At 36.1% G+C, this 60,948-nt stretch overlaps 3 protein-coding genes across 4 annotated transcripts; 1 reads left to right on the top strand and 2 right to left on the bottom strand.

Moving 5' to 3' along the window:
- Positions 1 to 4,774: 4,774 nt before the first annotated feature.
- Positions 4,775 to 8,460, bottom strand: dusp2 (dual specificity phosphatase 2). The gene is made up of 4 exons (XM_051903964.1): positions 7,282 to 8,460; positions 6,431 to 6,561; positions 6,104 to 6,323; positions 4,775 to 6,013 (listed from the first exon to the last, which is right to left on the bottom strand). The coding sequence occupies exons 1-4, from the start codon at positions 7,673 to 7,675 to the stop codon at positions 5,760 to 5,762; spliced, it is 999 nt and encodes a 332-aa protein (XP_051759924.1). The 5' UTR covers positions 7,676 to 8,460; the 3' UTR covers positions 4,775 to 5,759.
- A 12,330-nt stretch (positions 8,461 to 20,790) lies between these two features.
- On the bottom strand, positions 20,791 to 30,399 carry LOC127518148 (izumo sperm-egg fusion protein 1). Its single transcript, XM_051904509.1, has 9 exons — positions 27,592 to 30,399; positions 26,925 to 26,999; positions 26,657 to 26,740; positions 26,529 to 26,549; positions 24,840 to 24,929; positions 24,627 to 24,745; positions 23,757 to 23,910; positions 23,506 to 23,671; positions 20,791 to 22,158 (listed from the first exon to the last, which is right to left on the bottom strand). The coding sequence occupies exons 1-9, from the start codon at positions 27,809 to 27,811 to the stop codon at positions 22,062 to 22,064; spliced, it is 1,026 nt and encodes a 341-aa protein (XP_051760469.1). The 5' UTR covers positions 27,812 to 30,399; the 3' UTR covers positions 20,791 to 22,061.
- Positions 30,400 to 41,391: 10,992 nt separating this feature from the next.
- On the top strand, positions 41,392 to 60,714 carry npc1l1 (NPC1-like 1). 2 transcript variants are annotated; one of them, XM_051903269.1, is made up of 19 exons: positions 41,392 to 41,624; positions 43,180 to 44,497; positions 46,836 to 47,100; positions 49,438 to 49,538; positions 49,624 to 49,796; positions 49,898 to 50,026; positions 50,702 to 50,884; positions 52,180 to 52,294; positions 52,621 to 52,886; positions 53,806 to 53,895; positions 54,039 to 54,229; positions 54,695 to 54,822; positions 54,940 to 55,072; positions 55,203 to 55,261; positions 56,540 to 56,690; positions 57,667 to 57,898; positions 58,002 to 58,115; positions 58,220 to 58,382; positions 59,521 to 60,714. In XM_051903269.1, the coding sequence occupies exons 1-19, from the start codon at positions 41,562 to 41,564 to the stop codon at positions 59,778 to 59,780; spliced, it is 4,134 nt and encodes a 1,377-aa protein (XP_051759229.1). In that variant the 5' UTR covers positions 41,392 to 41,561; the 3' UTR covers positions 59,781 to 60,714. The 2 variants fall into 2 exon arrangements, with proteins under 2 accessions (XP_051759229.1, XP_051759230.1); XM_051903270.1 differs by lacking the exons at positions 41,392 to 41,624; positions 43,180 to 44,497; positions 46,836 to 47,100 and adding an exon at positions 45,410 to 45,506.
- Positions 60,715 to 60,948: the final 234 nt, after the last annotated feature.

Here is a 60,948-nt window from a genome sequence, read left to right on the forward strand (position 1 = left end):
GGGTCACAGACATCAGACTACTCTTTAAAACAAAGACATCTTCAGCTAAATTGTTGCATGTAATAGTATTCTCAACAACTATTTATCATACCTAGCATGATCACCCGTGGTGTGATAGGCAACGTCACCTCCTGCTCATCTGACATCTTGGTCAAGGTTGGCTGAAAAAATAAATAAATAAATAAATAAATAAATAAAAGTCTCTCAGATATTGCAAATAATTAAATACTTGCATCTGTACATATTTGCATGTGCCTAGTTTTTAGTTCAGGTTTTGCGTGGTGACTTTGCGATGAAAGATGTCTGTTTCTCTGTCTGTTCCTCAGTCTCTCTGTTTTCTGGTCACTGGCTGATCTGCATATAAAATAATGTATACATATATTTAAATGCATGCAATAAATCGTTTTTAATTACTTTGTCATGTTATGCAGAGGCATATCCCACATGACTATAAAACAATCACAAGATAAAAATGGATGCCAAATAGGCAGAAATGTAGGCGGTTGTTTTATTGTTGAAATAAGAAAATGTTATGCATTACAAGATGTGATGATAAGATCACTTAATGCATCTGATAGTTAGTCAAACATACTTACAAAGCCAAAGCACAGTGTCTTTTAAAAGAGCCTTTGGGGTGTAGTTAGCTCCTGTTGACACAGGCAAAAGAGAGAAAAAGGAGAAACATTATTATTTTTCATCAATGATTATTCACTAATGACTATATTATGTCATGATGAACATAATAAGTCACAGATATAGGATTACTGCTAGATTGATCACTTACACAATCAGATGAAAACAACACTGAATATATATAAAAATTAAATTCAAATTCAATCCAAAAAATATATAGGCCTATATATATTAGGTTAGGAGGGGTAATGAGAGAGACGCGCGCGCGAGCAAGAGCCTTTGAGAAAACGTGCTACTACTTCAAATGACGTCACACACATTTAACGGTATTCATTTAACAGACGATTAAAATATACCATAACTGGCCGTAAAAAAGACGTAAAACCATTGTTCGTGTAAATACTAGACTGGGTACATATACTGAAAAAGGAATGCAGTCAATTGTATGACCATTTGGGTTTCATATGAAAGCAGCAGTTTTTGAGGGAAACGAAGAGTTAGACTGTCCTCTTAGTTATAGCCTATAATTACATCTTATGTACTTTCTTCATATATTTAGCTGTATTTAGTTGATATTGGTAATGGTTTACGTTGTAAAAGTAACCTATAAAAGACATTTGTTCAAAATGTGTTAAGTAAAAAGTACTTACCTCAAGAAAACTCGCAGCTGGCGATCCACTCAGCAGGGACGTCCGTCCGTTATGCGCGCACTCGACACAAACCTGCGTAGGCTTTGCACGCGAGAAATAATTTAAATGTAAAGTTTATATATTTTATTTTTTTTCTCATTTAAAAATTATATTATATCACACCATACTTGTGCTGTTATTACCATGACATTAAAAAAATAATATTATTGCACTTCAAGAAATCTGTCTTCTTCATTTACACTAGCACTACTGTTTTTGCAATTCCCATATACAGTAAGTCACTGTAAACTTCATTAAAATACCCACAATGCAGTGCATATTACAGTAGTTAACCGTAAGTAATAAATATGGGCTTTTTTGCGGTAAGTAACTGTAAAATTACAGCAAAGTCTAAATTATTTATGTAATAAGTAGGCTACTCTTTTAATACTTTTTGGCCATTTTGAGATTATCGGCATTATAGCTGATCCGCTTGTATCAGTTCAAAATCTACAGACGGCCTTGTAATGGACATTTTAATTTGAGTAGCTAAACAATGTATAAAAAAGTTTAATTAGATCCTTTTTATCTATGAGCGTATGACTTTCGATGTATATCACAGTCTATTTTATGTCAGAAAGGTTTTGTAAGTTTGTTTACAAGAGAGAAGAAGGGAGATTATGAATGTGTCATGCTTCTATTGATAATTCTGCAGTTTCTGATGGCAATGAAAGCAGTAGCATGCAGAGCAGCATTAAGGAGAGTTATTTGACGCAACCTCGATTCCCAACAACAAAAGCAAACCCACTGTGACTTTATATCATGTTCCTGCTGTTATGAGCAAGATGATGGCGTGAAAGTTCACAAACAGAATTAACCCCGAACAACATGGAGATTTTCCAATTCACTTAGCTGACAAAGCACACTGGAGCTGACAAGACTGCCAATATTCCCATAGCCTGTTGTAAGCATTATTTAAATTATTTATTTAGGTGCTGCTGTCAGAATAATGGCGTCAAATGAAAAGAGAGGATCTGATTTCTATAGCTGTGTAATAGCTCTAACAGCCTAAATATTTGCTGGGTAATATTTAATTCAGAACTATAGTGAGCCCCTCAATGGCACTGAAACTAAACCAAACTATTAAGGCTGGATCCAATTAAAATTTCGATTTAAAACTGCCACAGTAGGCAAATAAGTTAAAATGTTTGGCAGATAGCATCACACCAGAGCTGTTAGTCTCAGAAGATGTTCTGAGTTTTAAGGGAGATGTGTGAGAGTTAATGCATGACCCTACCAGTGTTTTCATCACAGGATCTGTCTCACATGGGCAACCACAATCTGTTTTTAATTTTTCACCTTAAAGGGATAGTTCACCCAAAAAATGAACATTTTGTCATCACTTACTAACCCTTAAGCTGTTCCAAACCTGTATGAGTTTCTTTCTTCTGCTGAACACAAAAGAAGATATTTTAAAGAGTGTTGGTAATCATTCAACACATTTATCACAACACATTATTTGGACATAAGGAGGGTGACCTCAAAAGACGTTGGTAATCTGTCAGTGAGTAAGAATGATTAATTTGATTAAAACGATAAAAAGAAAACTACATTCAGTGCTGCATTAAACAAATTAATCCATCATTTTATTTACATATTAAAATGAGTGGAATGTTGGTAATCAGACAGTTGGCAGTAGCCATTGACTTCCATTGTAGGAAAAAATTCAATGGTCTCAACTGTCTGATTACCAACATTCTTTAAAACATCTTCTTTTGTGTTCAGCAGAAGAAAGAAACTCATACAGGTTTGGAACAACATGAGGGTGAGTAAATAATGACAAAATGTTCATTTTGGGTGAACGATCCCATTTAGAACCATCAATGTCTGCTGGAAATCTAAACAAATCAGTGTTTTCCATGCCCAGTGCTCACAATGAAAGAGCTGTAGATGCTGATGGCTGTAGGCAGCGATGACCTTCTGTAGCACAATCACCCCACAAGCTCTTTGATTTTTTTTTTTTTTATCTCTATCTCTGATTTGCTGATGAATCTCACACAACTCTCCAAAGTCCCCTGCATTTCTTGCTGTACTTCTTCCTTGGTATTTGCCCACCTTCAACACATTGAACAATCACAGAGCCAACTGGAAATTATATGATAATAATAATAATCCATCCATTTTCCAAACTGCTTTATCTTTATTAGGCTCATGGGGGAGCTGGTGCCTATCCAGTGTCACGGGTCACAGGCGATGAAACACCCTGAATTGTTGACCATCGCAGGTTAGTGACTCCAACTGATATGCCGCATGTCTTTGGATTGTGGGAAAACCAAACCACCCATAGGAAACCCACACAGACACGGGGAGAACATGCAAACTCCACACAGAAAGCCCTCCTGGCTCAGCCGGTACTCAAACCGGGGACCAATAATAATAATAATTGCCATTTTCCTCAGTAGCCCCTCACTGCAGAACACACAAGATCCAGTGGGCGGAGACGGGTAGGTTAAAGGATATGTAAAGTGGGAGGAGTTGGATCCAGATCCCGGGGGTGGAGATGGGTAGGTTTAGATCCAGGGGGCAGAGATGGGTAGGTTTAGGGTTATGTGAAGTGGGAGGAGTTGGATCTAGATCCCCCCGCCCCCTGGATCTCGTGTTCTGCAGTGAGGACCATCTCAGTTTCATGTATTAATTCTTGACAGTCAACGCCTTTTACTTTGAACAATCAGCAGATGGCGCTGTGGTAAAAGATTTCCACTGCTTGTATCATGTAGCATAACCAACAATCCAAAAAGTGGTAATTTCCCATATTAATACTTTTGTGAGATTAGCACAGCAGTGAATGTACAGTATGTCAATAAATATTGTGCGACAATGTGAAATAAACTAAGAAATCTGCAATGTTATCAAACATTTGGGGCCGGTAAAATTTGCTTTTAAGAAACGGAAACTTATTTTAGCAAGTACACCTTAAATTGATAAAGATGGAAGATTTCTATTTCAAATAATTGCTGTTCTTTTGAACTTTCTATTAGTATCCAAAATAAAAATGTGTTACGGTTTCCACAAAAATATTAAGCAACTGGTTTCAAAATTGATAATATTAAGAAATGTTTCTTGAGCAGCAAATCAGCATATTAGAATGATTTCTGAAGAATCGTGTGACACTGAAGACTGGAGTAATGATGGTGAAAACTCAGCTTTGCCAGCAGAAGAATAAATTACATTAAAATATATATATATATATTCAAATTGAATTTAAAAAAAAAAAAATCATATTTCACAGTATTGCTCTTTTTATTGTTCTTTTGATCAAATCAGTGCTGCCATGGTAAGCATAAGTCTTCAAAAGCATAAAAAATATGTTGTGCAATTCTTGTAATATTTCTCATATTTAGTCATTTCTGATTATTTGGAAATAAGGGGGGTGGCTCTTGAGGCCAGAATCTGTCAGTGAGTAAGAATGATTGATTTGATTAAAAAGAAAAAAAAGAAAACCACATTCAGTGTTGCATTCAACAAATGAATCCATCATTTTATTTACATATTAAAATGAGTGAACCACATAGCTTACAAAAGATCTTATCAAAACAAATCTAATTTAAAGTGCATCGCTTGAATGAAAATAGATAAATAAATATTCAAAAAACAGGAAATAAAATAACACTTCATAAAAAAATAAAATACATTAGCAAGTGGCTTTAGTGCCTTTATCTATCGCAACACAATTTAACTTAATTTTAAAATGACCTAAGATCACAGTTTGTCAGGTCTTTGCCCTTTAAAACTTGTCTGAGACTGACAATTAGACTAACTTCATGGAAAAACTTGACATTTACCACACAGAAGACTAACCACACGTCACAGCCATATATGGTCACAGCATCAGTCACTGCAGTCAAATGGAACATTGACATTTCAGATGATCTGCAGACATACATCCTAAACATATACTATTGTTGAAGGTGAAATGAAAATGCTGTAGTAGACTATATTACTCTTAGAAGATTGGCAGGACAGAAGTTCTTCGTCTGTTTCATCAATATCTCAGATACAAGTTATCTTGGGTTGATGTAATAAGATCACACTAGTAGTCAAGTACACAATGTCACAATGTCACAATGACATGTGACTATTATATTTTCCATGAGGGCTATTGGGTGTAGCGGTGTGTCAGTGACGCCACTATCGTTCGGAAACGACAACTATTTATAGTTTGTATTGCCATAAACAATCAAGAACAGGTAGTCAGTTGATGCCATCTACAGCTTTATCCAAACAAGTTGAGTTATTGCCATGGTGTTAGTTAAAAGGGTGGTTGATCTCCTTATTTAGAGTCTGTCAGTTTGTACACACATAGCATCAAACAAAAACTTCCTTTAAGCACCTTTGTAGATTTGTCACAGTCTTTGAGGTCAAAGCTGCAACCAGTATATCTGAAAGTTAGTGAGGCCAGTTCAAGATTTCTTGACTGATACTGTCCGTACGCTGATACTAAAATGCAGTGCCACTGTTTTCTCTGTCTAGCACAGAATAAGGGCACAAAACGTCTGTCTCGAACTGCAGAAGTTGGCCCATGAAAGCTAGATTGGGTGAGATGACTTGTCGGCGGCGTTTTACAAAGTCAAAGGCCTCGTCCAGACGGACACGTCGAGCGTGTATGAGGTACGCTAGGCAGATGGTGGCTGACCGGGAGATTCCTGCTTGACAGTGGACCAGCACTCGCCCGCCACTCTCTTTTATCGAATCTGCAGATGCAATGAAGGTGAGAGTTAGTTTTTAGCTCGTCATTATTTTTCTGAATGATTCAGAAATCTCTTTTAACCATTAGGACTTACCAATAAAGTGGATGGCCTCTGGAAAAAGCACGCGTATGTCTGCGGCTAGACTGTCCTCCACCTTCAGAGTTTTGTACTGAAGTTCCTCCTCAAACAGGTTTGGACAGGAAGAGGATACGTTGAGCACAGCCGTGATCCCACATCGCTCCAGAGTCTCCCGTCTGGACGAGTGATGTGCACTGCCCAGGAAGAGGAAGGGGAGGATTTCAACTGGACCACCCTGGTAATGAAAAAAGATACAAATCAATGAGTATATTTCAAAGATATTGTGTTATATTAAAAGTCATTGGATAATTCATTATGATTTTGAGATTTCTAATAACCAACCTGATCATAGAGAGGAGTCTTTCTTCCGGACACAACGGGCTCTGGTTCACTGAGAGCAGGATAATTTGAGCACATGACAGGAGTGCTAAAGCAGAGCTCTGGATAAAGTGCAAGGAACCCATCAAATCCACCTAGAAATGGTCAAAGAAAACATTTTTTGTTAATTTTGCACATTTCATTTTATAGAGCAAGCAAACATCTCCACAATTTTAATAGGCTTCCAAGTGCAGCAAAAGTTAAATCACCAAATTCCTTTTTTTTTTATTAGAAATAACCTTTGATTAACATGTAAAACACTAAAATAATGTCAACCTTTTAATATTATATTTATTTATTTATTCATTCATTTTCAGTTTACTTGAATAAAACAGTTCATTCAGATTATTTTTATGCAAGCCTACCTGACAAAACAGTTTTACAGTGCAACATTTTGCCATTTGCAAATATATATGAGCTATTTATGTTTATTAAATATAATTACTTTCGTTGATATAAGATAATATAGTCAGGTTGAGTCTTATTAAATCATGTTATTCCAGTTAATTCAAATGTTACCACATTTTAACTTTTTAGGTTTCCTTCCAAACAATGTAAATGTATTTAATAATATAAATAAATATATAGAAATATAAAATATAGAAATTTAGAACTAAATTAAGGTATTCCAAAAAAGAATGACAACATGTAGTCAGGGTGAGTCATATTAAATCATTGTTCCAGTTAATTTAGATGTTACCACATGAAACCATTTTTTAGAGTATAAAATACTTTTTTTTTTTTTCTCAGCAATTGAACTGAATTTAAGTATTCACCAAAAACAATGACAACATTTCTAGTTTTGTGAACTTTACCTTGTAAGAAGCAGATGTGCGTCGAAGCAGACTGGACCTCTAACTGAAGGGCACTGACGAGGAGACTGGCCAGACTTTCGCTCTTCAAATCCCTGACCGACCGACTGTTTTCATCCAGGACCACCACCGGAGAAAAGTCCCCGTTCCGCAGCTGGGCCAGAAGCGCCTTGTCGGCCACCAACCATTCCAGAGACACCACGGAGCTCTTGGATCTCCGTCTCAGCATGGAATTCCAGTTGACGTTGCGGGACTCGAGGATGTGCGTTCGGGAGAAGGCAAGGAAAGGCCGACAGTCCAACACGATGCATCCCCCAGACGCGAAGAGCTCAGAGGGAGTCCGCAAAATATGAACTAACTCACTACCTGAGATCTCGAGAGGGTCGCCAATACCCATGACCTCTCCAGACAAACAACAGTCGTGAGTAGAAACGGATATTCTTCACAGCATCAACAACAGCGCGTTCAATATGGGAACGTATTTTTTTGCCCACTGGAAATTAAGTACTATGAACAATAACAAAAAAAGATAGATGACACAAAACAATATTATTGTGTCCGTAGAGGCCTGGTGTGTTTTCACAGTATTATTACTTTAAAATGAACATAGAATAATTTACTCTTTAACTGTAAATATATAATCTTCGTCTGTATTTCGTCAAAGCTTAGTTTTAAAGTCCTTTATTTGTCAGCAGATGTGATTCTACAGTACAGGCGGGGTTGGAAACAGTATTTGTATCAAGTCTCCTCCGCCACAGCCACGCCTTCGTTTTCCACATAAGGAACAACGTCACGCGCGGAAGCACCATATATGGCCCGTTGTCGTAGACCGACATTCCAAATATGGGTCTTGACGCGCTCTACACTCTTTTCCCACCGGCACGTGGTCGTTGGGGTTACCCGTGTTTTTTATGTTGTGACGTGCAGTACCATAGATCCGTACAACCGCAACACATAGGCACACGGTCTATTATGAGTCGACACCTGTGTGGTTGGCTTGAGGGCTTTGGGCAAGGTCACAAGAGTTAGATCGTTAAATCAGGAACATCAAACCACGCTCTGAGGGCGATGATGTTATTTTTCATGGTTGACCGTGCCATGTAATTTTGTGTGGGTAAAATACACTGTGCTACAACTTTCCACACCAGGTGTACAGTTTCAGTGGGTGATGCAAGCTGTCAGGAGAGAATAATAGACATAGAAGATGCCAAGAATAGCAAAAACACACACACATAACATAATTTATAAAAAATATGTGCCTTACATAGGCAGAATAAAGAAACATTGAAATAAAAAAATCTAAATGTCAAGTTTAAAATCATTTAAGAATATAATAAATATGGAATGGAAATGTTTATTTATCTCAATAAATAAAAGGACATATTAAAATAATATATTATTATTTTATTGTTTTATTCGAAATAATGCATTTCATTATATGAATGTGAATCTGACATCTGCAGATGGCATACTGTTTGGAATGAACCTTACACATTTCTATAGCTGACATAAATATATTAGAGGTTTACTAAGATTGTATGCAACAAGCATATTTGCAATGTAACATAATAGTAGTAATTTCTAAATGTAGCTACTGTGAAACGTATCACAACATATCAACCTGATACATTAATGTCAAGTATAATTTTTTTAAGCTATTAAAATGGCTCTGGGCTCAAACATGAGGGTTATATGGATACAAAATATTTTGATGTTTCAATAAAAAGTGTCATTGCATTGATTAAAATTTTTTTGAATGTTTTGAAATTGATTGAATGTTTTGCCTCACAGAATATACAGTATTTCACAACATGGTAATAATTTTCTTTGTATTCAACTCGGCCTGAAATCACAAAGCAAAACTAAAACCAGATGTTTTTTTAAACATGGGATTGGATGCAGTATTTGGGTCCATGGTAATCAATGTTTTTTTTTTTTTTTTTAAATAGACGCTTTAAAATCAATTCTATATGTGACTGGAAAGACACAAAGATAAACAGATCAATCCCAAAAGTACGCCTATTTTTACAACTAAGAACAAACAACACAGTGGCAGACATCAAGGAGCAGGTTGTTCTCTGGATGCTTGAATGACTCTAATAGCACGGCCTCCCACACATCCACCTTAATGTGGTTGTCCAGGACTCAGTGTCTAGCCAGCATGTTCTTAATGCACATCCACACAGAAGCAGCTTGTAATTGTGAATGAAATGATGTGCGGTGGAGAAATAGGCCATGGGGTATAAAGTGGAAAAACAACATCAACTCTGAATGCAGGATTATGTTTGGAATTAAACAGCCCAAGGGTCTGGATAATCTTTAACAGCAATCTGTAATCTGAGGTCACATTCACAAACCCTGCATTCAGACTTTTTTTTGTTTTTCCATTACACTGCAGAGTATTTAAAGCAGTGGTTCTAAACCTCTCCATACTCTCTTTGTATACTCATACCTGCAAACTCAAAAGAGGTGAAAAAGGTGGCATGTTTCCGATAGAAATTACTGTAGGGGGGTCTGGGGGCATCGTCCCCCAGGAGAAAATGTTTGTGATTTTAACATGTAATCAAAGCATTCTGGTGCACTCTGACAAGAAAATAAATGGAAAAAAACAACAACATTTGATTCAAGTAAAAAATAACAATACTAATAATAATAAAAAAAAAAACATTTATTGACACTATAGGGCTAGGCATTGACCCAAATTTCACAATTGGATTCGATTTCAATTCAGAAGCTTGCGAATTGATTTAGATTTGATTACCTTTGATTCAATATTGATTAATTTGGGGCCTATCAGGTGCAGTATGGCAAATTTCCTCAAAGAAAAAAATATCTCTCATCTAATGTAAACTATATACAGGGAACCACAGTTGGTAGATCATTATAATATTAAAGGTTAAAATTATTTATATGATTTGTAAGCTACTTACATATAAATTACACAAGTACGTTTTTATAATAAAATTATAATAAATTTTAAATGACAATTATGTTTCTACTCGCTTTTTATATAGGCTTGAACATTTAAATGGTGGCTGTCATAAAACGGATTTATGTGTGAAGCACATGTTATACGAATACAATGAATATGCAATAGCCTATAGTGCATATATTAAGCAAAATGCTCCTCTCTAAGTTCATTTTAGTAGTTGACTAATGAGTTTTTGGACATTGAACGGCTATTCTGAGGTAAATGTGACGGTAAATGTGACATTTTTACAAGATGTTTTATTGACGCCACGGTTGAAACGCAGATTAATCGATTACATGTGACATGATATGGATTTCATTAAGCTGTATTATATATTTCAACATACCTGAGGATGTTCATTCATATTTATTTCGTGTCGTAACTAGTAAAGCGGAAGAGATGGTCGGTTCACGTGCGCTCTGCTTGAACTGAAGCGCTACAGCGATCTGTCACGCCACAGAGCGCCAAGAAAGATCGCAACACTTTGAGGGGCTGTTTACACGACACAGTTTTCAACTAAAAACAGAAAACTTTTTTATGCGTTTTGGCCGTTCATTTACACGACAATAGCGTTTTGGTGGCCTGAAAACGCAAACTTTTGAAAATGGGTTTCAACGTGCAAGTTTTTGAAAACGGATTCCTTGCAAACAACAAAAACGCAAATCTGTGAAAACGATGACGTCATCCACATGCGCATTACATGTTCAGTCTATAGTGTTTCATCGGCATCTAATAGCCTGTCAGCAGAATACAGCGTTTTTAGTCATTTTTACGGATTCGTATGAATGGGGATTGTTTTGACAATGGTGTCGTCTGTACGTGGAAAACTCAAAGGAAAAACTTCTCCATTTTAACCATATCGATGTCGTGTAAACGTACCCTGAGAGACATCTGGTCTCACTCCAGTGGGAAAGTAGCTCATTTTTGATTCTTGTGAGGTTTATTGCGCTTGCAATTTGCAATTCCCCATATTTTGATTCAAAATGGTGAATTTCGCTGAAAAGCGACTAGCTTGCAGGTATTATACTTCTCTTGCAACGTTAAAGATATTATGGAATCGATTAGGAAGCATCATTTCTATTCTCAGATACAGTATGTGATTCACAGACACACACACCCTCCCTCAGTAGTGTTTGTCGTTGTCATTTAAAATAAATAAATTGTGAGCTCAGACTTGTGGGAGATGTTCCACGCCATAAAGAGAAAAAAATGAGGGTGAATTTACACTTTAATTCTAATTACTGACAACATTTTATAGGATTTAACAGGGATTTCACATACTGTAAAATGCTTTATTTGGAATTTTACAGTGATAGATAGTAATTCATACTAGGCAATTTTCTGCCATTACACAAGAAACTGCTGTCGATAAAACAAATTATAGTCATACTGTGCCGCATTGTGGGATAATTGTTAAGTCAAGGTGATTAGCGTTCACTTTGGCTGGGAACTTTTTTATTATTTCATTGATTTTCTCCTAGCCAGCGTAATAGTGTTACAGAACACAGTTGGTTAGTATGTAGAGAAAATAACACAAGCTTATTAATTTACGTATTAATTTGTTTGTAATTTGTGCTTTATGATCTCACACATTCTTCCTGGTTAAGCAAGGACAACTTCATCACAAAGGTGTACAAATAATTGCTTGTTTAATATGTATAATGTAGTGTCTCATGTTTGTTTTACAAAATCTGTTTATGATTAGCATGATAAATGTTTTTTTTTTATTATGAGAAAACAGGTGCATAAGAGATTGACTATTAAGTCTGATCATAACTTGTATTCTACACTACATGTGGCAATGTTAACGTTATACAATACAGATATTGTTTAAAAACCGTTAAGGGTGGTTGGGGATTCTTAGTGCTGTTTTGATGAGCTGAGTCTGGTGAACTATTAGTATGACTCAACCAGGAGTGAAACTTAGATTAGGGTTAGTAGAATAAATAGACTTATAGTTAGTAGAATGTCTAATGAGGACTATCAAAATAAAGTGTTATCAAAAAATTCATGCTTGGAATATAAGTGCAACATCACACCATTACAGTTAATGTGTGTAAATATATACATGGCAGTACTGTAAGACAGATGCAGAGAATCATTCTACATCACAGTCATTTCCTGCTCCTGTTCGTACTGCAGTCATAGAATACAGTCGCCATTTCCTGTAATCAGTTGTAGAACCACTACTGTAAAAAATACCATGAAAGTACGGCAACAAGTAGCCAGGAATAAAATGTAAATTCAAATGAAAGTACAGAAACTAGTAGCAAGGAATAAAGTGTTCACCCTTATTTTTTTTCTTTATGGCGTGTAACATCTCCCACAAATATGAGCTCACATTTTATTTTAAATGACAACAACAAACATATGGCACTACTGAGGGAGGGTGTGAGTATCTGTGAGTCACATATTGCATCTGAGAATGGAAATAATGCTTCTTAATCGATACGTCCTATCAAATGTGATGCATCACAAGAATACAGTCTTATGCTATTACTAAAAAAAAAACCCATATGATAACTAAAAACACCTGCGGTCAACCAAACCAACATGACTTAAAATTACATCATTATGCCTCATGCTGACAAGAAGAATTATTCTTAACTCTCATGTTCTGTTTTTATATCTGGTGTCCCAGAAATCACATTGATGTATGTGTGTATCTTAATAGTTATATTCATTTTGAAGCTCAATTCTTATTTTTATTTCTTTCTTTATTATTTATTTTATTATTGAAGTTCCTCAGACCTCATTATTGAAGCTTGAACTGCCTGGTTTATCATGTGACTCTTGATTTTAGTAATTCTGTTTTGGGTCAATTTAAAAACTACAATAACACTTTGTAATAAGGCCCCATTAGTTAACATTAGCTAATGCATTAAAGGCACAATATGTAATATTTTCAGATTAAAATATCTAAAAACCACTAGAACAGTGTTATATATTTTGTTGACTTGTGTACTTACATTACCCCAAATCTTTCCAAGAATGTTTAAATCCAGAGAAATAAGCTATTTTAACCAGGACACGGACCGTGTCTGTACGTCGCCTATCGATGACATTATTTAAAACAATGGTTTTATTTTGTAGAAACCACGGAAACATCAAAGACGTTTTAATATATTATGTGTTTTATTAGACAGGTGAGCGACTGTTTGGATACATTCATCGACAGAAAACTAATCATGTTATATAGCTCAACACAGTAAGTCTTATTGTTTAAATCTCATTTTCTTGATTTACAGTGAGTACCATGTTTAACCATGACTTATCGATCAAATGTCATATCAATCTAGCTTACTGCAGTGTGCAACAAGTGTCTCGTAGCAGTCACCGAGTGAACGCACAGAGTAGCATTATAACAACTTTCGACACACAAATGTATCTAATACGATAAAACAGAGCTGCGTTACCCCACATACTCATGACCGGAAGAAGTGGAAGCGCTCGTCTGCGGCATAATAAAAGCTCCACTGCTCTCGTGGCAAGTGTCGCACTTGTCTCCCATTAGCAATCGCTCCAGCGGCCTCATTCCGCTCCAACGGCTTTTAGCCACACCCTGCTTCTTACTACAGTAATGTTAATAAATCTTTAATACATTAGCTCATCCATGAATATGATTTCTGCCCTAGTCTCGACAGATTCTTTTCCACCAGCTGTAGATGTGAAGACAACACCTCCCATGATTCCACGGAATCAAGGCATGATCAAACTACGCCTTTGTTTTGAATAAGTGACCTCTAGAGGTGAAAACTACATAATGTGCCTTTAACTACCATTAACTAACAATGAGAAATACATTTGTTATAATAAAAATACAACTGTTCATTGTTAGTTCATGTTAATACATTAAATAATATTAACAGATACAATTTTTGATTTTAATAATGTATTGGTAAATGTTGATATTAACATAAACTAAGACTAATAAATAAGTCTAAAACTACAAATGATAAACCAATGGCAGAAGTGTATCTCAGTGTGTACATTAGTTAGAGAATTTTATCATAATTTTGCAATTTTATTACCTGTATTATTTATTGTTTTATCTCCAGACTCCCTGAGACCCAAACTATAGTAATGTAATGTTATTAAATATAAATTTTGATTTTAATTAGTTCTTAAAAGATAAGGAAATGTTGTATCATAGCATATGTATCATTCTATGTTGTCATAAACCTAGTCATAAAACGACTCTCTGAAACCTCAAACAGAACATGAGGGTTAAAATCATAAGAAACATCAATGTTTTAATGAAAAGTATCTTTGAATTGATTAAAATAATTTATTATCCACCGAAATATACACTATTTCATAACATTGTAATATTTCACTTTCCCTGAAATAACTCAGCCTAAAATCACAAAGCAAAACTAAAAGCAAAGGAAGAGGAGGAGGATCCTCCCATGCACTATGCTTAAAGAGCAGCTAAGTTCAGCTCTGTCCTCCTTTCTCATTCACTCCCTCAGTCTTGAATTTCCCTTCACTCACTCTGTTTCTCCCCCGTCTTTTTCCCCTACAATTTCTCCCACAGCTGTGGCCACTGTTCCATCCTACACTCCTCTTCCTGTTAAGTTTAAGAATTTGAAGTTTTGTGTTCAGGCTTGCCTCATATTAATCTGACAGTCAGTGCATGTCTTTACTCGTCAAATAATTGGTTTGTGTTATAACACCGTCATCTATCTATAGTCATCTATCTTTCTATCTCATTCCTGCATGCCAGTCTTTTTATATCATTCAGTGAATCCAGTATATACACCTGTTGCATTAAGTGTATGTGTGTGTGTGTGCGTGTATGTATCATTCATTAAACTATACGTGGCTTTGTGAGGATGCCAGGATGAGTGTGCAAACTGCGTTTCAGTTATTGTTGAAAGGGTGGTGTTGTGGGCTGAGGTTAATGTAACGAACCATGTAGTGTCACAACTTCCTGTTTAATATGGCAGATAAATACAACTGTCCCTTGCTGCTATAGCAAGAAAATAGGGCCTGTTTACCATCTGTAACTACTTAAACAATACAAAATGGTGACGACTGTTATTAAGGCTAGATAATGAAGCATTGCATAGATGATAATTGGCATATTTATTAAAAGTTGAGTTAATTTTTATCATTTGATTAAAAGTTGTATACACTAAAAGGTAAATTACTATCTAAATATGTGATACTTTAATAATTGGTAGATAAATTGTAATATTACAGTTAATTTTTTTTAAATAATGGACCATTATTTCCTGTCGACCAAATTACTTATGTACTTGATTGTCGATACATTGACACAGAAAAAAAGACTAGCAGGCCTACTATTACTATGTCTTGATCATAAATTGCAAATGTAGCTAAAATAATGTTGTTGTTTTTTTGAGGGACACCCCCTCCACGTCAAGCTGTCTGCTGCTGTCTGTCTTAAAAAGGTTGATGAGTAATCCTGTGAAAATCAATACTTACTCGACTTAATTTCAACTTACTCTATAAGTACATTTTGTTCCAGAGAAAACAACTAACGTGTTCAAGTAATAAAGCTTGAGGAATAAATAAGCTAGTTAGCTGCATTAAAAAAAATTGTTTTGAAAGAACTCGTGTTTACTTTTGCAGCACTTCCTGCCTCCCGTGATGTCACTTGTCTCAATAAAACAAGAGGAAAATTCAGAAAGCCTTACATGAACAATAACTGAAAGCATCAAAGCCAGTCACAACTGAGCAGAACTTTCAAAACAGATAATTTCCTATTACATAAGGACTTTCCCCAGAATCCCCAGTGACATGAAAATATTAAAATATTATAAACATTAACATTTCTGTAGAGCTGCTTTGAAACAATGTGTATTGTGAAAAGAGCTGTACTGCACAAATAAAATCGACAAATGTTATTTGATTTATGTATGATCTAAAGTACACAATAGGAGAATTCCATCAACCAATGCATGCCGAACAACGTAATACTGTAACTAAAAGAACTGAAAAATAGTCCCATCATCAATCAACTGTAAAGAAGGCATTCTAAACAGGAAGTCTGAAAGCTTCTCAGTTACCAAAGGGGAACTTCATATGAAAACAAGCATTTCAGAGTTTTCAGTGTACACTCCTCTGGTCAGAAGAGCGGATTATCCCTGGGATTATCCAGTTGGCAGGGGAATAATAATTCTAGAAAACATTGTAATCCAAGAGATTTACTTCTCACACTTTATCTTTCATTCCTCCCACGTGTCTACCCAACCAAAACGTGTCATTCATTCATCTGAAACGTGTCTTCCTTTTTTCATACTCTAGTGAATGGATCTCTTTTCATTTACATAGGGTGAGCATGTGAACTCAGTCCATAATTAAATAACATATGACAGCACCTGGTGGACAGATAACAATGCAAATGACATTAACCACTGAGATAAACCCAAAATAAATCACCCATGAAAATCTACCTCCAGAGCTTGTCCCTGAGTATGTCACATGACTTCATGTCAAATCATGATGTCACCATTTTCTGGATGAGCTTTTGCCAAATTGATGGCTTCTACTTCTCTTTTTTTTTTTTCTATCATTTTTGGCCCTTAAAATTCATATAAACTCATATTTATATGTATAAAATGTAAATATTAAAATAAATTTAAAAAATGCACTACTGCACAATGCCATCCCAAAGCCAGGAAAAAAAGTTAATATTCAGATATATATAAGCTGTGTTCGAAATCACCCTCTATACCCTCATTCACTATTCCCTACATTACTCCACTAATATAGTCCACTTGAAGGAGTGAATGAAAACTAGTGAGTGAATTCAGACACTGAGTGTGCCAGAAGGACGCTTTTGTATAGTTTGTGCTTGCTGTTTAATAATCATTTGAAACTTAGCAAACTAGCAACTCCAGTAGTAATGAAAAGATTTATCTTGAACCCTGTCATGGAAACTAGCATGAATAAACATTATTAAGCAATTAAATAATCAATCAAAAAGGAATTTATACCTGTATAATATCGCGCTGTACAAATATTGGAAACAGCGGTTTGGAAAATGGATGGATGGATGATTCAGCTTTGGGTGCCATCTTCTGGCGAGTCGCGGGAATTCATTCGGCACAACCCTCACAGTGCATTATGGGTATTCTCTAGCTGTTGAGCGAACATGAGTTGTATACTCGTTATTGCGGTGCATTAAGGGATCGAATGGGCTCACCAAAATTGGACAATAGAAGATTAGAAAAATGTTGTCTGTTCTGATGAGTCTCGATTTCTGCTGCGACCTTCAGATGGTAGGGTCAAAATTTGGTGTATACAACATGAAAACATGGATCCATCCTGTCTTATATCAACGGTTCAGTCTGGTGGTGTAATGGTGTATATATACCATTCAAAACGGTAAGTAAAAATGTGAAATGTTATTACAATGATGTATTTTATGTGTATTGTGAATGTGTTTGGCGACACTGTCACCTCAGTCGCTGAGAGGTTTCAGGAGGCGAAGAAACAAGTGGCGACCTTCCAGAGTATCTCCCTCGCTGAACTCAGGTCTCAGGGGCTGCTAGGCGGGAGCAGTCCCAGCCGTCTACGAGCTCTTCGTATTGGGCGCAGCAGAAACAGAGTGTCTCATCTTTGGCTAAGAGGTCCTGACGCCAGTGGTGTCAGACCTCTGAGCGCAGGCCCCTCCGGGGGGAAATGGATTACACCTCATCATACGGTGCTTGCGTTCCCTCAGTGCCCTCAGCTGACTACTTTGAAATACACAGTAGTAAAATACACAGGATTCAGTTTGGTTCTCATCTGCCTCAGTTCACTGGGATCCTGCCAACAGTGGTAGGCCCCGGGCAGGCTCTGGTAATGGAGCAAGAAGTCAGGCCATAGAACATGTTGCTCATCCAGAGAGAGAGTCCAGGTTAATTCCAAAAAAGGATGGGGGGTTGCATCAAATTCAAGATCTGCGCCAGCTGAATTGCATGTTAAAAACTTTCAAGTTCAAGATGTAATGTTGAAACTAATCGTGACTCAAATCAGATCCGAGGACTGTTTTTTTTTTTACAATAGATCTCCAGGACGGATACGTCCACATATCTATCCTTCCTCAACACAGCAAGTTCCTTAGGTTTGCTTTCAGGGGCGAAGCTTACTACACTGCTCAAAAAGATTAAAGGAATACTTTGAAAACACATCAGATCTCAATGGGGAAAAATATGCTGGAAATCTATACTGATATGGACTGGATAATGTGTTAGGAACGAAAGGATGCCACATCGTTTGATGGAAATGAAAATTACCAACCTACAGAGGACTGAATTTAAAGACACCCCGAAGATCAAAGTGAAAAATGATGCAGCAGGCTAGTCCATTTTGCTGAAATTTCATTGCAGCAACTCAAAATGGTACTCAGTAGTTTGTATGACCGAAACATAATGTCCCAGAGGTATTCTATTGGATTTAGGTCAGGCGAGCCTGGGGGCCAATTAACGGTATCAGTTCCTTCATCCTCCAGGAACTGCCTGCATACTCTCGGCACATGAGGCCGGGCATTGTCGTGCACCAGGAGGAACCCAGGACCTATGCACCAGCGTAGGGTCTGACAATGGGTCCAAGGATTTCATCCCGATACCTAATGGCAGTCAGGGTGCTATTGTCTAGCCTGTAGAGGTCTGTGTGTCCCTCCATGGATATGCCTCCCCAGACCATCACTGACCCACCACCAAAACCGGTCATGCTGAACGATGTTACAGGCAGCATAACGTTCTCCACGGCTTCTCCAGACCCTTTCACGTCTGTCACATGCTCAGGGTAAACCTGCTCTCATCTGTGAAAAGCACAGGGCGCCAGTGGCGGACCTGCCAATTCTGGTGTTCATAATTTGGAGGGAGTTTGGCCAGGGGGAAGTGGACCTGTTTGCATCTCAAGAAACAATTCACAGACCACTCTGGTTCTCATGCATCCAGCCCCACTAGGATTGGATGGTGCAAACATCACCGATTCTGTGTCTGTATGCCTTTCCTTCAATCGCGCTGCTCCCAGGAATTCTAGAGAGGGTCCGCAGGGACGGGGTCCATGTAATATTAGTAGCCCCATTTGGGCCGGTCCAAGGATGGTTTTTGGGCTTGATGTCTCTCCTTGACAGCTATCCTTTGGATATTCCTGTCAGGAGGGACCTTCAGTCTCAGGCAGGGGGCACAAACACCCCCACCCGAAACTGAGGTTGTTGAGACCATACTTAACTGTAGAGCTCCCTCTATGAGGAAACTATTCGCCTTGAAGTGGAGAGTTTTCACTCCATGGTGCAGATATCGCCAGTTGGACCTAATTAACTGTCCAATTGGCTGGAGTTACTTCGGGATCTGTTCTCCACAGGGCTATCCACCTCAACTTTAAAGGCCTATGTGGCAGCCATAGCTGCTTACCTTTGGCTGGTGGGTCATTTGGGAGAAACCCATGGGTGTCACGTTTCCTACATGGTGCTTTGAGGCTGAGGCCTACAAGCCACACGAGGGTTCAGACTTGAGATCTGGCCATTGTTCTGGAAGGCCTGTTGACAGCGCCTTTTAAGCCCATTGAAACGTCGCAGAGAAATTTCTAACTTCTGCTGGCTATTATGTCTCTAAAGAATATTGGAGACATTCAGGCCCTGTCAGTTGTCCCAGGGTACGTACTTAAGGTCATCACCCAATGTGGCGTGATCTATAGTGTTGCAGGCCTTTTGCCCTCCTCCCTTTCAGATGTCAGACTAGGAGAAGCTAAACTTGCTATGCCCAATCAGGGCATTGGATGCTTATATCCAAAGAGCTGCCCTGTGGTGAAAGTCTGATCAATTGTTTTTGTGCTTCTGGCCACCTAGACGAGGGTCCCCAGCAACCAAGCAAAGGACGAGCAAGTGGATAGTTTGCATATGAGGTGTGTGTTCAGCCTTTACCTATGGCTGTCAGAGCTCATTCGACTAAAAGTATGGCAGCTTCCCTATCAAGGGAAGCAGCTATCCCTACAAGAAGTTTGTGATGCGGCTGGATGGTCCTCTCGGCTCACATTTGTGAAGTTCCCATATTATTAACGTTCCTATAGTGTAGTAACTTCCAATGCAGCGCGAGATCCCTTGAAATGGAACATCTCAGGTTACGACTGTAACCATGGTTCCCTAAAAAAAGATGTTGTGTCGCCCTATGATCGACTTGCTTCAGCCAATCCGAAGCTGACAATGTTTGGTCCGGGTGCGCTTTATAGCTTCCTGGTCATGACGTCACACACCGCAGGATGACGTCCCATGACATTCCTGATTACTCACATGCTTCAAGACACAATCACGCAGAAGCGTTCCCATAGCATCGTAACTTCTGATGAAAAAAAACCATTTGACTTTAATTAAAGGGTAGATTTTTATGAATATTTTGAATGAAAGTTCACAGTCAGTTTTGCTAATATTTACCAAGGATGACAATATTTGTGGCACATTTATTCCTGTGATGACAAAGCAATCATTATTCCAGTCTTCAGTGTCACATAATCTCTCAGAAATCATTCTAATAATATGCTAATTTGCTGCTAAAAAAACACTTCTTATTATAAATGTTGCTGCTTAAAGTTGCAATATGTAAGAATTTTGCAGTAAAATATCCAAAAACCACTAGGCCAATGTTATATATTTTGTTCACTTGAGTACTTACAATATCCCAAATGTTTGCAACTATTTGTAAGTTGTGAGAAAATTGCAATTTTAACCAAGACTCTGGGACATGTGAGAAGTCGCCTGTCAATTGCGTCATACCCGCGTTACCCTCAGTTTCCGGTTTTATTTTGTAGAAACCATGGAAACACCAAAGACGCCTTATTATTTACATGTTTTAATAGACAAGTGAACAACTGTTTTGATATATTTATAGACAGAAAACTAATTATTGTCATATAGCTCAACACATTTAGTTTATAGTTTAAATCTATTTTCTTGATTTTTTGCGAGTACCATGCTTTACCATGCCTCAGTGAAAAACACTATTTTGTCAAGTAGCTACCATAGCATAATCAGATGCAACTTTATTTTTAGTAACAGTAATACAGCATTTTCTCCATCATACAATACGTTTTAAAATTAATTGCATGCCATTTATCAACACAAGCCATCCAGCATTTAATATGATATTCTAAAATCAATCTAGCTTACTGCAGTGTGTAACAAGTGTCTCACAGCAGCCACCGAGCGAACACACAGAGTAACATTATAACATCATTTTCAGCACACTCAAATGTATCTAATATGATAAACAGAGCTGTTACCTCATACTCATGACCAGAAAAGCGGAAGCAGCGCCGGCGACTGTGGCATAATAAAAGTTCCGCTGTTCGCGGTGTGTGTTGCGCAATCGCTCCAGCGGCCTCGTTCAGCTCCCACAACACTCAGCCCTGCTCTGCTTCATACTACAGTAACATTAATAATCGCATCCATGAACATGATTTCTTCCCGCATCCTATCCCAATTGCTTTCCACCGGCTGTGAAGTGAAGACCACATGTCCCAAGATTCCGCGCTCAAACTTGGCGTCATCAAGCTACGCCTTTGTTTTGAATAGGCCTCTAGTGACCTCTAGCAGACAGAAAATTTACAGATTGCACCTTTAACACTCTTGGGAAAACTGTGGTACATTTCTTTTCAGAACTCTTTTCAGAAGCCCTGAATAAGTTATGTATCTCCTAGTCACAGGCAACAATATATGATGAGGCCTTTCTAAATACTTGATGAGTATTATCGCAAGTTTTGGATTTTCCTTTGAATGTTCATATTGAGACACTCCAAACTCATCAGTCTTTTGGGTATGTATAGTCATTTATTCATGTATCTCTTTGGATTGCATCCCTCATTCTGTCACAGTCACCAGCTCAATGTTTTCTCCATCCTCCCCCTCTCCTCCTCTCCTGCTGTCTCTCTCCTCCTTCTGGTGCTTCATGGTCACTCTGTCAGAGGGACACAAAGCAACATGACAGAATGGATGAAAACAAAGTGTGCTTCCTTCCTAATGTTGTCTCTCTGAACAAAATCAGCAGGATGCCGTGACAGATCACCCACTGTTATTCTTTCTTCCTCCCCATTCTCTCTCTCCCTGCATGTGCCAACCCTCATGCAGTTCAGCTCATACATGTCCCTTGCAGAATCTGCAAGACGTTTATCAGTTGTTGTTTTTTTTTTTGTTTTTGTTTTTTTACATTACCATTCAAAAGTTTGGGGTCAGTAGGTTTTTTATTATTATTATTCAGCAAGGATGCATTAAATTCATCAGTGACAATAAATTACATTTTAAAATATATTACAATAGAAAACCGTTATATTAAATTGTAATAATATTTTAAAACATTACAGTTTTTTCTGTATTTTTTTATCACATAAATGCAATCTTGGTGAGCATGAGAGACTTTAATCAAAAACATTAACAAATCTTAGAGACCCCAAAGTTCTTTACAGCAATATCTTGCAGATTCTGCATAAACATGTTAAAATAAGTACATACAACACTATTATTGATAGCTGAAAGCATCATAAATCCACAAAATATATAGACACACACACTATTATAGTATTTATTAATATTTTGAATTAGCATTTATTTTTATATTTTCAGTTTTAATATTAGTAATTTTATTACAAATTTTATTAGTATTAGTTTAGAAGTTTTAGTAGCCTAATTCAACTTAAACTTATTTTATTTCAGCTATCTGCCAAGGCAACATTTGTAATTTTCATTAGTTTTTCCACCTAATGTTTGTATCATATTTTAATTCAGCTTTACTTAAATGATTTTTAATAGTTTTAGTTTTAGTTAACAGTAACAACACTGCCCACAATATTTTATAAACAAACAATGACAGGAAATCTGCTGATTTATGTGGGTGCAGATTCCATGTGGGCCTGATTATAACTTACGTTTTCCAAAATATGAAAGTTTAACGCAAACATAAACTAATATCACTTAATGTAAGATATATGAAATGAAATTTAACTGCTTCTATAGTCAAATACTGCTACTATATATACAGTAATAGCAACATAAGCAAAAAATATGCAAAGCAAGTAGACATTTATTATTAATAATCTGGTTATCCAAATGTGTTTTGTGAAAAAAATGAAATGTCTCTCAGAAGTGTTGCTTTGATCAATAATTGCTTGATCATTTAATTACTCATTCCTTCTTTCCTGTCTTTATTTTTTGGGCTCATTTGCTATTCTTTTCCTCCCAAAGTATATTACAAAGCCCCTTTTTAATATGCCTAAACTGCTGTGCATCTAACCATCCTGTTATGACATACCTGAGGTACACTATGATGACAAGGCTGCCTGTGATGCTGAGTACAGTCAGTAAAATCAGTATAATGATGAAACTGCTCTTATGAGGGCGAGGTGTGGCATCATAACCCGGGGGCAGTGACGGCAACACCGCAATCAGTCTAGGGGTTGTAGATGGCAGTGGCTTCACTGAGGTGAGAGGAGGGCAAAACTAAAGTATACTAGACCACAATGAGTTGCACGTTCAAAAATAAGCAATATAAACCCAGCCTACCTTTCAGTTTGAAATACATGCGTGACAGCACAGTACCCTTTTGATCCTGTAGGAGGCAGCGGTAGGTGCCTTCCTCACTGATTGTCAGCTGATTTAGTACAATTTTAGACTCCTCTGTCACCACCAGCAGTTCGTTCTCCCCATCATGTGACAGCTTGCAATGAATAATAAACTCATTTTAGTACATTTTAATTAAAAATTCAAATCACAATCAGTATAATCTGGTCTGTGGATCTCTGGAAAGATCACTACTAAAACTGTAACAAATCAACCTAAAAGATAAACATTTAAAGTAGGCTAGTTGATACACTACAAGCTGTATTGAAGCTACTTAAGGGGTCATTACCTTAAACATTACTGTAAAATTATATATAATTACATAATATAACCAGTACTTGTTGGGAAAAGTAGTTTGTAACTGGAAAAACAGCCGAGCTGCTGTTGTGCTTTAATTTAGTTAAGTTAGCATCACCTTTTTTAGCTAGTTACTCTCCAACATCCCCTAAGAAGTGCACTTAATTGTATTGAGTGTACTTCAAATATTAAAAGTATTTTTAAACTGTACTTGCTTATAATATTATTGAAATAAAAGGCCACTTAAATGTACACCATGACTATGTTTCTTAACACTTTAAAGGACACCTTTACATGGTGTTTGAGTCCAAACTTGGACGGTGTTTAAGTGTCCAAAAACATTACATTCAGTTTGCATATATTCTTTTTAAAGTCTTATTTCTGTAATAAGCACTAAAAAGTATGTTAAAGTGTACTTCTTTTTTACAAGAGTTGTCTGAAACAGTATTCAAAATGGCTTCAAGATTCTTTGAAACCTGCAAATGAATTTAAATGTGTCTGTCTGTGTGCATGTACATTTTTTTGTTCAGGATGCCAGGAGTAATGGTACTCGGTCTGTCCAATGACAAGAGCATGCCAAGGCAGGAAACAGTCCAGCACCACCTCCTCTCCTTCATCTGCCTCAAGATGATGCTCTGATAGAAACAAAAAGAGAGGAAGACAAAAGAGAAGTGTGATAATAAAGACTGTTATTGCCATTGGGGTGTGTATATCCGGTGTTTGTCTCACCTCCACAGTCTAGTGGCGGAGTGGCTGAAAGACATGTAAAAAGACCATACTGACAGGAAGTGCAGTTCATCACTCTCTGATACAGCAGCCCTGTAAGAAACAGTCATCCACATCCACACACCCAGTAAGCAATATAACATGCATCATCATACTCCATATACTCAGTGTCCTGTGACACATACAGTACATGACCACCAGTCAAAGATTTGAACACACTTGACTGAATTTACGTCTCTCAGGAAAATCCTTTTGATTAAAAGCTTAAAGAGGACCAATTATGCCCTTTTATAAAGTCTTGATTTTGTTTTCGGGGTCTAAGAATAGGAATAGGTTTTCAAGGTTGAATGTTCAAAAAAACACATGATTTTTCACATATTTTACATTGTGCAGCACCTCTCTTCCCAGTCTGTCAGTAACGCTCTGGGGTGCGTTTCCTGTACAACTATATAACTCACTGCTTAACCACCATAGTACAATGCATCGTTGAAGAAATCAACTAGCAAACTCATTCGGGAGTGGTGACTTTCCATTTATTCCCAACTTCTGAGCCTGCTCACCTGAAGTTATGGTTGATTGCTCTTTGGCTGGATATCAACACACCCATTAACGTACTAAAGTTGTTGAGGGTCTGCAGCGATCATTTTTTTCTGTCCATTTACTATTGTACTACAGGCACCATGTTAAAACTACGCCAGAGCGCGTACACACCTCACACACCGGATGTCGTGTGCCCGCTCAAGGCAGTTGGACATAGTGGTGTATTGGAGGTTAAAAATGATATAAATACTGTTCGCACAAACCGATCGTTTCTGTCTTAGGACATCAATGTGTCGTCACGAGCCGCAGGGTTTAATTTGGATTTGTCTGTGCATGTTTTTTTTTACTCTCATACATTTTGTTACCATTGCCATGCATTATATGACTGACAGACTGCAATGGTTGGAGTTAAAAATCATCATTTGTGTTCTACTGAAGAAACAAAGTCACCTACATCTTGGATGCCCTGGGGGTAAGCAGATGAACATCAAATTCTCATTTTTGGGTGAACTATCCCTTTAAGTTCACTATGCGCATACTCGAAACTCAAGATGTCAGTGCTATATTGGCACACTAGCAGCTTCACTTACTACAATGGAAGAGAGTGAAGGTGCGTCGTCCATCTTTTTTTACAGTCTATGGTTTCAACACACTACTAACACAACTCAGCTAGGCATTGCCCCTTTTTTGTGTATGCCTTGGGAGGGAATTATTTAAATGAGTAATAATGTAACGTGTGCGTGTGCGACTACAATTGAGGCTTTTTAGGAAGTTTAAAAACAGTGCTTACTGATATAGAGATTAACTCCCTTAGGAGTGCTTTGTAACTTTGCAGACCTTTTTCACGTTCAAACAGCAACATTACACATAAATAAAGTCAAAAATGTATAAAAGAAAAGCTGTATTCAGTGTAAAGATCTGTAATCCAGGCGGAAGCTGACTATATAGAACCTGAAGATTCGGTTTTTGGTCGCCACATAATTCCTATTCTTTCATTTCTGTTATGTCTTAATTTTGATGACTTTATTATTAGTATTAGTATTATAAAATTTGCAAAATAGTGAAAAAGAATGAGTGTGTACAAAATTTTGACTGATTACGTTAAGATATTCAGAACAATATATACAATAAATATCTCAAATTTGTACTTACCACATTTATTTGGACACAGACCTTTGGAAAATAATGAAAAAAAAAAAATAATTAGTGAGAACATGTTCTGACATATCATATTGCTATATATAAACATTTACTGTATGCCCATTGCCCAACCATCCTACCTTGGGCAATGAAAATCTCCAAATGTTTCTGAAGGATTCTCTTTCCTTTCTCCACTATAGTAATCATATCCCACTGAACAGAACCTACACAATAACACAAACTGATTTTTATTTTTATTTATTTAATTTTTTTCATGCTTTCAGATATAAAGCATCTTCATTTTTCTTATGTTTTTGCTCTAACATGAAAACGTTGATATTTCCTCCTTCTTATAAAATGGATGACTTCTCTTTTGGAAGTACATAATCTGCATCCTTAAACTCTCACCTGTGCTGTCTTCTTTCCAGTGCCTCTTGAATTCACTCTGATATTCTGTTCGTGCACGATAGAGTGTTGTAGGATCTAAAGCAAACATCGCACAGCACTCAACATCATTTATTTACTAATAGGCCTATAATTTGAAGACAACAGAAATTTGGCAAATCTTACATATAGTACCAGTCAAAAGTTATAATTAAAACTTATGCAGATATGAATGCCTATTAACATAAAAGGGTGCCGAACGGTCTTTTTTTTGTGTTTTTGTGTTTATACTTGAGCCTGGTACGGCACGGCACGATTAGAAACCGTTCTCGGCCCGATTGTCTAATAATCGTGCTGGTAGAAATCGGGAAGTGGCGTCGCCACTCAGGATTAATCACTTGTCTGTTGCCAGGCTACCAGTTTTTCTGCTGACTAAAACACACTATTTGAGCGACGTGAACACAAATTAATAATAATTAAAACAAATATCTGATAATCCTCCATAACGCGGTCACTATTTACACCTCAAATCATCAGTAAACATTTGCGTTACTAAGGCAACGACTGTAGCTTTTGTATTTCATGACAAACAGCGGCCATTATCAGCCCCACAGTGGAAAATGAAACCCTAACCGTACCAGCTGGCCCGGATCGGCACGGAATGGAACGGTTATGCAATGAGTAGTAGTACCTATGACACCACGAAATGATGTGCTGGTCTCCCGATAGTTGACATAAGCGTGCTCAATGATTTGCTTCAGTTCAATTTGATCACGGACAGTGATTCCTTTAACTGAGGACAGGAAATCTTCATGCACATAACGAACCACCGTGTCACACTGCAGACAGGACCTTACCCTGGGGCACGAACCCAGAATCAAAAGCCAGCCGAAAAAAAACGCAAAAGCCATTTTGGAAAGCTAGTGAGTAGGCCTTCAAAACACAAAAGTGAATCTTTGGCATTCTTTAATTAATGTCACTTCAGAGCCAAACACATGATGTCATCCTCATTCTAACTTCAATAGCAAAAATGCTTTTACTATATGAAGAAGACAAAGGGAGTTCAAATGCCAAATAAACATTTTTTATTAAATATTAGTGATTTTGCCATTGAATTAGCATAACATTTTGTAATGACATTTGGTTTCATTTGTAACATTGTTACTGTTTGTTACATTGGTTAACTACATTTGTTAACATGAACTAACAATTAACAATACTTCTAGGTAAATGTTAATCTAAACATTTACTAAAACATATTTAAAATCAAAACATTTTTGTTAAAGGGTTAGTTCACCCAAAAATGAAAATAATGTCATTTATTACTCACCCTCATGTCGTTCCACACCCTTAAGACCTTCGTTAATCGTTAAGAACACAAATTAAGATATTTTTGTTGAAGTTCGATGGCTCAGTGAGGCCTGCATAACGAGCAATGACATTTCCTCTCTCAAGATCCATTAATGTACTAAAAACATATTTAAATCAGTTCATGTGAGTACAGTGGTTCAATATTAATATTATTATTATTAAACTGCTGAAATCGCATGACTTTGGCGCTCCAAACCGCTGATTCGACACAAAAGATTCATAACGCTCCGACATTACAACATGACATTATTTTCATTTTTGGGTGAATTAACCCTTTAACAAAGGGTAATAAATGCTGCAAAATATATTTATATATAAATATACACTCATCATGCAAGTTATTGCATAGTTAAAAAATGTAACCTTACTCTCAGGAAAAAAAAAAAAGTACAAAAGTGCGGTACCCTTAAAAAGGTTCTAATGTGTACCATTTAGGTACTAATATGTACACTTTTGGTACCAATATGTACTGTTGAGGTACTTTTGTGCACTATTTAGGTACAAAGCTGTACCATTTGAAAGGGTACCGCCCCAGTGAGAGCTTTTGTACCTTTTTTTCTGAGAAAAGTGTTACCACTGAAATTAATAATATTTATACTTCAAAATAATATTTGAATTAGAGAGAAATGAACTGCATCTACTTTTTTTCCCCCTTCAATTTTGTTTTATTTTAGTTATTTTTTGGTTACACTTTATTTTGATAGTTCACTTTAGACATTCTACTAAGTAACTTTGCAACTACAACTCTCATCAGAGTATCAGAATGAGACTGAGCTTTATTCGCCAAGTGTGTGCAAACACACAAGGAATTTGTTGTGTTTTTTTCAGGAGCTCTTGGTACATACATACATATATGCATGTGACACTAGAACAGAAAGAACACAGATAAGACTAGGGGGGAAAAATAAATAAAATAAACAACAACAATAATAATGTGGTATGCATCTGGAACAGAAGACTACATGCATCATGTAGGGGAGACCGGGGGCAATTGTAACAAATTTTGGTCATGTTGTCATTACTCAAAAGCCTTTTGAAATATTTGGATACAATTTTTATGTCAGTAACTTGTGTTCTACTTGTTAACAGTCACCAAATGTTTTTACAAGCAATGTTAGAGTCACAATATTGATTGAAACATTAGAAGTTAAATGTAACGTCTGCCCCCACATGCGGGGCGATTGTAACAACACATGTAATACCTTCATATAAATACCAATGACCACAATAAACTCCAGAGAATATAGATATAGTTAAAACTATTTAATATCCATTACATCCATATTATCCAAAACAATTAATTAACTCCCCTTGCTGTTTTCCTTGTTCTGAAACTAAACATGCTGTGAACAGAGAGTGTACAGGGCCTACTCAGTAATATGGATCCCCAGATTGAGAGGCAAAAACACTTTTCTTAAATTATTGGAATCTATCAATCTATTTTGATGTCCTTACTAAGCTGGACACTATTTTGATGGTGTCTGGGGCAACTGTAATGCAGTGTTACAATTGCCCCCGACTGTACCACCCCGTGACAAGCTACCCTGCTAGCTAGAAACAACAAAGCTAATGTTTGACAAAGATATCAAATGTTAGACAACAGAATGGTCATCAAAACAAGACAGATTTAAATTCATAGACATTAATGTTTAAGACAGTATGAGGAAAATACTGTAGATGAAAAAAAAAAAAAAAACTTTTATACCTCAAAAATGAGTCTTTGTAGAAAAACTTAACCAATGATTTAGAAGTTTGTGCTTTGGCATGCAGAGAGGGATCTCCACAGAGCACATGCAAAATGAGTTTCATGGTTCTGTCTCGTTTCTGATTGGTGTAATTTGAAATGTTACAATTGCCCCCGTTACATTTGCCCCCGGTCAATATATACAGTGGGTACGGAAAGTATTCAGACCCCCTTAAATTTTTCACTCTTTGTTATATTGCAGCCATTTGCTGAAATCATTTAAGTTCATTTTTTTTCCTCATTAATGTACACACAGCACCCCATATTGACAGAAAAACACAGAATTGTTGACATTTTTGCAGATTTATTAGCAAATGGCTGCAATATAACAAAGAGTGAAAAATTTAAGGGGGTCTGAATACTTTCCGTACCCACTGTATATATATATATATATATATATATATATATATATATATATATTTGTATGTATTTACACAATATCTAATTATTGCCTCTCTCTCAAGTACTGAGAATGAATTATAAACAGGTGGTAATGGCTGTGTTAGCTGTTTAAGCTGGAGATGACATGGTAAAAACAAAACTGTTTTTGTGCCTAGATGTTCTAGTGCACAGAGATCTGTAATGTCTGACGGTAGAAGTGGAAACAGGTTGTGGCCAGGGTGAGAGATTTCTGTGATGATGTTACCTGCCTGTTTCTTCACTCTGAAGTTTTACAAGTTCTGAAGGTTGGGCAGATGCACACCAATTATCCTTTCAGCTGTTTTAAGTCCTTTGCAGTCTTTTTATATCTGATTTGCTGGCTGACCCTAAATCATTATAAAAGTGCACAGAACCGACTCAATAACAGCTGAGTAAAACTGTGTCATCTGCACCTGTGGCAGGTTGAACTTTTTCAGTTGATGAAGAAAGTACTTAACCTCTGTTGGGCCTTTTTCACAATGTGAGTGTTCTACTTCAGGTCCTGAGAGATGTTAGTGCCCAGGAACCTGAATGACTGTTAGCTTAAAGTTAGGGTTAGTAGGGTTAGTAGAATTAGTTGACATACTTGCAAAGTCAGTAGAATGTCTGTTGGGGGAGCATCAACATCAAGTGTTAGCAAACATTAAAGGGGTGGTTGACTATGATTGCTCTTTTTTAACTTTATTTAGTGTGTAATTTTGCTGTTAGAGCATAAACAACATTTGCAAAGTTACGATGCTCAAAGTTCAATGCAAAGGGAATTTTCTTTTATAGAACTCTTTGTTTAAGGACTACAACAAACGGCTGGTAGGGACTACAACGAGCTTCTTCCCGGGTTAGTGACATCACTAACCCTAAAATTTACATAAACCCTGCCCCCGGGAACACACAACAAAGGGGATGAGGCCATGTTGAGCTGCTTTAGAGAAGAGGAAGAGTTGTTGTAGTAGAGTGTTGTTACCGTGCTGTCATTTTACGCCGGACTGCTTCACAAACGGGTCAATTCAATGCGGGATTTGCTCAAAAGATTAACATGACAGCATATAATAGTCGATGAGTTGAATCAACCCCACAGCAACTACATAGATGTATCCACTAACCATTCAGAAACATCCAGATGCATTCTAAAAGTTGTAACTTCTTCCTGAGTGTCTCCATCAGAGTCCGACTCCGGTTTGAACAATATAATGCTGAACACCGTTACTGACAATCGTCATTTTGGCTGCGTGAGATTCTCCAGCTTTGTTGTTGTTGAGCAACCGAAGCGCGAGCTGTTAAAGCTCCTCCCTCTTCTGGAAAGGTGGCCGGGAGCAGCAGCTCATTTGCATTTAAAGGAACACACACAAAAATGGCGTATTTTTGCTCACACCCAAATAGGGGCAAATTTGACAAGCTATAATAAATGATCTGTGGGGTATTTTGAGCTGAAACTTCACAGACACATTCTGGGGACACCAGAGACTTTTATTACATCTTGTGAAAGGGACATTATAGGTCCCCTTTAAGCAGACAGTCTACTAATACTCTAACAAGAATTAGTTTTTCATGATGCAAAGTTTCAAGACAAAAATGTTTCAGGACAAATCTAATGCAGAGGGTTCAGGCAGGCTACTTCCTCTAGATCAGTGTTTTGATGTCAGAGTACATCATCGCGGTAAGTTAGCCCACTCAGTGGTTAACCGTGACAGTGGCGGGACGTCCCACCCCGGCGCAGGCCTGCTGTAGGTGACAGCTGCAAGATCCGTTTGCTTCGTTCGTGACGTGTGATGACTACGTAGGTGTGATGACAATGAACATGAGCACATCGGAAAGTTTTGAAGTTTCCATATACCCAAACCATCGAATTACACAGTAAGGAATACAAAGCACACACTAGTCACGCAAGTGTATTCGCAAAGACAATTAACTCATACGCATATGCACATTGAACATCTACTATGCAAAATATAATTCAAACCTGGAAATAATTATATATATATATATATATATATATATACTGCAATCAAGCAATTCATATTTTTTAGTTAATCAAAGGTAAAGGTATATAAAGGTAAAAGGAACGATTTTAACCAAGAAGATAAGATTTATAAAAGGATAAAAGGTTATAAGCAGGAAAAGATGTAGTTACCTGATAGTTTATCACCTGCCAGAATATGAGTTCTGGGTATAAGTTCATCATATACTGTCTTGCCATATATGTTCAGAAGATAATTTGTGTGTGCATAACCACGTGTGCATTTAAATAAGCACATAATCTGTGCAAATCTTCATCCTGATCCCTTTCACATTCATGAAATACACAAAACTGTAAGAAGTTTGCATGGCATTTGTTTAAAAACATCTGAGTAAATTTCTTACGTTACTCCTACATAACAAGACAAGTTACTGTGACAAGAACAATGTAACCATGAAATTAACAACAATGTAAAATAAACAATGTGGAACAATGTGAAAATATGAATTATCTATGCCCCACTGCATGCTGGAAGAGGGTACTTTTTTTCAAATTAAGCTTGCTCTAAAATAAAATGTATTAAACCAATTCACTTAAATTAAATCTGAGAACATTATTAAACAAAAACTGCATGGAGATGCATTACTTGTGCTAATGAAAGTCGTTAGGGTTTCACTTTATGTTCACTTTAAACATTTACTGCTAACTATAAGTAACTTTGGAACTACAGGACCATCAGAATAAAGTGTTAGCAGATAATCAGTCACTAATACTCTGAGAGTTAGTTGACATAGCAAAGTTACTCATAGTTAGTAGAATGTCTAAAGCGGACTATCGAAATAAAGTGTTATCACTGTTAGAACTACACAATAGTGCAGAAACCAAAACAACAGTTTTTTTTTTATGGCATTTTTACAGTTTTTACAACCGCTTTACAACTTTTACAGTGAAAACAACGGTAACACTTTACAATAAGGTTCATTAGTTAAACATTAATTAATGTATTTACTTACATGAACTAACCATAAGTAATACATTTGTTACGGTATTTACTAATCTTCGTTAACGTTAGTTAATGAAAATACAGTTGTTCATTGTTTGTTCATGTTAGTTCACAGTACATTAACTAATGTTAACAAGATTTTAATAATCTATTAGTAAATGTTGAAATTAACATTAAGAAAGATTAATAAATGCTGTATAAGTGCATTTCATTATTAGTTTATGTTAACTAATGTAGTTAAGTATTGTAAAGTGTTACCAAAACAATACAAGACACTCAGACTCAAGAACAAACATTGACACTGAATAAAAAAACATTGTCACACACCCTTCGAGAAACCATAATCATTGTGGCACCACACCTAAAATAATAAAATTATTGTGCCCAGTCTTCAGTGTCCAGCCAAGTGTTTTCAGATGAACTCTAATCTGATTCTTATTCACTTTTACTTACTCAGATCCCTTTTTACAAGATTTATACCATTAAAATAGTATTTCAATATTTCTTGAACTATTGTATAGTTTGATCAAACTAATAAATAATATATCTCAGTTTACTGGTTGTGATATTAACAATCTATGACAATTCTGGTGGTTTGAGATTCATAAAGTCATGTGGGAATTTCATCTCTGAACTGAACTGACTCAACGTAAACAACAATACTATTGTTTTCTGTAGAGCTGCTTATATAATTGTATTCAACTCATTTCATAATTGATGAATTTACAGTTTTTGAACTGAGCTGAATCAAAACCAAACTGACTTTACAGCAGAATTTGATTGTATAATATTTGATGAAGTTTGCATCATTGATCACTATGTTCCTGTTTATCACTGCTTTGAAACAATCTGATCTGTATACAGCACTATATAAAAGGTGACTCTAAAAATAGTTATTTGGTACCTGATGGATGTTCATCTATTCATCAGCTGACATAATGTATAAGTTCAGTGAGTTTATGCATTTATACAACAAGCCCAGTAAAAAGGCAACCCCTTTCATAAGAGATTTACAGAATTATCATGTATCAGCTTATGTTTCCTGTTCCTATGGCAACAGGCACTCTGTCCTGAGTATCCGTATTATCAGTCATACATCACACACTGATAACACTAATCTTAATTAATTGGATTCTCAAGGACAGGGCAGGTAATCATTCACAAGTATATGGGATTATATGTCTTACATTAAGAGACAAGATACTGTACATATGAAGATAAACATGTTTCAGATTTTTCATAATAAATATGGACAAAGGGATAAAATCGTTTCAAAATATGAGGGAAAAATTGTTTTTGATGCATCAAAATGAAAAGAAAATTATATATATATATATATAGTCAAACCAAAAAATTATTCAGACATTTTTGATATTTTTTTTTACTAGTGGGTGCAGGACACTATAGTTCATTTAAGTGAGGATAGCAAAATAAAGTAAACTGTGACATATTATACCCAAAAATTCTTCATACAGTGGACTACCAGTAAAATTGATAAAAATTTGGAACCAAAAATTATTCAGACACTTTGACCTGACTATGTTTTGCTTAAGTGTTATCTGATATAATTAAGATTAATTTTTTCTGACAGTTTAACTGAGATCTTGTCATATTTTATTACCATTTTTTTAAACTATAGTGAATAAACTGTATTAATGAATGAAATGTTCAAGGTGTCAATTTTGGTTTGACTGTGTATATTCCTAGCAGAAGACTTAAAAATTAAAATTATAAGTAAGTTTCTTGAAGTGATTTTTCACTCAGATAATTTTATAATGCTGAAATTAATCTCTCCTTTAAAAAACAGGCATTTCTATTTCATTCTATTATCCCCACTCATTCTGTGTTTTTTACTATGTGCAGATTTAATCACTGCAAAACATTTTTGTGTTTAGGTAAATTAGCTTAATTCAGCACATTGAGAGTTTACTGTCTATGACTTATTCAAACTATTACAGAAACACAGAAGCTCAAATTCATTGGCAAGCTTTTAAAATACTTAAAATATTTTTATATAAAAAATGCACGTGGTTGTGTCTAATCAGCTTAGAAACACAATAGAGTGGAAGCCACAAGTCTGGCAATGTTCTAGTTCAAATTTAAGTGTTGTGTGCAGACATTTTTGTGATTTTTTATTTTTGTTGAACACTATTGCATTAACTGATATTTAGATGTGCTCTTTATGGATCGAGTCTACTCGATTTACATTCACTCTGTTCTTATGTCTGATAACATGCATTCATGCATTCATGTTTCTCAGCTTCAAAACCCAACAATATCTTAATCATTAATCATTTGTTTTGATTCTGCACAATTACATCTGTCATTTTCTGCCACTTTTCTTAGATTCAAGAATATAAACAAACCATATATTGTCATTATAGTCTAATTATTGGTTATATGACTCATTTGTCATTACCTATACGCCGGTTGGTTGTGTGCATAGAAAAATGTGGATATTTAGACTTTGTAGAATGTCTATAGACCTTGAGCAACCTATTAAGTGCCAAATGATAGCATATCTATTAAACTATTTAAGTTATTTAAAAGGTATAAGCTGCCAAATAAGCACATAAAATCTTAAGGTTTCAACTTTTAACCAGGATTACTACTAGGTACAAAGGTAAAAGGTAGCACTCACTGAGGTTATGTCACTCTGTATTTTTCTCTGGAAGTTTTATTGATCCTGCCATTCATACTGTGGCAAAATAACACTATACCATTGTGTCAGTTGTGTGCCAATTCAAAAAACATAACAGCAACATTGTAATTTAATTGTATTATATAATAAATATATTAAAATTATTATTATAAAAAATAAACAGTAATATACTGTAAATATTTTGTATTCAGATCGTCTGTAAGCAGCAAAGATGGTTAGATGGTAATTATACCTATATAATTTGTTGTTTCAGTAACACTTTACAATAAGGTCCCATTAATTAATATAAATTGATGCATTAAAGGGTTAGTTCACCCAAAAATGAAATTTCTGTCATTAATTAGGCTACTGATCCTCATGTCATTCCAAACCCGTAAGACCTTCGTTCATCTTCGGAACACAAATTAAGATATTTTTGATGAAATCCGAGAGGTGCAACAAAATTACCACATTCGAGTTCCAGAGAAGTAGTGAAGACTTCATTAAAATAGTCATTGTGACTACTAGGGCTACTCGATTATGACAAAAATCATAATCACGATTATTTTGGTCGATATTGAAATCACGATTATTTAACGATTATGAGTGGGTGATATGATCAAAGTCTTATTCCATGATATGAGTCATTTTAAATGTCAGTGAAATTTCACAATTATCCATACCCAGACAGCAACATAGTGTGGCCCATATCCGGCCCACATCTGGTACTTGTGGATTACACGCGGACCAGATGTGGGCCGGATCTGGCCCGACACTATGTTGCTGTCAGGGTACTTAGCAAAAACTAATACTAGGTTAATTAATGTAAGTAAAAGTTATCAAAACAGCTATAGAAAACAAGTAAACAGTCAACAATAAAATAAGAACAACTAATTACAAACAAAACCAACAAAAAACAACACCAGAACAAAAATACAAATAAAATAAACAGTGCTTTAGGTTTTTCAGATAGATGTACTAACAATGGTATTCAGATAAGTAATACCCAACAGAAATTGAATAAAGTAATCAAATGTAAAATAACTGCTGTATAACTGCTGTATACATCGACAATTTTTTTATTTAAAACTAGTTATTCATCCAAGAGCAGTGAGTGATTTTATCTTTGTCTTTTCTTGTTAGATTAACAATGACAATGCTGGCTGCTGTCACTTTAAGAGCTGCATGGAGTCGGACCCAATATAGGCCTACTGTTACACACGCGCACTTTCTTAGTGTTCACTTAAGACATAACCAACTGTGTTTACGAGGATACTTTCCAAAACAGCATTTCAATATATTTGTGTGCTGGCTATCTGACCAGTCTGAAGCCCATATTATACTTTGCTTATGCCCGTTCTGCCCTGTCTCGGAGCGCACGCACAGGTGGCCGCCTAGGGAACAGCGTCTCTTTCACGGCTTAATGTGCTTTTAATAGCACTGTTTAATATCAAGCATGTCCGCAGTTTAGCAACAGTAGACCGCATTTTACATCACTCTCTTATTCGGCTGATTTGGATGTTAAATTTGGGTAAGGAATAATGAAAGCGCACCGCTGTGGTGGAAAGAAAGGTGCGCTGGACGGAACGCGGCAGAGGTACAGTAGGCCTCATCGTTTTACCTCGATTATCTTGTTTTCATAATCGTTGGAAGCCAAAATCGAAAATAAGATTAATCGCACTGCCCTAGTGACTACAGTGGTTCAACCTTAATGTTATGAAGCGACAAGAATACTTTCTGTGCACAAAAACAAAACAAAAATAACGACTTTATTCAACAATTTTTCCTCTTCACTGTCAGTCTCCTACACAGTGAACGCAGTGCAGAGCTTTTGTGTTCTATACGTCAGAACGCCTGGCTGGCTCCTACATCAACACCAGCATGCGTCATGGTGATCACGTCAACAGTGTCGGAGACTGACAAGGAAGATAAGAAATTGTTGAATGTTTCCCATTCACTGCTATAGAAGTTTACCCAACTATGATGACTTCTGCTTCCATGGAAATGTGAAAAGGTCCCATAGTTTTCACAGTTATTACAATAGAAGTAGATTAGGCAGATTTTAAATATTTATTAATTACATGTGAACTTTTCCTTTTTTATATTAATATATTAATACTCTCTCATAAAATGCAGTTCAAAACTTTTTTGTGATATGTAACCTATTGATGGTAAAACTAAAACAAATCTTTCTGCATTATAATTATTATGAACTAATTAAAATTAATATATATATATATATATATATATATATATATATATATATATATGAATTATTTCTAAATTGTATTTATACATTATGCATACAGACATCTGCATCAAACAATATGAATAGAAATGTACTGTCTTAAACTAATCTAATCTTAACACTCTTAATGCAACCGGGTTAATTTTTTTATTAAAAAAAAAACCTCCCTAGTTTTTAGTACAAAAATGAAAGGTTAAATATGTGTTAATACTGTCAAAATACACCTCTTTTTTCAGATTATTAAAAATAAAAAATGTAAGAGATATAACCATTTAAACTAGATTGTTACACTTTTTGCTTTCAGGTCTGTTTTGACCTAAAAGTAGGGTGACTAGATTTCTCATGGTGGAATACGGGACGGGTGGGCAATTTAACCATGATATTATAAATTTAATTTCTGTCTCTCTCATATATATATATCCACTTAAGTCCACTTAAGTCATAAGTTACAACCGACTGTATTTACGTGAGATACTCCACACAATGGACGTTTTGAAAAACTATGTGTGCATCTGACCATTCAGGCGCAAGGAGAACTGCTCGAGTGAACGGGACGTCTGGTCACCCTACCTAAAAGTGAACTGTGGTTTTACACGTGAAATTATTGTTTTTTTCCCCCTTTCCATCTATTATGTGGATCTGTCTCAAATGAAATTACTTCTGTAAAATACATTTAGCCTCTTTCCTACAGTCACACACACATTTTGTTTATAAACATGCTTGCGCATAAACACACACAAAAAATGACAAATTAAATTAATGTCTGTTCGTATATCAAAAGTTCATAGACCAAACCAGCAGCAACATAGTGTGGCCCAGATCCGGCCCACATCTGGTACATGTGGATTACACGCGGACCAGATGTGGGCCGGATCTGGCCCGACACTATGTTGCTGTCAGGGAATAGTCTAAATTTGTAAAAGGAAAGAGGGTTAGAAAAAGAAGTCCTCATTTCACTCTGCTGCCACCTATAGATGAACCATTGCAACATGAAATGAAGATTCAGGCTGTTTATCATCTTTTTTTTCTTTTCTTTTTTTCATCTGAAAGTAAAATTTTATGCAAGTAAAATAAATAGATCTTGTTTGAAAACATTTCAGAGTAATACTGATGTTGTTTTGTGAGGAACAATTTTTTTTTTGGCGACGGCCAATGAAACAGATTTCCATTCGTGAGGATGTGAGGCTATAAAGACATGGGCTAGTGGTTTGACATACCACTGCAACAAACCTCAAACCTCTACATTTTAATAATTTTTAATTTTGTCTTTGAAAAATAACAGTTTTGATGTTTAGATCCACTTCCCTTGAACCAACAACAGATAGGACAAAGGTTTACATAGTCGTCCTTCAGGAATATCAGTTAAAGCAATCCAATAAGGTTCAGATTGATGATAAGATTAAACATGCAACTTGATAAACTGATAATGAACATGGATCTTGCAAAAGCATTTGGAATCAATTACCCCTTGTAATACATTAAAAAAACTGTAAGCTTCCTGGGTCTGTTTGGACACTGTGGAATGGAAGCTTACAAACCATACCTTAATATTTTTCAACTAAAACCGTATTGTGATCTGAACAGTAACTTCTCATTAATGAGTGAATGCACATTTTTAAATGTTGTCATTTTTTATCATACCATTACTTCATTTACCCCCTTTTTATTAATTTAAAAATCTCTAAATCCCTCCAGTTTTGCTAGATCGTTTCTGCCTGTATCTGCCTTCTCTCTTTGTTGTTGTCATTTGTTGGCTTTGGAAAACTATTTGGTTTATTTTGCGAAAATTACCAAATCTGCATTGTCCTCTTAATACTTTTTACATTTACATTTATTTCTTTCATTTGAAGGCCACTTACAAATGAGGAATGCTACAACAAAAGCGATTATTTCAAGCTTTTTACCAAATAAATAACTGAACTATTCTTAAAATAATTATCTTAGCTTACTTTATATTAAAGCTTCTGCCAAGAAGCCTGAGGAAATGCCACAAATGATCAGCATCAAGAGACATGTCATATCATTAATTATAAAATTACTGTCCATTTAAAAGTTTGGGGTCAGTAAGATAAATATTTTTTTAAAGAAATGAATACATTTTTGTTCAGCAAGGATGCATTAAATTGATACAAAGTGGCAGTAAATACATTTATAATGTTACAGAATATTTCTTTTTGAAATAATTGCTGTTTTTTTTTTTTTTTTTTACCTTTATATTCATCAAAGATGTATAATGGTTTCCACAAAAGAGCAAATCAGCATATTAGAATGATTTCTGAAGGATCATGTGACACTGAAATCTGGAGTAAAGATGCTGAAAATTCAGCTTTGACATCACAGGAATAAATTACATTTTAAAATATATTAAACTAGAAAACAGTATTGTTGATTAAATAAATGTGTTAATTGGTGAGCATAAGAGACTTCTTTCAAACACATTAAAACATTTTACAGACCCCAAACTTTTGAATGGTAGTGTACAATATGATATGATATAAGCAACTCACTTGTCTCTTGGTTTCATGGCCAATCAAAACCTACAAGTTTCTTTAGTCTCGTGTCATAAATCGTACCTGTTTGAATAGTTTTTCAGCACTGATGAAACTCCTCCAGAGGTCTTGATTGAATGTCTTTCAATAGACTTTCTACCAATAAACAGTTAATTGATTTCACTGCAAGAAAAAAAAAAAAAAAAAAAACAGCACTTTAAATCACTTTTGCGATTATTTTAGGCTTTTTGTTTTTCTTTTTTTTTTTAACAAAAAAAGAGCAAGCACTGGAGGAACAGAATTTTGCTATGCCACACATCGTGTGCAAATACGAATCACATCACTGGAAAAAAGGAAAATAAAATTGCAGTTGTTTTGCAGTTGTGCAGACCATAGTTTTATGCACATTTTATTAATGAGAGTCATCGGGTGGTTATCGGTTTTGGTGGGTGTGTTTTGTTCTTTCAAAGTTCCATAGCATCTACACACCTTTGGTTTAGTTTGCCCATCTAGTTAATGATCAGTAAGCTGGATTGGCTTTTGTCCATTCTGGTTGGTGGTGGAAATATCAGGCCAGATAAGATACTGTTCATCATCAGTATCACTTATGTTCATCCAATGAGAGTGAGAAAGCCTTTCATTTCCTCCTGTCTTTCTCTACAGTATCAGCACAGCCAGAGATAGAGCAGGGATCGCTCTGCTACCTGAAGCTCCTGACGTCCTCCTGCCATCATCTCTCCACTGGAACTAACACTCCACATGCACAGAAGAGTAAAGGCTTAGGAAGAGAAATGCATTTCCAAAGAGCGGGCTGGGCACGGTCCGTTACATTGTTGTCACTTGCTGTTTGTGTGGTAAGTCTTCACTTGACATGTTTTGTATATCTAACTTGTCTGAATGACAGAACCATCCTACAAAATATCTGAAATGGGCTGTTTTAAATGTTTAAATAGCAAAGTTTGGCTTCCACAAGTCTCTTTTATATGCGGGATAGGGATCAATAGTATGAGTTGAGGTGATACTTGTTTCATTTTCACAAATAGAAAATTGATCCACAAATATGTAAAGCATTTCATAATAATGAGATATTGAAATATGTATGGATTTTTGACCGTACAATATCTTCTGTCAGCATGTGCAGAATGAATATTGTCTATAAATAAAAAATAATGATTTCAGGGATACACATTCATGCCTATGGTCTTTGCCAATGGATTCTGGTTGTCATTAAATTCAGAATCATTTCAGCAAAATCGGTTGATGTTATGCTTTTTCCAATGATACCCATCCAGACTTAGCTTGATTAAAAATTTTCTGGCTATGGTACAAAATATGATTTGTTGATTAGTCAGAGGCATTAGCAAAAGATTAAAATCTGTTTGCATGAAACAGAATATGTTTGCTAATCTCATTTTTTTTATTTGTGTATTTGTTCGTGATTTTTGGGAACCGCTTTAGATTTATTTGTAGTTCTAATTTTGTGAATATGAAACAAATATCACCTCATTTGATCACATCCACACCTTTTCTTACTGTGAAATGTGTGTGAGTCAGAGTGCAGATACTTCTGAACATTATTTGTTACAAGTTATAAAGAAAACATTTAATTTTCTTTCATTTAAATTTTTTTGAACGAAATAAGAATAATATATACCGTTCAAAAGTTTGGGGTTAGTAATTAATACTTTTATTCAGCAAGGATGTATTAAATTCAACTGAAAGTAAAGCCTTTTATAACTTTTATATTTCAAATAAATGTGGTTTTTATGATATCAAAGAATCCTAAAAAAATATTTCCACAAAAATATAAAGCGGCACTGTTTTCAACATTGATAATAATATTAAATGTTTCTTGAGCAGCAATATTAGAATAATTTCTGAAGGATCATGTGACACTGAAAACTGGAGTAATGATGCTTTGCCATCACAGGAATAAATTATATTTTAAAATATATGAAAATAGAACACAGTTATAGGCCTAATCCTGACTTAGGCTAAGCCCTGTCTGTGAAACCGGCCCATTGACAGCCGTTTGGGGGATTATTTTATGGCACCAAGATCTTTTCTTTTTTAATTTATTGTACTGAAAAGCTTAATAGGAAGCCTAATGTCTACTTCTACTTTATTACTTATTAATAACTACTTTATTACATTATAATATTTCACAGTATTACTGTTTTACTGTAATTTTGATCAAATAATTGCAGCCTTGGTGAGCATAATAGATTTTTTTCAAAAACATTGCAATCAAATGCTGGCAAACTGAAAAAACAAACAAACATCTGAACTCAGCAGGAAGGACCCTTATTGTTGAGTTCTGAGTGCTAAAGATCCACTGATACAGATCTACTGTTGACTAAACTACAGATTGTTACATCCTTATCTATGTTTTATCTCTGTCTTTTGCAGGTTCTCACTGGTGCTCAGCATGAACCAGGCTACTGCTCATTTTATGAAGACTGTGGCCTAAACCCAGCTGTGGATGAGGCTCTTATTCCCCCTAGGGTACCCTGTAAGGACTACAGAAAAGCTGTGAATGTGACAGGAGACCACTATGAACTTTTCAAATCTGTGTGCCCAATGTTGGACAACGGTGTCGGTGAAACACTCGGCTGCTGCTCCATCAGGCAGCTCACAGCTCTACAGAGCAGCCTGACATTGTCCAAAGCCGTGCTGATCCGCTGCCCATCCTGCGCAGACAACTTTGCACATCTCCACTGTGCCACCACCTGCAGTCCCAACCAAAGTCAGATGTTAACAATCACCAAAACCGCAAACATCACGCAAACCACTGGCATTGTCAAGGAAGCTGTGGTAGGTTACGAGGCTTACATATCCACCAACTTCTCTGATGCATCATTTAGATCCTGCAAAAACGTACGAATCCCAGCCACCGGAGGGTTCGCTATTGCCACTATGTGCGGCCGCTATGGTTCGACTCTGTGTACGCCGCAACGCTGGTATGATTTCCAGGGTGACTCGAGCAATGGACTGGCTCCTCTGGATATTAATTTCAGGCTCTTGCCGGAAGGTCAGACCGCTGGACTCCCACCAGGAGCATTTCCATTTGCAGGAAGAGCATTGAATTGCAACGAGATGACACCTACAGGTGGTGAGGCCTGTTCCTGTCAGGATTGTGAGCAATCCTGTCCAGCTGTACCACCGCCAGCACCTTTACCAAAACCATTCTTGATTGGTAGACTAGATGGCGTCCTTGTCATCTGCATCATAATCTTTGCCTGCATCTTTTTTCTTTTTATGTGTTACGTAGTTTTAGAGTGCGTTACCTATTTCCAAAAGTCAAGGAGGGCTCGGAAAGGCAAGAGCACCAGGGACCGAAATGAAAATGAGACTGAACATAAAATTAGTCCTAAAGATGTTACGTTCTCTGACAAAGCCAGTCTTGCCACTCAGGACTTCCTAGGGTCTCTTTTCCAGACCTGGGGAACCATAATGGCACGATATCCTCTGACTGTGCTTCTGGTCTGTCTTGTGGTTGTGGTGGTATTCGCAGTGGGAATAAAAGACATAGAACTGACCACAGATCCTGTCCAGCTATGGTCAGCACCTCAAAGTCGTGCCATGCGTGAGAAGGACTTCCATGACTCACATTTTGATCCATTTTATCGCACCAATCAGCTGATCTTGTTAGCTCCAGACCAGCCCAGCCACTCCTATGACTCCTTACTCTTTGGCAAACAGAACTTCAGTGGCATCATCTCTAAAGGTAAAACGTCCTATTGTTTCACTTGTTGGTCAAATAAGTAGTTTGATGGCTACACAATCAATCAAAAAAATAATTGTGATTCAAATATGGTTGTCACAATTAACAAATAATCGTGAAACATGTACAAAAGACGGCATACTATTTAGATCTAATCCCGTGTGTAACAGAAGTAGCAACAGATCTTTTCTTCCGTATTGTAATGTACTATGCATGGATTATTGAAAAGGAAAAAAATATAGGATGGGTTCTATCTTGATCCTATCCATCAGTTGTTGATTAAATGGAGATATATCTGAATGTGAGCTTGCAGTCCATTGTAAGAAAGGGTTTAAGTAGACTACATATAGGGCTTTGACACCGGAGGAACCTTTTCATAGTTCCTAGAACTATTGGCTGAAGTACCCGGATTTTGGCATGTTTGCACCGCAGGAACTAGGAGCTAAACTAAATTAGCTCCTATTTCAGAGTAGGGTCTAAACCAGCACTATAGGAACTATCAGTGACGTAAGTGTACGTTGATTGGTCAAACGCCAATCAAACACCAGCAACCGGCATTTTTTAAAAAGCCGTGTAAACATATTCACTTCACGAACATGGAAAACAGCAATAACGGCATTTACCTGCTGTCTGCAGGGTTTTGTTCTTTTCTCTGCCTCGATGATGTGTAATACTGAAAGTTGTTATAAGAGATTTTGTCTCTTAGCCCCACTTTTTGCTCTTTTAGTCGCATAAATTCTGTGTTTACATTCCATCTCCTTTATCACGAAACCCACGACACACAACAATTGGCAATTGAATTCTGGTCAGATGAACTAAACCGAAATGCAAGCTTAAAGGATTGCTAAGCGCCACTCAATCCAGACAATCCCTCTTTAACAGACTGTGCTGTCAACAGTCTACCGCAGTACTTTCAAAATAGCATTGATAACCTAAATGCCAAAGCAAACATGACAGAACTCGGTGTGACTAAGGAGGTCGATTGGAGGGACCATTTCATCTACTGTGTAAAGTAAGTCGCATGGCCATATCTGTAGTTCTTACATCACCTTATGAACATTTCTAGCTATTTGGAGTTCCACTGAACAAGTTTTTGTTCCAAGCACTGGGACTTTTCACTGTTTATATCACTTCGGACAGTGTTTGCGTGCAGGGTCTTTCAGCAGTTTATACTGTCACATTAGTAGGTGGTATTAGTTGAGTCTTTATGAGTCAGTCATTGAATCATTTGCTCACTGATTGATTAAGATACATGATTCATTCAGGAACAAAATAAGAACTGGTTCAATTCAGAATTCTGTAGCATACTTTAGTACATAAAAGGTAAAATGGTAAAAAATGGTAAAAGATGATCCAAAAAACATAAGATGCAAGTTGTGCCAGCTCATGTCCTACCACTCAACAACAACAAACACTGCGGTGCACTTCTGCCGGTCGCTATCTGATTGCCTAATCCTAACCCCACCCCTAATCCTAAACCTACCAATACTAGGGGGTAATAATTTGGCAGGGGTAGGAATTCAGCACTACACCGGTTTCAGCCGGTTCTAATTTGATTTTTGGATGCTGTGAATGTTTAGCTAAAAAGACTGCCACTCCAGTTTAGTGTTTATTATCTCTGCAGTTAAAAAGACAAAGTTGACAATTCTGGCTATACTTTCGTTATTTTAATAATTTATTTAATTTTAATTTATTTACTGATCACTCTGGGTTATCTAATTTAACTATTTGTGGCTTGTGTTTTGAATATATGTACCCCTGCACTTTAGGCATTTTGCACTTGTGACTTGATTATGACTATTTCATTTTTTAATCATTTTTATTTATTAGAACGGTATATTCTGTTCTAATTCAATTCTGTAAATTAATTTTTGATTGTTTTTTGGTGCATCGATGTTGCGCTGTAGATTAGTTAAAGCTTGCTCTCACAGGCAATTTAGCCGATTTAATTTGATTTGCCGACATGTAAAATGCATAGCTATCTGCAGTGTGGCCTTTCTGCAGTTATTTATATATATATTTTAAGGTTTATTGATTCAAAATGGTTTTTATTCATTTTCTTCTATATCTTTGTGTGGCGTTCTGTACATTGTGGCTGTGATTGTTTATCCACATTGCCTTTCATTTGTTTAAAAAATGAATCACTTGACAGGCAGTTTGGTCGCTTTATTAGAAAGTTGTTTCTCTGTGCTGTGTGTGAAAGAAAATTTGATTATGTTAATCCGTAGTCGGGGACACCCCTAGTAGCAATGCTTTCATTTTTGAGAATTTTCTGTTCCCCTGAATCTCAGGTTTCAGTCAGTAAAATATAGGTCTACTGAGTATGTTCTCTTTCTCACAGATTTGATCCTAGAGCTGTTGGAGCTTCAGCAGAGAATCCAGGCAATTGAATTCTGGTCAGATGAACTAAACCGAAATGCAAGCTTAAAGGATGTTTGCTATGCACCACTCAATCCAGACAACCCCTCTTTAACAGACTGTGCTGTCAACAGTCTACCGCAGTACTTTCAAAATAGCATTGACAACCTAAATGCCAAAGCAAACATGACAGAACTCGGTGTGACTAAGGAGGTCGATTGGAGGGACCATTTCATCTACTGTGTAAAGTAAGTCACATGGCCATATCTGTAGTTCTTACATTACCTTCACATTTCCAGCTATTTGGAGTTCCACTGAACAAGTTTTTGTTGCCAAGCACTGGGACTTGCAGGGTCTTTCAGCAGTTTATACTGTCACATTAGTAGGTGGTATCAGGTGAGTCTTTATGAGTCAGTCACTGAATCATTTGCTCACTGATTGATTAAAATACATGATTCATTCAGGAACACAATAAGAACTGGTTCAATTCAGATTTCTGTAGCATACTCTTCTCTTAAGCTAGTATATGTACTACTACTACAATACAAAATATTGTATATTAATATAACTATTAATATATGCTAGTATGCTATTTCAAATTCAGTCACAGTCTTTATGGCTACTCGCATACACTGGGTAGGTACTTCTTTTGAATAAGTACTTTGAAACTGTTAAAAATATATGTTTAGTATGATTGTCATTGTCATCTGAATTACCAGCATTAGTTGCATCACTACATAACCATTCACAAATCCTCTTCCATGGCCTCATGGCATGTAAAGTATCCAAAGGACATGCAAGTCAAGTCAAGTCAAGTCACCTTTATTTATATAGCGCTTTTTACAATGTAGATTGTGTCAAAGCAGCTTTACATTGATAACTGGTACATTATTTGGCTGCACAGCAGCTCTTAAAGAATAGTGTCAATGCAGGCAGATCAAAGCACTGTTGAATATCAAATGTCAAGTCAAATGTCAAGTGTCCCCAACTAAGCAAGCCAGATGCACATTCACTTCCAGAGCAGAAGGTCATCTGGGTACTTTGTGCATACTGTTTTATGAATACTGTGAATTTGATCATACTACTCTTTTCATATACTGTTTTTGCCTGCTATATAGTGTAGGAAGCATGCATATTCGGGTTATATAGCATTCTAAGATACTACCACTATAATATAAAAGAAAGAGTAGTTTGCTATTTCGAATTAAGTCTTTATGAGAGTCATTGAATCAGTCACTCAACCAATTTCATTCAGGAATAAAACAGCACCTATTAGTGCTGGGCGGTATACCGGTTCATATGGTATATCGGTTTCAATTTCGAGGCTGATATGAATTTTTCAAAAAACGCCATACTGTAGCTGAAACAGCTGTTGTATCTATTCAATGCCCATGAAGAGCGCTATTTAGAGCGTATAGAGAGCGGACTTATATTAACTGCACACCCTTCTTACACTAATGGAAACAACTTTATTACACAACAATAAATAACTCACAAAACGAACCGTCTTAAATACTGCAAATACCATGTAGAGGCATATGATTTCCGTGATGCAGAAAACACGAATGAAATCACGGAATCACAAATAGAACTTACAGTATAAAGCAGAACGTCACAGAATTTGGCAATTTTTGGATGAATAAATCAAAAGCAGGGCTGTACAATGAATCAGATATCGATACGGACTAGTGTCTGTGAATATTAAAGCTAAAAAAAGACTGCTATTGAAATCTGAAGTCTGTATGAATGAGCGCCGTATTTTCGTCTACTAGCTACTACACATACTGAAGCACGCGGAACGCTCGCGACGATTTCAGTGTCTGCTGTCTCACTCACTATACATGAACAACTTCATCTGCAGAGCTGCTCTTAGTCACTTTATGAACATTTCACCATTTAATTTAATAAAACTATCGACATTTGTCCTATCATATACGCAGGAAGTCAAAGGTCTTCACGACCCTGTCAAAATAAAAGTTTGGCAAACTTCAAATAACAGAAATATTACTATTGTACAATAGAATGTATTTTGATTAACAGATATAATAACAACAACAACAACAACAACAATAATAATAACACTGTTTATTAAAACACACAAACTCAAAGGTCTTCTTTGAAATGACAGAAATTGCACAATAAAATTTAGCCTACTTATTAATATTAATTTAATTAAATAATTAAATTAATTTGATTACATTTTAACCAAATTGTTTGCTTTATGAACTGATTTGATTACATTTTTTAAATACATTTTTATTTGTCCTTACAATGTTTATATAATATATTCCCTGTACTCCTGACAGTAAAATATGCCAAAATAAAGGTCCAGGAAAAAAAAAAAAAAAAAAAAAAAACATGACATACTGTGAAACCACCAGAATCTTAAAAAAGTCGGTCAAACCGCCCAGCACTAGCACCTATTGAGCTTCGTTTAGAACAATTTTTGTTGTTGGCACAAAAATAGGCTATGTAACTGGCAATACTGTGTCTAAAATATAAGCTACTCAAATGAGTCTTGTTTATTGAACTGTTTTATAAAAACAATATCACACATAACATAATTATATTCTGCTTGCCCACAGCTCTCCATTATCATTTAAAGACATCACAGCTCTTGGCATGAGTTGCATGGCAGACTACGGAGGCCCTGTCTTTCCCTTCCTGGCTGTAGGAGGATATGAGGGTAAGGCACAAAACTAGCTGCTAACATCTCATCATTGTCTTAAAGATTTACCGAGCTGACTTTCATCTTTCCATTATATTTTCAGATGAGGAATACACCACTGCTGAGGCCCTGATCCTCACTTTCTCCCTGAACAATTATGCACGATCCGACGTTAAATTTAAGGTGGTTCAACAGTGGGAAAGCATGTTCCTTAAAATTGTCCAGGAATATCAGAAAAACCCAAACACAAGTTTCACATTTGCCTACATGGCTGAGGTGAGATTTTGGTTGAACACATGCTGTATAGATCAAAGATTTCAAAGACAAAGAAGTCAGTGTTTAACATTCTCATAATCGAATGGTCTGGTGCTTCCCAGAGGTCTTTGGAGGATGAGATTAACAGAACGACTGCAGAGGATATCCCCATATTCATGATAAGTTATGCTGTCATCTTCCTCTACATAGCCGTGGCTCTTGGGGAATATTCATCCTGCAAGCGTATCCTGGTGAGTGAGTAACGGAGTGGTTAATGGCTTACTGGGAATTTCCTCATTTCTGATAACAAGGAATAAAGGAAGAAGCATTTATTTTCTCGAAATAAATGGAAACTCCAGCATGTTCTAGGGTGCGTTTCCTGACTGCATTGTTAGTCAACTATGGTCGTAAATCCCATTGAACTCTATTGGTAACGACGGAACTTGCGACGATAGTTCGCTTTGGGAAACGCACCCCTGAGCAATTCAAATTATACATTCTGGATATCAAAAACATCCAGAATACATATAGATATATTTTTTTTTAAATATATATTTTATATAATATTTTATTTTTGTACAATAGATAATAGTCTTAGAATTACATATGAATATATATCCTAAGCCATATATTATTTTTTTTAAACGTTTCCATTTTTTAATTGATCTTTTTCTCAAAATTGTAACTATTCCACATTTGTTTCTTAGTTGACAGAGAATGAAGATCGGAAAAAAATAAAGAGTAATAATTGTAAAAGCTTATGTTTAAAATAGTTTTAGATTGAGTATACTAGTGCATGTCAAACATCAGGACATTTCCAAATTTCTAAATGTATTTTCGGATGAACTATCCATTGGTTTAGTTTGCCAAGTAAATATATTTTAATGCTGCTTTAACAAACCATGGTTGTATGATTGTTTTCTTAGGTAGACTCAAAGTTCTTGGTAGGACTGGGTGGTATTCTGGTCGTCGGCTGCTCTGTCATAGCCTCAATGGGTTTCTATGCCTGGATTGGGCTTCCGTCCTCACTGGTCATTCTTCAGGTGGTGCCCTTCCTCGTGCTTGCTGTGGGAGCTGATAACATCTTCATTTTTGTTCTAGAATATCAGGTATGTTGAGTTATTTGAGTAATTCTTGTTTCCTTATTATTTTTTTTTTTTTTTTTGTAGCTTATCTTTCTGACATACTTTCTAGGGTCAGCTTTAAATTGAAATTAACTTTTTTTCCACTTACAGACTTCTTTCACAGCTCTATACAGTATTGTTCAAAAGTTTGGGGTCTTTTTTTGAAAGAAATGTATACTTTTATTCTGCAAAGATGCACTGAATTAATCAAAAATCACAGTAAAGACATTCACAGCATTGTTACAAACAAAAATATATAGCTCAAATAAATGCTATTCTTTTGAACAGTTTCCACAAAAAATTAAGCAGCACAGCTGTTTTAAACTGTGATAATAATAAAAAAAATGTTTCTTGAGCATCAAATCAGCATATTAGAAAGATTTCTGAAGATCATGTGACACTGAAGACTGGAGTAATGATGCTGAAAATTCAGCTTTGCCAATACAGAAATAATTACATTTTAAAATACATTCAAATAGAAAACAGTTATTTTTAATTTTAATAATATTTCACAATATTTCTGTTTTACTGTACTTTTTGATCAAATAAATGCAGCCTTCATGAGCATGAAAAAAAAAAAAATCTTTAAAAATCTTACCAACCCTAAACTTTTGAATGGCAGTGTATATCCATCCATGTCCATATCCATACATATCCAAATCCACACATACACAAACACATACACATACGCATACATATGCATATGCATACACATACACATACACACATACATACATACATACATTCATACATACATACATATATGTGACACTGGACCACAAAAACAGTCATAAGGGTCAATTTTTTTAAATTGAGATTTATACATCATATGAAAGCTGAATAAATAGCTTTCCACTGATGTAAGGTTTGTTAGGATAGCACAATATTTGGCTGAGATACAACGATTTGAAAATCTGGAATCTGAGGGTGCAAAAAAATAAAAATATTGAGAAAATCGCCTTTAAAGTTGTCCAAATGAAGTCCTTAGCAATACATATCCACTCACAAAAATAAATGTTAGATATATTTACGGTAGGAAATTTACAAAATATCTTCGTGGAACATGATCTTTATTTAATATCCTAATGATTTTTGGGATAAAAGAAAAAAACGATAATTTTGACTGTATTGTATTGCTACAAATATACCCGTGCGACTTATGACTGGTTTTGTGGTCCAGTCACATTGAATTAGAAGATATTACTTTATGTCTCCATCACTATGACTATAACTTCACAAAACGGTTTCTTTCTGTCTTTTCCATGTTTAATCTCAATCAGAGAGATATGCGCAGACCAGGAGAGCAGAGGGAGGAACATATCGGGAGAGTTCTTGGAAATGTGGCTCCCAGCATGCTGCTTTGCAGTTTGTCTGAATCTGTTTGTTTCTTCCTGGGTAAGAATCTCCCACTGATCTTAAACTCTGCTTCACTCCATAAAACACAAGTACAAGAGAAAAATCAAAAACAAAATTCGATTCAATTATGGATAGAAATGAGGAACATTTATTATATTGCTTGACCTTTACTCGCTTGTGCATGTCAGCGAAGCATAAAGTATCAGATATGTACCACCCTAATTAAAGAGTGATATGATTCATGTATAGTGGCAATAATGTACTTTCGGCTCCTGAATGAGTCATATATAATGCAGTCAGTGGGTTCAGATTAATTCCATCTAAACGTACGACTGACTAAACACTCCCTCATTGTCTCTTTGCAGGTGCTTTGAGCACTATGCCGGCGGTGAAGTCGTTTGCCTTATACGCAGCTTTGGCTGTGCTCATGGACTTCATTCTACAGATGACTGCCTTTGTGGCTCTGCTCTCACTTGATGCTCGACGACAAGATGCAAACCGTTGTGAAATAGCTTGCTGCGTTACTGTTTCAACTCCACACCCATCCAAACCCAACCAGGGCGTCCTGCTTCCTTTAATGAAAAAATACTACGCCCCTGCACTGCTCAACCCTGTCAGCAGGGTAATAGTGGTACGTTCCTACTTTACAGTATTATGGTTTCTTCAACTACAGTCATTTTATGATCTTTATTACAATTGCTACTTTTCAAAAGTCTTTTATTTATAGATTTAATGGGGTCCCACTTTATATTAGGTGGTACTACTATGTACTTACATTTAAATTAATCATTTGATACAATGCACTTATTGTGTACATACATGTTTTACATTGCACTTATATTTTAAAAAATACCTGCATGTAATTACATCTGTAATTAATTTCTCTAATTACATTCATATTTACACTGTTGACCCATCCCTTAAACCTACCCATACCACCAAACCTGTCCCTAACCTATACCCATATCCCACCTCAATAGCAGCAAAAGTGTTTTGCAATACAATATAAACACATTAAGTACATTGTACTCATTTTTTGATGTAAGTACATAGTAGTTAAGGCCACGTAAAATAAAGTCGGACCGGTAATACATTTTAAAAGCTTTGACACTTTACTTAAAGCCTTTATTCATAATGCATCATAAAGATATCCATAATGTACGTTATAATGCATTATATCTTTTCATAAAAAAAATGCATTATAATTATATTTTCAGATTCCTTGTTATGTCTGAAATTGGTTGTTTGTCATGAGTTTTAATGCATTATACTTTCTAAATCTGCAATTTTCTCTAAATGATTAATTTATTTTAATTTTACTTTATAAGATAAGATAGTTACATAAAAATAATATGAAAACCTTAACAGAATAAAGGAATCAGACATTTTATTTCAGTACAAATGTATGTGTATGTGGCTAAAACTTTCTATTGTTGAAGAAACATCTGCCCATACTAGAATTTTATGCATCTCTTTCTTTAAAAAATGTGGGATGCTTTTATATAATAAAATGTATAATAGTTTAATATCATGATGTTTTGTTCTCTTAGATGGTGGTGTTCATTGTGATGTTCTGTGCCTCTGTGTTCCTCGTGTTCAATGTAAAAGTGGGGTTAGATCAGGAACTGGCCATGCCATCTGTAAGTACAGAAGTTTATTTAACACTCTACTAGCCTGCCAACAATAATACATGACCAAATGCCAATTAAAAAAAAAAAAAAAAAAATCAGTTATTCAATAATATGTGTTGTCTCTAACTTCCTCTGTGTGTAAATATTACCAGGACTCCTACATGTTGGAATACTTTGCATACCTCAATAAGTATTTCGAGGTTGGTGTGCCCACGTATTTCATCACGACCAAAGGATTCAATTTCACCAGTGAAGAGGGCATAAATGCAGTGTGTTCCAGTGTGGGATGTGACCAGTTCTCTTTTATGCAGAAGATCCGATATGCCACAGAGTACCCTGAGCGGTGAGCACTATATATCTCCCCTAGACATGTTCTTCTGAATAAACTAAAAATGTAATTTGGTGCTCTGGTAGCACTCCTCGACTCTTTACCTCATTTTGCATCACATCAGACCTTGATCTTTCAGATTTGTGTTATCGATCTTGAAAGTTCACAGTGACACGGTCCTGTCAAGATACCAGCATTAATGTTTGAGAATTATACAATGAAATGACAGTGACAAAAAAGCTTTTATTACTTCTGCCTCTTAGTATTCTTTGAATACTGCCTCTGCAGTCATTCTATAATGGTAGAATAGTGACAAAGAACTTTATAATATTGGTAAAGAGACAGATTTTTATGAAATATGGTGTCATTATGAACTACCGACACCACTTGATTTGATATTTTGTTTTAAAACAAAGAAATTGATACATTTTTACAAAATACAAGGAGTTCACAAAATCACAATCTTGCTTATTGCTCTAGATCTTATTTGGCTATCCCAGCATCCTCCTGGGTGGATGACTATATTGATTGGTTGAACCCTGGATCTAAATGTTGTCGTCTCTATACGACTGGCACAAACATAGGATCATTTTGTCCTGCCAATGAGAGTAAGTGTTTATATATGTATAAATTATCAGTTAACTTTTAAAGCCTTGTTCTTTGTTATGCATATGGTTCAATGCAACATTTTTAGAGAACTAAATATAAACTTTTTTTTTTGACAGCGGGTATTTTTACGTGTGCCCAGAAGTGTATGAAAACCCCTGGAGATGGGGTTCTGCGGCCTAGTGTTGAAGAGTTTTACAGATTCCTGCCAGACTTTCTAAGCAACAGGCCTGACCTACAGTGTCCAAAAGGGTGAGAAAAGCTACTACATCTGGTCATCTGACGGACTGAATAGAAGCTTTGAATATTTAGAATATTTGCTGTCCATTATTATGGTCAGCAAAATAGTGCATTGACTAAAAATGTTTCATTTCATTTCCAGTGGTTTGGGAGCTTATGATAAAGCTGTGATTAGAGACAATGAAACTGGGGAAGTAATAGGTGAGATACATGAATTTGTACATGTGACATTTTGCATTCACATTCTATAGCAGTGGTTCTTAACCAAGGGGCTGGGGTCCACTAGGGGGTGTCAACACACTTCCAATGGGGCTTCAAGATGACATTAAATAATTTAAAATAAGACAAAGCAAGCTTTAAAATAAGTCAAAACAGCTAAAAACAAAAAAAAACAAAAAAACAAAACAAGTTATTTCCTATTTTAATTCACTCCCTCAACAACTGTATTTCTTTGAAGAACTAAGATTCCTATGGTTTTCAAAAACCTGGACATATGAAGTCGCGTAATTTTAATAGTGTGATTTATAGACCTAGAAAATGGCTATGGTAATTGATAAAATATTAAAACGAAATGGGCATTTTTATAATGAATAAACATTTTCCTAATTATGCCAAGCTCTAAAAAATTTTATCAGGTAGAAACTGTGAATAAAAATATTACGTGCCCTTAATTTTTATCCGGTAATCACAAACAACTGGAAAAGTCATGGGGACACTTGGGGCCTTGGAGTCAAAAACATTGAGAATCACTGTTCTATAGAGCTGTTCAGTCATAACATCAGTTTGTAGGCTAATTCACATCCCTCAGAATTTAGTAAAATGTATTACTAATATTACTGTAAGACTTTAACATTTTGTTCTACAACATAAATTACTCACTTTCATACAGTACCTCAAATGTGATTCTTGAAACTTTTTAAAAGCTAAGTTAAGCTAAAAAGTCGCTGAGCTACAATGGCAACAACAGTTGTCTCAATTCGTTAAGCATGTCAACTCAAATCCTTATGGTAGTTGTAGTCCTTATTTGGTGGATTGTTCACAATGTTTGAGGTCTGAGTGTAATTTATGTTATAGAATAAAATGTGAAAAAGCCACTGTTTTACTCATACGCTGAAAACCGCTAATCGCTAAAATGCTAATTCTGTTGAAAAAACTAGCATATGCTGGTTAGGTATGTTTTGAAGCATGGAAGCTGGTTTGAGCTGGTTTATGCTGGCCCTTAGCTGGTCATGAGCTGGTTTATGCTGGTCCTGAGCTGGAGCTAGTTGCTTAGGACCAGCACTTGACTAGCTTAAACCAGCTCATGACCAACTAAGGACCAGAATAAACCAGCTCAAACCAGCTTCCATGCTTCAAAACATACCTAACCAGCATATGCTAGTTTTTTCAACAGGGTTTTAAGGCCTACAAACAGCTCATTTAAGACACATTTAAGTTTCGGTCGACTCACAATTCATCATGGCATCTCTCCATTTTCAGCTTCTCGGTTCATGGCCTACCACACTCCTCTGGTCAACTCGCAACAGTTCACGGCTGCGCTGCAGAAGGCCAGAGAACTGGCACATAATATCACGTTGACCATGAGGCAAATCCCAGGCACCTCTCCTGACTTTGAGGTCTTCCCTTACACGTAGGTGTTGTCTTCTAATCCTTCCTTATCTTTCTGTATTTACCATCCTCACCCTTGCTGTTTCTTCCCCGGAATAAGATAAGAAGCGATAATCAGTAAATGTAATATTATTGAATGATAACACGTCCTTGAGATACTTCATAAATTGCAAAACTACATCACGGATCCTCGAGCTACTTCACACATTTCTTGCCATTACAGGATAGAATATTGTGTGTAGCAGGGATGTCATGAAACCATAAAACACATTTTTTAAGATGTTAATAGATATTTATTATTAAGGAAAAAGTGGTTCTTTTTTTCGTTTTTCTGAGCCATTTCATTCTTCCTGTTTAAAAAGCAAAGTTGAACCAATGTCTTGAAAAGTGAGGTATATGTGTTAATTCTGAGTAATTGGTGGCTCAATTGGTTACCTACCTTTGTGAAAAAGAAGTGTGCTTAATTGTATTGAATGTGCACTTGTAGAGTACTTCAGATCTTCATTGTATATTTTTAAGTATTGCTTGTTTTTAATGTGTTATTAATGAAATAAAAGGCCTCTTAAGTGTACTTAAGGAGAGTACACTTCCATGAATGTTTCTTAACACACTTAAGTACACTTTTAAAAAGTGCACTTTGCAATAATGACAGATTAAAAGCTTTACTTTAAAGTACACTTTAAATATTTCTTTTAATATTCTTTGTTATGCCTTAAAGGAGTACAGTACACTTATTTTGATAAGTTTACAAACAAATTAAAGCACATGTATAGTGCTTGAAATTTTACCTGTAGTGTGTTATTCAATATTACATTTAAAGTTAATATATTTTAAATACAAAGTTCTGTCATGAGACTCTAGATGGCGCATGCTCATAAGTCTTTAACCCTGCTTGCAATTACATCATTCTCTATAGGGCACAGCTGATTGTTTCCCACTGTATTAGCCAATGAGCTTGCTGCTTCTGTGCACTGACTCTGTGATCTTTCATTTCGCAGTATTACGTATGTGTATTACGAACAGTACCTGACCATCGTGAATGAGGGTCTGTTCAACATCGCCATGTGTCTTCTCCCCACATTCGTTGTGTGTTGTATCCTGCTCGGCATGGACTTGAGATCAGGCTTTCTGAACCTGCTCACCATAGTGATGATCACTGTGGATACGGTTGGCGTCATGACGTTGTGGGGCATTGATTTCAACGCTGTGTCGCTTATTAACCTCGTGACGGTGAGTGTGTCGGAGAAACTCATCTGCAAGTTTGCATTTCATAAAACCAATGACTGTGTCATGAGCAATCCCTGACATTATTAACGAACGGTTTGTTTTGCAGGCTGTTGGTATATCAGTGGAGTTTGTATCTCATATAACGCGCTCATTTGCTCTCAGCATTCGCCACACAAAGGTGGAAAGAGCAAAGGAAGCCACAGCTAACATGGGCAGTGCTGTAAGTACCAGAACAACAAAGATGCTAGACTTTAAGACATGCTTAGCTATGCTATTCCAGTGTAGTTGTGGTGCCATTACATATGTCTATGTTCACTTTCCCAGGTGTTTGCAGGAGTTGCAATGACCAACCTACCTGGAATCGTTGTTTTGGCATTTGCTAAAGCCCAGCTCATCCAGATCTTCTTCTTCAGACTCAATCTGGTCATCACTCTACTCGGCATGGCCCACGGCCTCATATTTCTGCCTGTGCTGCTCAGTTACTTCGGTATGTTGCAGACATGAATGCAAGCACATAACCAACACTCAGTCTTCATGTTAGTGGTACTCAATTAAAGGGTTAGTTCACCTAAAAATGATAATTATGTCATTTATTACTCACCCTCATGTCGTTCCACACCCGTAAGACCTTCTTCAGAACACAAATTAAGATATTTTTGATAAAATCCAATGGCTCAGTGAGGCCTGCATCGCCAGCAATAACACTCCCTTTTTCAATGTCCAGAAAGCTACTAAAAACATATTTAAAACAGCGACGAGAATACTTTTTGTGTGGCAAAAATAACAAAATAGCGACTTTATTCCACAATATCTAGTGATGGGCGATTTCAAAACACTGCTTCATGAAGCTTCGAAGCTTAACAAATCTTTTGTTTCGAATCAGTGGTTCAGAGCGGGTATCAAACTGCCAAAGTCATGTGAACTATTGAAGTTTCAAAACACTTACGACATAACAAAGCCTCGTTTACTGAAATCATGTGATTTTTGGCGTTCTGAACCACTGATTCGAAACAAATGATTCGTAAAGCTTCGAAGCGTGTTTTGAAATCGCCCATCACTAGATATTGTGGAATAAAGTCACTATTTTGTTATTTTTGGCGCACAAAAAGTATTCTCGCCGCTTTATAATATTAAAGTTGAACCACTGTAGTCACATGAACTGTTTTAAATATGTTTTTAGTAGCTTTATGGACATCGAAAAAGGGAGTGTTATTGCTGGCGATGCAGGCCTCTCTGAGAAATTAGATTTTATCAAAAATATCTTAATTTGTGTTCCGAAGATGAACGAAGGTCTTACGGGTGTACGACATGAGGGTGAGTAATTAATGACAGAATTTTCATTTTTGGGTGAACAACCCTTTAAATTGAAAGAGAATAATATATACTCATATTACTAGTATACACTAATATTCAATTCTAAATACCTGAGCCAACCAAACAATTTTGTGTGTGCTTATTTGTATATATTGTGTGAGAATTCAGGGGGAAAAGAACATGAATGTGTATAAATACTGTTATAAATAAAGAAAAACAAAACAACCACCAAACAAAATCTGGTGTTAGATTTGGATTGAGCAAAATTGAATGGTTTTATTAACTCATAAAATCGACTCTGTGTTTCTCAGGTCCTGGTGTGAACAACGCAGTTCTACTAAAGATTCAAGAGAAAAAAGCCAAGGAGATGGAGCTCAACGGCAAAGCCACATATGACAACGTTAGCTTCGAAAACTATGAAAAGTCAAACGGCGAAATCCCTGTAGAGACTTCGTGTCCGGTAAAGGCCGACATTATCTCAAACGCCACCCAAGAACCATGTCCAGTAAAGGCTGACATTATCTCCAACACTACCCAGGCACCCACCCAATGGGATATTGCCATTTTGTAGCCTAAGACCTCTCACAAACTGCTCTTCCTCTTCCTTCCAGTTCATTTACCTATTACACTGAATTTGCAGTCATGAAAGAAAGACACAAGACTGCCATTACATACACTACTGCATGTAAGCATTTGAGAGAAAAACAACCAACCGTACTAAAATGTTCTAAGCAGGATCTCATCATGCTCTGTCAGCTCTATGCCTCCTTATGTGGGCTTCTCGATAGCATTGCATTACTGCTATCAAACTGTCTAACACCTTCTGACGATGTTCATGAGGATACTCAGCATGTCGATCTTTCGCCATCATCTTGCCCAGGTCCCACCTGAGACAAAGTGATATCAGATACAAATGAGGAGCTCAATTCCAGCTAAAATAAGGAAATGACTACAATATTTTCGAATTATTTTACTTTTATATTGTGTAATATTTGTTGAATGTTATAATTTTGTTGTTTAGGTTTTATATTTGTCATTTATGATAGTAATTGTCTTGTTCATGACAGAAACTCTGAAAAGAGAAAAATGGAAAATAAGCACAAATTACACTCCTGTTTAAAGAGCGTCTGCTCTTGTATTACATATAAGCATTACTGTAGTAATATTAAATGCACTGTGTGTATTTCTACATTCTGCAAATACTCACTGAATGTTCAATATATCTCAACTTTGCATTCAAAGTTTACATTTACTGTTAAAGTAACTATAAAGCACTTTTACGGCAGTTTATTGACTGTATGATTGTAGGCAAATTTCAGAGGCAATCGAGGATTTTTTTTTTTAAGGATAAAAATTGATTTTTACGGGTATTTATTACAGAGTAAATATTTAAAAACATGACTGTAACACTTTCAAACACTGTCAAATGTCACATTAAATGAAAATAGTACTTTATTTCTATTGCAGGATATTACATGGATGAAATAAACTATACTGTAACACTGCCCTTCTCACATGAATACTAAATTATCTAGGAAGTATTATGTTTAAGTCTGTCATTAAATAAAGCAATAATTCCCAAGAAGCCATGGTTTACAGTGAATTTAGAATGTTGTTAGGCACCACGTGGAGTGGTTAGTCCATAAAAATAATTATTTGGTGTATGTTTGTAGAGTAATTTACAACGGCTTATAAAACGGAGTTCCGGCCCTTGATTCTGATTGGTTAAGCCGCGTTCG

This window comes from Ctenopharyngodon idella, chromosome 8 (assembly GCF_019924925.1).
Source record: "Ctenopharyngodon idella isolate HZGC_01 chromosome 8, HZGC01, whole genome shotgun sequence".
Taxonomy (NCBI): domain Eukaryota; kingdom Metazoa; phylum Chordata; class Actinopteri; order Cypriniformes; family Xenocyprididae; genus Ctenopharyngodon; species Ctenopharyngodon idella.

Bases quoted from the DNA above. Each gene is read 5' to 3' on its own strand.
- npc1l1 (XM_051903269.1), top strand. From the start codon at position 41,562: ATGCATTTCCAAAGAGCGGGCTGGGCACGGTCCGTTACATTGTTGTCA. The intron at 41,625-43,179 runs GTAAGTCTTCAC...TGTCTTTTGCAG, and splicing joins TGTCACTTGCTGTTTGTGTG to GTTCTCACTGGTGCTCAGCA. The intron at 49,539-49,623 runs GTAAGGCACAAA...TTATATTTTCAG, and splicing joins GGCTGTAGGAGGATATGAGG to ATGAGGAATACACCACTGCT.
- LOC127518148 (XM_051904509.1), bottom strand. From the start codon at position 27,811: ATGGCTTTTGCGTTTTTTTTCGGCTGGCTTTTGATTCTGGGTTCGTGC. The intron at 26,741-26,924 runs GTGAGAGTTTAA...GTTATTGTGTAG, and splicing joins CTGGAAAGAAGACAGCACAG to GTTCTGTTCAGTGGGATATG. The intron at 22,159-23,505 runs GTATGTCATAAC...TCCCTCTGACAG, and splicing joins GTCATCATAGTGTACCTCAG to AGTGACCATGAAGCACCAGA.
- dusp2 (XM_051903964.1), bottom strand. From the start codon at position 7,675: ATGGGTATTGGCGACCCTCTCGAGATCTCAGGTAGTGAGTTAGTTCAT. The intron at 6,324-6,430 runs GTTGGTTATTAG...TTTCATTACCAG, and splicing joins AGACTCCTCTCTATGATCAG to GGTGGTCCAGTTGAAATCCT. The intron at 6,014-6,103 runs GTAAGTCCTAAT...TTGCATCTGCAG, and splicing joins AGAGGCCATCCACTTTATTG to ATTCGATAAAAGAGAGTGGC.